Source organism: Zonotrichia leucophrys, chromosome 1A (genome assembly GCF_028769735.1).
Source record: "Zonotrichia leucophrys gambelii isolate GWCS_2022_RI chromosome 1A, RI_Zleu_2.0, whole genome shotgun sequence".
NCBI classification, from domain to species: Eukaryota; Metazoa; Chordata; class Aves; order Passeriformes; family Passerellidae; genus Zonotrichia; species Zonotrichia leucophrys.
The window spans coordinates 3,143,379-3,215,467 of NC_088170.1; the positions used below are offsets into that span (position 1 = coordinate 3,143,379).

At 39.9% G+C, this 72,089-nt stretch overlaps 1 protein-coding gene across 3 annotated transcripts; it reads left to right on the forward strand.

The window, feature by feature from the left end:
* Positions 1 to 15,794: 15,794 nt before the first annotated feature.
* Positions 15,795 to 42,938, forward strand: SLC15A5 (solute carrier family 15 member 5). Of its 3 annotated transcripts, none has more exons than XM_064730175.1 (10): positions 15,795 to 15,931; positions 17,762 to 18,085; positions 19,728 to 19,950; positions 23,934 to 24,103; positions 25,942 to 26,162; positions 27,763 to 27,949; positions 30,469 to 30,657; positions 34,808 to 34,939; positions 41,567 to 41,675; positions 42,459 to 42,938. In XM_064730175.1, the coding sequence occupies exons 1-10, from the start codon at positions 15,922 to 15,924 to the stop codon at positions 42,601 to 42,603; spliced, it is 1,710 nt and encodes a 569-aa protein (XP_064586245.1). In that variant the 5' UTR covers positions 15,795 to 15,921; the 3' UTR covers positions 42,604 to 42,938. The 3 variants fall into 3 exon arrangements, with proteins under 3 accessions (XP_064586245.1, XP_064586226.1, XP_064586235.1); XM_064730156.1 differs by having other exon boundaries at positions 15,798 to 15,931; positions 17,587 to 18,085; XM_064730165.1 differs by having other exon boundaries at positions 15,799 to 15,931; positions 17,743 to 18,085.
* The last annotated feature ends 29,151 nt before the right edge of the window (positions 42,939 to 72,089 follow it).

Consider the following 72,089-nt stretch of genomic DNA (forward strand, 5'->3'; position numbering starts at 1 on the left):
CATAATGTTCCAAGCCAAGGACAAATTCCAGCCACACATTCTTAGATTTTATATAGGGTCACCAATACATTTCATTCATGTTTTCTTTAAAACTTTCGTGAAGTTACTTCAGTCATCTAGTTCTGAAATTTCAGGTGTACCATCTCATTTTTAGCCTCTGAAAAGTCTCTTTGAAATTGTGCCCTCTCTACTTTGGAAACCAGTTCAGGGACTCTTATCACTCATTCTTGCCGCTCAGTATTCCCTCTACTCTTCCCTTGACAAGGCAGATAAATTGATATTAATGCTACATCAGGGAGGTCAAGGGCACATCAGAGTGGCCAGATTTGCCTGAATGCAATTTTTCTGCTACTGGCTTTCCACAGAAGGTGCTGTTAAAATCTGTAGGCATTACATTAATTCCATGAGGAGGAGTGCAGGTTTCCTTCCTTCACTAAATTTTATTGAATAAACAAGCCACCTACAAGGTTTCATGACCTTTTACAATATGTTCAGAAACACCTAAAATACAGATATTGCTTGATGAGCTGTACTGACTTGAATTCAAGTTTTTTGACTACTATTCTTGTAGAAATAAATGTAGTTGATTTGTTTCTTCCACTGCAATAGACCAAGTCCTATGAAACTCAACAGATTTTTTTTTCTAATTTTTGGGACATGGCTCATATTCAGCTTCAGTGATACACAAAAGACTTTACTAATTTTCACAATTTTGAAAAATAACCACAGTCACAAGTAGTGACACCTCCTTCAAGTTTTCTTGGTGATGAAGAAGATTAAGAGTAGATGTTGAATGAGTACAGCCTATCTGCAGCTCACCTCTCACAAGTGCAGAAAGCAACAGCAATGGCATCTATCTTCTGAGAATTTTACCCTGCAACAGCTGGAGATATCTTATCAGAATAAACACTGATGGGCCAAAGTTTCCAGCTAGTTAGTCCATGCAAGTCAGTAAATTTGGCACTCTGATAAAGCAGTGAACTTGATTTTTCACTTCTGTGCAATAGTTTCAACAAAGAATAGTGGGTGGCACCCTGTGCAAATTCCTTGGAGAATCAAAGTTCATTGTGTAGCACTGCAAGGAAGGAAAATAGTATTTTATTGTGTTGTATTGTACTGTATTGTACTGTATTGTATTGTAATGTCTTTCTACAGAATGAATGGTTGAACCAGAATTTCTACATTTCTCCAGAATGGTGGTTAAAATGTGCTGGCCAAAAGTTTTTTTAATGTTTTGTCAGTTTGATTTATCTACTGGGAATGTTGGAGGCTTAAGACTGGTTGTAAGAAACAAGTTTATTTCTCTATTTTTTTGGTGGTATCAATGCTCAAAGTGTAGCATGCTGTATTAAAATAATTTGAGTGCTGTTGTCTGATTTTTTTATTTGGAAGAGTAGCTACAGCTTCCATTCTAGCTACATCCTTCCAAAGCACAAAATAAAAGTCAGACCTGTCACAACACCTAAAAATGGATATGTGTGCTTAACTGTGTAATTGCATTAATGTAGTAATGTGTACATTGCACAAGAATTTAGACATGACCATAACTCACTGCAACATTCAGGCCTATTGGAGCAGTAATAAATTTTTAATTTTATTTTTTCTACTCGTTTAACAAACAATAATAGAAGGTGACAGGAAGATTCAGAAGTTATACCTGGTAAAGTCTGATTATATATTGTACAACCTGGTGATGATTCCTGTTAGATTTGTGGAAATTCATGAAAGAAACTGCAGAGGGATTTGGATAGAAGGAGCTGAGGTGTTTGTGGAAGCTCCCAGTGCAGGCCCTATGGTGGCTAAGTGAGGTGAACTTTTCCTTAACTTCTTCCTTGTAACCTGCAGGTGTTGTCTCATGCAACTCAGCATTGCTGATGCTTGTGATCACGTTGCAAATTCTTTGATACTTGATGTTTTTCCTGAAATCCGAGTCTGTAAGGCAGGTGAATCTCTGAGAATTTTTCTTGGTAATCCTTTGTGCTAGTGGGGGAGGAAGTTTAAAATGTGGCTGAGCACAGCCCTAAAGGTCAAACAACACATACAACACTGAGAAACATAATCCTCATTCAGAAAGGGAAAATTATAAATATTTTCATTTAATTGATTTAAATGAAATTAATTTAATTTTTTATTATAAATATTTTCACTTAAAGACTTTGGTTTTTCTAGACCTGATTTTTTTTAAAACATTGGTTTACTTCCGGAATCAGTTCCTTTGGTTTTAACTTGGGTCAAAGGTTTGGCAACTGTTTCCCCATTTTTTTTATTTTAATGAGACTATCTCTGATTTTTATATTGTCTATTAAAACAGTATTTAAAAACTGCAAAGTCTGCAAGGCCTACTTTTCTGGTCACTACAGAGTGCCCTCACATCACATTGCTCTTAATGGAAATTAATTGTATCATGCCTATAGACCTTGGAGCAGTTTTGCAGATATTAGATTCTTAGACATCTGTGGTGTTTTATTATTGATTAAAGAACGAGAGGAAATCTCATGGTTTAAGACCTTGTGGTGGGATTTATGAATTAGTCCTTTTCCTATGTGACCCTTGGCAGGTCATTGAATCTGTCTTTCAGTTTCCCATCCGTGAAGCAGGGAATAATGATGATTTTCTGCTGCTGCTCTTTGTCCATCATGCCTGCTTAAATAGTGCACTCTTTGGAACAGGCCTTGCTGCTGGGTAGTGCAGAGAAATTTCATTCTGAGATCTGCAGCTGTAATACAAATAATTAATACCAGTATTAAGCAGTCAAAGGTATTACATCCAGGATGCATTTGGCCTGAGGCCTGCACAGTTCTTGAAATGATGGATTTTTAATTGATTATTTGGAATGAGACCTTTCCTCAGACTAGCTAAACTGCTTAAGACCCACGCACACCAGCTATATTTAGAGGTGAGGAGGTGGCAGAGTAATTCTTAAAGTGCTCTGTTTCTAATAACCCAGGTGAGTGACAGTCTGGGAGTGCTGCCTCTCTTAAAGCAAACATGACTCACAGCCCCCAGGCTGCAAGCATGTGCAGGTTAGAAATTGTGTTGAACTGTCCCCATTCAAGGAGCCAGGAAATGCAGCCAAATTCATCAACATGTAATTTAATAATTTCAGGTTAGTACAACAGGGTAGTCACACTAATGGCTTAGCATCTCTCACAGCAAAATGCAAAAGGACTGTGTAAAATTGGGGCAAGGTTAAGGTGAGTCTGGAGTAAATAAGGCAATATCTTCATCCCACAGCTCATGTTGATGCTTTCAGAAAACATTCTGCGGAAATTACATTTTTATAAGAATATCTCCAGAGTCCAAATCAAAAGTAGAATGGGAATGGCCATTAATTCTTGTTGAAATAGACGCATACACACACCATTGGCTGCTTCCAAGGCATTCCTTGTCCCAAGCAATTCCCAGCACCCATGAATGGTCTCTCTGTCCCTCAGGGAATGTACATGGAGAAATGAAACCATGCCATGAGACACTGCCAGGAGTGAGCACCACCCCATGCCTTTTCACATCTCTGATCAAAGCTAAAATAAACAGCAAAACACAGCAAAACTGGTTTCCCAGTGGGAGAAGAATATTCTGGCTTCTTGAAAGATGCTTTATGTCACTTGGGCTCCTGGAGACAATGGACCCAGTAAATTCTTATTTTGTGTCCTAAGCTTGTCACTGACCTTGGCACACAGCCACATTGCATTGTTTCTTTTTCTGTGAGATTACCCAAGGCAAGCTCTTCTCTGGGAAACTGAGTCTTGCCAGGAACTCCCACTGATGCAACCAATCTCTTTCATCACAAGCTGCAAGGTTAAAAGCACAGTCAGTTTTAAATCCAATAACAGTCCTCAGCCAGGCTCTGGAATAGCTGCAGCTTTGTTCCAGCAGATTCTCATTTAAGAAGTTAATGGCTACATTAAAAATTAAGCCAGTTCTAACTACTTTTCTTCTAAAGGGAGTTGCAGTAGAAATCAGATATGGTCCTTCCTCCCTCAGTCATTGCCTCTCTTTTAATAGTTGAATAGTGACACTAATGTTTCATTACCAAATATTTGCATTTAGTAAGTGTGAAGATAGGTGGAAGACACAATGCAGAGGTTTTGGTTCAGTTTCCTTACCTCTTTTCTTCCTTTAGAGCAGGAACAATATTGACTTTGTAGTTGCCTCCCAGTTCTGCTCCCGGGCATTGAACCCAGTGACAGGTGAGAGCAAGGCACAATATCTGCTAAACAGCCAGTGCACACCCAGCTCTGCCAATTTCCCATGTCAAAAAGCCAGGTAAGCATTACTCAGACTAGGAATCTCTGCATTTTACAACCTCTCCTTCTTTCAGGTTCCTTCTGAGGGAACCTGAAAAATGAAGACCAATACCATGCTGCAAGAATCTGGTAATGAAGGATGCTCAGTGTCCTCCCACCAGCCTGCAAACACACCCTCAACTCTGACCCTCTTTGCTGGGTGCTGCCTCATGTATTCCTTCACCTTTTTAAGATTTGTGTGTGTAAATAAAGGAATAATACTTATATATATACATCTTTCATCATTGTAAAGAGGCTGCCAAGTTCTGAAGCTACCAGGGTGTACTAGATGTAAGGTTCATCTGGTTCCTGTAAAAGCTGGATGTTGTAAAAGCTAAGAACAACTTAATAAAAGGCTGAGAACCAGTAAGAACAGCAATGGTAGTGCTTTGTGTAACATCTCTTAACTGGAAGTATTTTCATGCAAATTATTGCCAAAGATTCAGAATTTTTTCTACTTTCAGAAGTTCCTTTATGTCCACAACACTACAGTTAACTATTTATTTGGGGGAACCTTGTTAACTACTCTTTGTGTCTGTCAGTTTAAGCTGCTCAGTTTAAGTTTATAGTTGCCAAATATCTGAAGTATTAAATTTAATATATTTTCCTAACATTTGTTCCTCAAAATCAATAATCCTATAGATAATTTTCATTGTCTGCATAAATATCCAGTTCCTTTTTGTACCTTGTCAAGTTCTTGGCTTCCAAGAGCAATTAACAGCAAAGTCCAACTATAAGCTGAGTAAAAAAATTATTGTTTTCTCAGGGCTGGATTTTATTCTTCCTAATGGCATTGAGCTGAATTTTTCTTCTGATTCTGTGTTATGAGACAGTGAGAAAATAAGCTCCCTGTATCTTTGTAACTGATATTCACTTTCAGGACTAGCCTTTTTATAAAGGGCAAGCTTATTATCCTCATTTAACTGAGAGACAACAGTTTCAGGGATAGATGGAGTAATTAGCAGTTGAATCATACTTGTGTTTCAGGCTAATATTCTCAGGTTTTTCCTTCCTTAATAATTGATTCTATCACAACCAACTTCCAAGAAAGGTTGTCCATCTGCTTCCTGTGCTCCCCCTGCTATAGTTAACACTTTGTCTTCCAAGCTCTCTGCCTTAAAGCCCAAAAGAAATAGTGGGGAGTCCCTATTGATTGAAAAATGCCTTTCATAAGGAAGTGAGGTGTTAAAGAGAGTTTTCTTGGTTATTTTTCTCTTCTGACTCAGCCTGGGAAGATGTGGCACCATTTCTGGATTGCTTCAGTCTCTCTGAGAGAGTATTAGGATTTAGTTTTGTTAGTTTATATAGAAAAATTATAATACATAAACTGACCTTTTCTCCTAAACCCAGGATTCTTTTGGTGTGTGTTTATTCCCTTTAAGATTCTACTTAATGGGTTGTTGTCCTGAGTTGTAGGTTCTGTTTGCTACAAGATTTAACTTGCTTCATTTGTCTGCCTCCACAATACAGGACTTTAATGTTGAAATAATATCCCCTATAAGCCATTAGTCTAATCAGTCCAGCTCTTGAGGAAGCTGATAAATCAACAGTAATCTGAACCCCAGGTTCCCTTCAAGGACCCTGTGTCAAAGGGCTTTGGTGTTCATGTCCTTCTGTGTAATGAGCTCTGCCCTGGAAGGACAGAGAAAATATGTCTTGATAGCTGATGAATGTTTGAGATTCCTTCTCCTGTGATCCTCCTGCATTTCAGTAAAATACTTACAAGCTAATTTAGTCAGTGTGTTGGTGGTGGTTGGATGTGGATGCTTGACCACTAAAAACTGAACTGGCAAGCTACATGCTCCTTTCTGCTTAAAGTCACTTAAGAGAAGGGGAAGTGATTATCTAGAGTGAGCTGTCAACCTTTATGCCAGCTTTCCTCCTGATATGATTTATAAAACAGCTAAGATAACCTCTGGGGGGGAGCTTTGCAATGGAAATAGCAAGTGATTTTTATTCTAATGAACATAACACTGTCACAAGTTTAAAGTTCAAATCTGAGGTACGAAGGTTGGGGGGAAAAAAAGAGGCCGTAAAATATGAATGTGACAGCATATGTGTTCCTTCCCTGCACAGTGTATGAAACAGGAGAAATAGGCAAACTTTATTTTTCTAATGAGGTTTAAAATATTTTTTCAATCTTTATCAGGCAGAAAGTCCTGAATACCTGTTGTTTTGTGGTGGCTGAGCTTTTTTTTCCTTCACAATTTTCCCGATTAAGATGAGGCATTTTTTTCGTAGCACATTGTGCTGTGCCCTTTGGTCCTTCAGCATTGCAAAATGTCCTGTCACAATTGGCACTCAGTAAATAACCCTTGGCTGGCAGCTGTGGCCAACAGGCAGAAGGCTGAATGGACTACAGGAATTTAAACTGCTGGAGGAGGCTTGTCCTGACCAGCATTTAAAACCACCAATTTATTGCAGAACTTATTTCTTCCCATTTTATTAAACAAAAAAAATCAATTACTGGGCATTTGACTGCTTTCATTACTATCTAGCTTACTTCAGAGTTGCTTTAAAAATAAAATCAAACCCTTTTCTAGGAACAGTTACATGCAAAACAAAAACAACAACTAATTAGAAAGTTTATACATCAATGGCAGGTTAGCCTCCCCCTGAACTTAGCCAGCAAATTTCTTATGATGAGAGCTGTATGGGTGCAATTTAGGCAGTGAACCATGATGTCTGCAGGCTTGCTGAGGCTGATAGCTTTTCACTTTCTAGTCAGTACCTTTCTGTCTCAAGGCTAGAGTTGCACTACATCCTTGCTATCAGCCAAAGCAGAATCAGCTGAGTAAAAATGGAAAGTGAACTAAAACTTTAACAAAGCTCTGAAAATACCTGAATTCTGTGTATTAGCCTTACTTCCTGAAGGCATATCTCACCTTGAAACCTTGTATTAACAGGAAGATCCCTTGTTGTGCCAGCTTTGGGGCGCATGCCTGGTTGGAAACAAGGTGGTTTTGGCTCCTGGGATTCACAATTTCCATGCTGGCCTTTGTCTTGGTGGCCCAGCCATCCCCAGCCAGGTGGGAAGGGGACAACAGGCCTGTGACAGAGTCCTGCTCAGTGGCAACCTGGAACTTTTCAGTGGGACATCAGTGGAATGATTATGACCTGGAAGAAGCAATATTGAATGTATCAGGAATCAAAAAAAAAATATTCCTTCTGGTGGTTTGGTAAAGTTGGTGTGAGTTGTGCAGAAGTGTTCACAGCCAGCAGGAATAGGTGCCACTGCCATGCACTTCCTTGCTCTGCAGTCCTGCCCTGCTGAACTGCCATAATTAGTAGAAATATTAATTTGATCCCCTGGTCTCTCTTTCTAAGTGCAAGCTATACACGTATAAAGAGGTACTGAGTAGCCTGAAGACACAAGGAGTTAAAAAAGAAGGAAGTATAGCTGTGCTTTCCAATATGTCATGATTTCAGCTTAGTGAAAAACAGAACAGAGTCTAAACTGCTTTCAAAAAACAAAAAAAAACCCCATTCTTGGGCAGTATTTTCTTAAGCTTTGTCTGTTTAAGTAAGTAATTGCCAGGACAGATGGTAGATAAAAGAAAATGAATCTCCAGGAAACCCCAAAATCCCTTTTGAATTTTTGAAAAAGAAGAAAAAAACAGGGAAAATTCAGATACCTTTTCATACTCCAGCTGTTCCCAGATGATAGACACTATCACACCCTTGGGAAGTTTGCATTTACTTTGGGAACCTGACTGCTTCAGGCACCTACCTGACACTCAGGGAGAAGTGGCCAGGTTACAAATATTCTGTGTCTCAGGGGCAAAAAATTGTCCCCCCACTAAATGGGGACAATGCAGCTCAATTTTCTTCCCCACATTAGTGTCTCCTGAGATATGGTCACACAGAGCTGGGTTAGGGAATGCAAAATCTCAGTATCACAGCTTGTTGAAAAAAATCCCAGGAAATCACTAGGAGTTTTTTCTTTCTATTTCAGCAAAGTTTGAATTTCCAAAGGGGGAATAAAATCAGTAATTTCTGATACATCCAAAGCTTAGTATCACAAAAACTTTGAAGGTAATAAAAATAAGCAGCCTCTCTATTTTCCATTAGCAGGTGTCTGAGGCTTTGCTGAGACTCCTACTGGCACAGAGAGATGCTAAATGCAGTATTTTGCCACTGTCACGGGGTGATTTATCTGTGGAGTATAATTTTTTATGCAGCTGTTATACCTCAAGTGGTAAATAAGGCTTCGTCTGCACTCCAAAATTGTGCCACTTTAAATATACCGCTGTAATTAAAGTGCTACAAGCCATTGGCTGCTGTTAGAGCCCTGTAAAACATCATTCTGTCATGTACTTGTCCCTATACAGCAAGGGGAGCAGGGTGATTTTGTACTGTATTGCACACTGACGCTTTTTATTGATGTTACAGTTACATCCAAAAGAAAAAAAAAGCTCCTAAAATGTTATACTGGGAGAGATCTTGAGTGTAGATAACGTCTAAATCAGAGGGATTGTGAGCAGTTTCAGGTACAAACTACTTTTTTTTTGTGGCCAGGGATAATGGTAGCACATTATAGTCTGCATTAAATACCATTAACAATGAAAAGAGTGTGGCAAAACATTTCACCAAGACAGGAAAACACCAGGTTTGTGGCAGCAGCATCAGCAGCCTTAGCAATGAGCACAGAAGGATTTCTTAGCATCCAACTCATGTGCAGAATTAAAGCCATTTTATGTTCTCTATCAGCAGTCACATTGTCACCATGTTACACAGTAGAACTGAAGTCTGGGCCATGGTAAAAAATTGCCAAATAACTTGAAATACTTGGAGTACAGTATTTATCTTCTGATTTCAAATAAGCAGTGAAAAACTATTCTTGCCAAGGGCTTCCAATAAAGGATTGCAGTTGGATAAAGTTTATTTTAATGTCCACTTTCAAAAAATCAGATTCACTTAAATTAACTGCCTCTTTGCAAGGCAGAGCAATTTAGAGAATATCTGAAATATTATATCTAGAAAATCTAGAATAAATATTAAATCTAGAATATCTAGAAAATTTCTGTAGGTTCTGTGGGTTATTCTCTCAGCAAGACAAATATCAATGTTCAGTATCATGACAGAAAGGCTTTAAATGGTGTGCCCCACATGTAAAGCCCATGGTCTGATTGTCAAAGTGTTCAATATTTTGAAAATTCTTTTGAATTTTGAAGAATATTTTGAATATTCTCTATTTTTTTCCTCCCCCATGTAAAATTTGGAGTGGCTTTGATTCAATCTTATGTAAGTAGGGTCATTATTTAGGATCTTAGTTTTCTTCTGATCTTATTTCGGATTCTTCATTTCTGTATTTGGCCCTGCTGTTAATTTTCAAGGGAGCCACAGTTTCTCTGTACCACAACTGACCCATTTCCAGCATGGCAAACATTCCTTGCCTATCTGACAGGAACGTGCCAGACTTAATTAGCAGCAGACAATGTTTTCAGAAGTGGCTGGTTAGAGACATCCTGTGAAAATTGACGCTCTTCAAGACTATCAGGTTGAGCCTCTGGATACACATTCACACTGAGAATTCACAAATGACTTGGAAAACAGTTGGTGCACTGATAAGATGCATTTTAAACACATTACTGCATATCACAGCAAATATATTAATGGTTACTTTCATGCACATATTTTGAAACCTAATTTTTTCCCTTATTCAATGCCAAAGACTTGAACTCCTGCCTAGTCTTGGTTGGTGTATTACACTTTGTCCAGCAGAGAAGGGCAAACTGCCCATCCCACCTGCAAATTCCAGAGGTGAAACACACTATGGACCATGAGAAGAAAGAATTTTAAAACTTCGAATTTAAGCTTAGATCTGCTCAGGATTTTAGAGCTCCATCAGGATTTTACGACTCCATGAAAGTGTGCTTGTGTGACTGCCAAAATCCTCCACTGTGAAAAATGCCCATTGTGATTTCTTCACCAAACTGGGGGCAGCAGCCACTCACACAGCACACACAGGTGCTGTGCAGCTGCTCATGATGGATCTCCTGCTTGCTGGCCTGATTTCCACTGGTGTTAACTCAGCACAACACTGTAAACCTCTCTGGGTGATTAGAAAACATTCCTCTGAAGGATGTGAACAAACATGAGCTACGAGCACTGTGCTGGAGATTATCTTATAAATGTAACATCTCTGCAGTGGGACAATATAACTCTGCTGGTTTTTTCTCCTGACAGCTGCCTGGATTTTAACAGTTAGTTGCAATCACATTAAACTTCTCCCTGCCATTTTTTTTTTCAGCAGGAAGCATGATTCTTTCCTCTTGGAAGGAGCCAGACTAATCTGTGTGCTCTGTCATCCATAAGTAAGAAATTATCTGAATTCAATGTTTATTTTCAGGTAGTGCAATGTGATAATCTGAGAGACATAAACTCATTGAAAGTCTTCCATGGAATGGGAACTTGAAATTGTGAGAAGACACTGGAACCAAAGGTGTTCGTCTTCCCTTGGAACATTTGCCAGAGTTTTTTTTTTCTGTTTAAACTCGAGGTCTTCTCTCTGAAATTGATGCCCACTGTTACACATGGGGAAAGGCAAATATTTTGGTGATGTGGCTGTACCACTGTGAAACACTGCAGCATACATATATGTGGTCTCCTTGTGCATCACTTGGCGCATAGGCTTCTCCTCCAGCATTCCAGCTCAGCCAGGGCAGCTGGGGGAGGAAATCAGGGTGTCCTTGTGGTTTTCTTTTCCTGTCAGATCCTAGTGTGATAGCCAAAACTTGGTTTGCATTCCTCCACCTTCATCTCTTCTGCCACAAATACAATTACTTGATGCTCGTCTCGCTAAGAGATTTCATATCTAAGATCTTCAAAAGTCTGTCAAGGAGAAAAGCTGAGAAACTCAAATGTAGGTTTAGGTCAATGTGCATTATCAATGTGACTAAACTACTGATGTACAAACAGTTATGCATCTAACTCTAAAATGTGAGCACCTAATGACTAATTTATTTCTCTGTTATTCCCTTTCTTTCTTTTTGAGTTTAGGCTCTCTTCCTGTAACAGTATCAATTATTTTTCAATAGCGTCTCACATCCCATTCTTTCTCATCTCTTTTTTGGTATGTCCCTTTTCTCTGCTAAATCATCAAAGATATTTTTGTTCTTTTATTGTGGCAGTGTCTGTAAACACGACCTTAGAAAGAGAATTTCTAAGTGCGAGCATTTGTGATGCATTTGCACTAAAAGCTTTGAATTGCTATCTTTGATAAAGCTATTTGGTCTGATTATATTGTTTTGGAACCACGCATTCAGGTGCACCTCACTAAAAACAAAAAAGAATTTTTCAAAATGCAGTACATTGCATGTCTCAAAATGGAGGAGGATTATTTTTAAACTCAGTGTATTCCATGTAAACAATTGTATTTCTGTCCTGAAATTCACACACCAGCACTTAAACTGAAATTTAAAGTCCAGTGTTTAAAAGCCAATAACTCCAAATCTTAAAGATGTGTCAAATATAAATAAAGGTAATAATTTTTGTAGTTCTATTTCTCTTAAATTGCTTCCATGCTTTCAAAACTGCCTGGGCAGATGTTGCAGACATCTCTTGTATTGAACATGACAAATATTCTATGTGAGCACTGAATAGAAGGTGGAAAAGCCACTGATGGCTGTAAGTGTGATTTTTAAGTGGAAATTGAAAACAGCATTTCCAAATACAAATTCAGATCTCATAGACTGCAATCCAAGTGGCAGCAACTGTGCTTTGGGAAATTCAGTGGTGTCTCTAAAGAGCCAAGTGCAGTTAGCAAAAGGTGTATTCACATCATCAAATAGCAGAGGCCCAGAGGTGCAGCCAGCTATAGAGTTAGGTGATGTGTTATCAGTGTTTGAGGCATGGAAAACCTCCCCTTCCTTCCTGAACCTCTGCAGCTGAAAACACCCAGTACTCACCCATTCCATCAGTGGAAAGGATTGTGTGAGCCTTCTGTCATCTGTTTGGGTCCAAATCAGCCAGGTTTAACAGTAAATGGAGTTGAAAAGTTAATCTGGTGTATTTCAGTTGAAGCCAATTTTCTAACAGTTCTGCTGTACATATCCCCAGATCATGAGTGTAACTTCAGTTTCTCTCATTTTAGGTAAATTGCTGGCAATAAAGTACATTGTACCTGAAAGCATCACCTCCCTTTACCTGCTGACCATGCTGACAACTTCATGAAGACCAAAACCTCCATCAAAAATCAGTTTTAATGAGAAAATATTGGCCATTACAAGAGAAACATTTTACATACTACTAGCTTCTCCCTAAATCAAGCCACACAAGGGCTGATTGATACAGGGTCTGGAGTGACTCAGTTCTCAGCTTGTGGATGTTCAAATTTGCAGATGGATATATAAAATTATGTTACATTTCTTTCTGTACTAGCTTACAAGGCAGAAATGAGCATGAACATATAAGGGAAATAGAAAAGGTTTCAAGAGGACTGTCTGAAACTTCCTGCCATGAACTTTTATGTGGTCATCTGTGTGATTTTATATGGGTAGACAATCTGGAGTTCAAATGACCATTGACACATCCTGTGCAAATTTGTGAAATTCCAGATATTGTTTTGTGGATAAAACTGAAAACTTTGAATACTTTTTTGAGTACTTTTCCCTTTGTAAAAGGATTCTCTGCTGGGTCCAGCATTCAGCTCTCATTTTCTACTGTTCTTGGGCCAAAACTGTACTTTTCTCAGAGGGAGCTTTTCTCTCTCCTGTCTGTTGAAGAATTTCTCTTCTGCAGACACAATTAACTATTCATGGGCATGGACCCTTGCATTTGCCCCTTCCCAAATTCCAGGAGAGCAGCCCTAATCTCTAGGTTAAGAAAATCAGCTCCCATACATCTCACAAATCTTGACACAATGTGAAGCAGGAGAGATTAAAGACTACCTGGGCACTGCAGTGGTCGGAAATCTCTTCACTGAGGTGGGAGATCTGCTGTCAACCCCCTGCTCTGATGGAGATTTGCTTCTAAAAAAGATGCTGACACCTTTTCCTGGCTCCTCTAAAACCAGCTCTGTTGGATCAGGGATGAATTTAGAGCAGAAACTCCACCACCACACAGCACTTATATATGTATTTTAGAATACTAACCACAGTCTACTAAATGGACTTGAATATAAATGAACTGTCACTATGGGAGAATAGTTGAAATCATCTTGGATGTACAGATAATATTGTCTCAACTGTGAACTCTGCTTTAGAATCTCATTTCAGCCTCTACCTAAAAATCTATATGTCAAAAGAAAATATCCTGGGTGCCATCTACAAACTATAACATGACACAAAAAAGCCATCTTTCTGTATGATAGAGCTACTTCTAATTTTCCCATTAGACCAAACGACACCATAAAGAATATCTGCCAACAACATGATATAAAACCACACCATGCATCATGAAAAATAATTGCAATTCAATTACTCCTGAATTATAAAACCGTCAGCTAGGTGCAATAAAGACAAAAGCTTTAGAACATATGATAAACTGCTTAGCATAGATAATTAGATATGTTTGAACAAAATCCCCAAAATAAAACATGTGCAGTTTGAAGGAACAGGGTAATCATGCCAAAATAATTCTCATTTATAGTAAAGGTTTGAGGATCAGCAATTTTAAAACCATCTCCCTGAAAAAAAATTATCAAAATAAATTAGGACTCATAGAGTGTAAAGTAAATTCCTCACTCAGAGAGGTCATGCCCTGCAACTGGACAAGAAACTTTTTTCTTCTTGCTTTTTCCATCTTGCTTGGAGTCTACTTTGCCAAATATAAAACTATTTTATTTTTAGTAGATTTGCTAACATAACAGATTTCATGAATTGTTTTTCTCAAACTCATGATGACTACATTTCAGTTTCTTAACTGACCTTTTACGTGCTCCACAAGCACTTGGGGTTTGCAATATTCATTCTTCTGGTATGTAGTCAGACAAATACTAGGCAGCATTTTTACTGATGCTGATGAAGCTTCTCAGAAGCATCTGATATGGTTTTGAAATTCTGGGAACTCCAAAAGAAGAACTGCCATAATCTGTCACAGTTCTCTCTCAGGGCAGAGTACTCTGAGACTCCAGTGACAGACAGTGCAGAAATCACTGAAATCGTTGTCTGAGGTAACAATTCCAACAAAAAAATTTCATTATTCACCTGTGAAAGAAATAGGAGATGTAGGGCATAGGAATTAACACATTGTCCAACATGATACCTAAAGATTAAAAAAAGGGATCCAAAAAAAGCCCCCCAAAATTATTAGAAAAATATAAAGTTCAGCCCAGAAGCTAAATTGTTTTGTTTGGGGTGGTTTTTTTGTGGTTTTTTGGGTTTGTTTTTGTTTGTTTTTTAAGCTATGAACTTTTTGCTCTGCGTTTCTTCTCACTTTTAAATTTTAGTCCTCAAGTCAGTGGTCATTGAGCCAGCTTCTCAAACCATGCAAGTGAATGGGAATCCTGGAGCTAAATAGAAAGATTTGACCCACATAATGTTTTATTTACCAGTGTCAAAATTCTTGTGTTGCGTTGTCAGCCTTGTCCATATCAATTCTGTTTCCACCCTGGATATTTAGCAGGAACCACGGCCACTACTATGATGATGGGTGACACCTCTCACGTGCTCTTTAAAAAAGAGTAGAGCTGAATTAAATTTACTAAAAGATTAGAGAGACTGACCTTTCTAGAGCACAGACAGAGGTCTAAAGCCACTATTACCTTTTAGCTAGAACTATTGTGCTGGACACAATTTCAGTAAATTACAATAAAAACACTGATTATTATTATCCCTTGTCAGAGAAAATTAGTAGAAAATTTCAGTACCATCCTGAGCAGCTCAATTCACTCGCCTAATGTTAATATGCAGGTTCCAGTATGAGAAGAAGTAACCTTTAACCTGGGCTGGGAGGGCACCAAAGAGCAACTCTTTTATTAACAGCTCTCATGGGCTGACACCTCCATGTGAGAAATAAGTATTTTTATAAGCATCTCTCCAAGATGTGACTGCCACATTTTCAGATCTTTAAAGATTTGTTTAAAAAAAAAACACAAAGTCCTTACTGCCAGACAGAAGTACTGCCAGAAGGGCTGGATTTTGAAATAGCAGCTATTTTATCTGTCCAGTTTCTAGGAGCTTCAGAATATATAAAGCTCTACATATGTTAATGCAAATAATAGGGGTTTTTCATCCGGCTTTATGCAGTTTTATTACCTTGGGTAAGAATAAGCCAATTGAATGCCAGATGATTCAACTAGAATTCACTAGAAAACATGTCAAGTAAATAGACTGCCCACCTATAATTGCTGCAGAAGTGATTAAAAAAGTAAATCAATAAAGATCCTATTGTTACATGAAGCTGCACATTCTCTTGGCACTGCACATGGTAATCATGCACTGATTGATCTGGGACTGTCAGCACCACACCCTTATTGATCACATGCAAAGGCAATTCAAAAGTAATCATGAAAATCACCCAATTCCTGCTTTCTAGGGCATTTATAAGGCTTGGTCAATTATGCCCTTTTCCCAGCTTGTAGCCCCAAATTTGGGTAAATGAAACCACATGGGGACTAAGAGCCATCCCAGCTAGGAGACCTTCTCTCTGAGCTGCTTCCCATGATGTGATTCACTGTGAGCTGCCAGCACCCATGAGAACAGGTAAAATTGGCACTCTGAGGGAAAGCAGAATATTTTACATCCAAATGTCTATTGGAGCAAGGGTTTATTTGTCCTTATGTTTTCTATCTGATGTTAAAATACCGCTGTATCTGCTTAAAGAAAAATAATTGCTTCAGGAAAATTTTTTTTCCTTATGAACAGTTAGGTAAAAGTAGCTTCATGAAACAGAAGTTATGTGCACCTTTGAGTTAAAATACTTTTATCTGTCCAGTCTTAATTTGAGATTGGCTTCTTTAAACTTTCATGAAGAAACTAAGCTGAGGTGAACTTGTAACTTCTCTGGTTGGTTGGCTCAAAGTAGGATCATTTTGGCTATCATGGGTCAGAAAACAAAAGTGGTTCTTGGCATAAGTCACAGCTGTTTTCATCCCCAATTAAATGTCTGAAAACTGTGAGCTTTTTGCTGTGAGTTCTTGCTTTAGACTTGTAATAGGTTAAAATATATTTAATTTAAGGAAACAAGCTATTACTACTTATATTTAAGCTTCAGAGTTTTTAGGCTTTGTGTTGGAATCACAGTTGAGGCGTTTTTTTGTTTCTTCTAGGTAACCTGCGAATCTTTATTCATGCTGGTTGTATACTATTGTGCTTCTGTTTTGTGATGTCTCATATTCTAAATTGAAGAGGCCAAATTTGAGTAGCTATAAGGACAGATGGAAGGAAAGAGCAGAACCCATGTTTCAAAAAATGCCATCAGAAACACTGAGAGCTCTGTTCAGAGGAGCTGACCTGGTGTTCCACTTCCTTGTGACTTGTGCATGCATTTACATTTGCACAAGTCAGATGTGGGATACTTCCAGCTGTAGGTGGGAGCATTTTGATCAGGGATTAGTGATCTTAATGAGCTCCATAAAACGGAGAAGCTGACCTGGGAAATCAGCAGACTTTGCTGTGGATAAAGTAGCAGGAACTTCATAAAGCACTGTGAGTTTGGCTCTTCCTAATTCCCTTTCAAGGCTGTAATAGCTTTTGTTTGATATGAAAGAAAACATAAAACATTTCCTGTGCCCCTGCCCCTTCTGGTGTATGGTACCTATAGGGGAGAATCTGCCTTAGGAAACAGTTTTGGACTAGGCTGTTTTTAAGTTCCTCTTTTTCCTTTTGATTATAAATTCAACTGACTTTATTTTAAAACTTGTTTTTCTAACTTAAACCTAGTAGCATCTCTTATTTTTATAATTACCTTTATCTGAATTTCAACCAGAAATAGAAAGAAATAGCACAATCATTTGATAATGTTAACCTTAAAAAAAAAACAAACCAAAACCCTGTGTTTATCTACTTGCTGTTTTTCACTTGTTGCCTAATTAAAGTATTGGATGGTTTTAACCAAATTATTTTCTCAATCTGTTATTTGAATTCTGCTGAAAATGTTAGCTTTCATGTGTTTAAACCTTTATCTTTAACATACAGATTGAGTTTAGCATACAGTATTGGATTCACATAATTTAATAGGTAATATAATTCTGGGGAAAAAAATCTTTCACCCCCAAATGAACTAATTAAATAAACTAGTTAACTTCCTGGTGTCGCTGTGTTCAGAAGCTGAAGTGTTCATGTAGTTCTTTGATTTTTTGTTTGTTTATTGGGGTTTTTTTTAATATTCTTTGATCCTATGTGTAATATCTCAAAAGTGACAGGTGCCCTAAGAAATTGTAGTAGCAGAGTGTGGAATTCAAAGCGAGACTCTTACCAGTCTGCTAATGACAGTGGAGGAGCACAGAGGTGTACCTGTAACTCAAGCTGATCTACTAAAAAAAAAAAAATTAAAAAAAATAAAACCTAAAAAGACAGGCATGCCTGATGCAGACATGCAGGAGAAGGGCTTTGTGGACCACATGGCTGACCAGGAGCAACGAGCTGGGAAGGAGCCTGAAGGTGAGAAGAAGCTGCACGAGGCTGTGTGCGTGCTGCTGGTGGAGCTGTGCGAGAGGTTCACCTTCTTCGGCATCGTCTGCAACATGATCCTCTTCTGCACTGCCAGGCTGGGCTACCCCAGCCACCAGGCTGCCATGGTCAACATGTGCTTCGTGGGCACCTCCACGCTCACCCCAGTGCTGGTGGGCTGGCTGGCAGAGTACCTGGTGGGGAGGACCAAGCTGGTGTGCATCTGCATGTTCCTGCACTTCCTAGGTGGGTGACTGCGCCGTGTTTTACTGCTTCTCTTGTAGGAATGTGCTTTTGAGCAGGTGTTGGGCATCTCCTCTAACAGCTGGTAACTCAGCTCCTCCTCTGCAAAATGCACTGCAGTCTTGTCACCTTTGCAGCTTTCAGTGAGACAAAGCAGAGTTTGTGTGTGCATCTTGTGGTAGCTGGTGCACAACTTGGCTGCCCTGAAGTGGGTCAGCAGATGGGACAGCAAGGATGCTCAACTCTTAAAGTTGGTCCCTAAGGTTATCAGTGTTTGACACAAGTGCCAGGCTTCAGTCAAAGAGAGAATTCTAACTCCTAACTGCTTTCCTGCTGTTAGGAGTAAGATAATATGTAAAGGTACAAAGGACTTTTGTATTTGGACAAGAGGAAAAGCATTTAAGAACACACTAGTATAAACAAACTTTGCCTTAAGTATCCTAACACCTGCACTGAGGGCCTGCCTGCGGTTGGCACATTCTGAACCTTCCCTGAGTATTATTTTGAGTGCTTTTTACAGAAAAAGCACTGCTCAAACAAAATCCACTGGTTCTGTAGCAGCTAGGGCATCTCCCATGCACTATTTTGGCGTCCCATTGTAGGGCATCTCCCAGCACAACCTGTCAAATTAAACCAAGTTGATAGAAATGCTTCTTGCTTGGACCAGTTGTTGAGCAAGTCTGATTTCTACAACAGCCAGCCATATTGTTATTTAGACATGCAACAAAGAAAGTAAAAAAAAAAAAAAAAAATTTGAACATTCCTGAAATGTTCTTGAGCTGATTGCAAAACCATTATTCAAGCAGTCTGGAAAAGTGTTTGCTGTTGTGTTCCACTGTTTCTCCCCTGGTGTTCTGGTTTAAATCTCTTTCTGCCACCTGTCCTTTCAGTGCTTTTCTTAAAGTAGAAGATTGGAGACACAAACACAATTTGATGGATTTGGGTATTGTTTTAACTAGAGCATTTCTTCCTTTGGAGATAAATTATTAAACATTCCTGTTATAGTAAAGTTAAATGCACAGTCATAGTAGTGGCTAATACTGGTGTTGTTGAAACACCAATATATTTTAAGCTTAGTCTCCATTAAAACTTGAAAAATCTACAGCTGACTAAATCTGAAAAACTTGCTTTGTGGAATAGAAGAGGCAAATGCAATTCATGGCTTTCATTCATTCATGCAATTCAGTGCTTCTATAGTTAAATTTTCTGAAAATTGTATTTTCTAAGAAGCTGATGCAGAAAAAAAGATTTTTCCTACAAAAGTCTTGAGGATTTATTTCCTAAATTATGATTCCTATTACAGTTCTGGGATTTTAGGAGGAAAAAAATAAGCTGCACTCCGCTATGGGATGTTTTGTGGGGTTTTTTGGTTAATTGGTGGTTCAGTAGATAGAAGAACCTGAATCCTTGCAAGCACTTGAGAGGAGGTTTGGTTTCTCAGAGGTCCAGAGTGGTATTGCTTTACATAAAAACAACCAAAAATTTCTACCTCTCTACAGAATTTGCCTCTACACTTTTCTGTTGTTTATCTTTGATTTTCAGTCTCTCTTTTCATACCTGCATAGAACATACCTGCTCTAAAAAATTCAAATCTTATTCATCTGGTTCCAATTCCCTTCCAATGACCACTTCCTTTCCATTCCAGGCACAGCACTGTTACCTGTGGTGTCATTCCCCTTCGAAGACGTTCACATCGACAGACGACACGTCCTCCTCACCCTGCCCAAAAGGGAGCAGAAAATTGTGTTCTACTTTGCACTCCTCACAGCCAGCCTGGGAATAGGAGGAATAAGAGCCATTGTGTGCCCTCTGAGTGCCTACAGCCTGGAGGACTGTGGCCCAAAGGAGCTGCTTTCATTTTTCAACTGGTTGGTAATTTAGTGTTGGCTAAATATCTGTCGGGAGTGGTAGAGCATTGCCTTGAAATTCAAAGATTTTGTGGATGTCAGGTTTCATGTTCTGTTTTTAATGGCAAAACTTTGAGGTTTTGGGAGATTTTCCAAGAGTTAAAACACTTCCTGACTTCTTCCTTTTGCTCATAGATGATAATCTATTTTGGACACCTAAAGAAGTACTCAGAGTTTTCAGGATTGAACAATTTGCCCAAATACTCAAAAGACTTGCTAACCTTTTTTGCTGTTGGAACAACATATTCCATTAGGTTTTATTATCCTAATATAATTATCCTAAAGCCATAGATATGTTATTAGCCTAATAACATATCTATGGCTTTAGGATAATTTGCTGTTGCTCTGTAACAGTGTCAAAATTCAATGATATATTGAGGTTTACATCAGAGTAAACCAAAATTCAATTATATATTGAGATTTACATCAGAGTAAATTTTTAGCAGTAGACTACTAGTTTGCTGGAAGTCAGGATTGTGAGTTGTCTCATACTAAACTCAGTGCTAGGGATCTGCTGTATTATTTAATCTTTGCTGCTGCCAAGTTCTGGCATCTGATAAATATGGCATTTGTATTTTGGTTGACTTTTTTTTCCCATTCACAGGAGTAATTGCACTTAAAATTATTCTTAAAATCAGGGTTTGGATTTTTAAAATTTTTTTGGTATGAATTATTCCTTTCTCCATGCATCAGGGAGGTAATTTTTGATGGTTTGTTTGCCTTTATTTTCCCCTTCTGTAGCCCTATAGGCAGTGCCATATTTTCTGGTTAAACCATGCAGTGGGACTTCCCATATTTCTGCTTCAAGGCAGGGTGAAAGAAAGCCCTAAACTGCCCTTTTTTTTCTCCTTTACATACATGGTTATTAAAATAAAAACAGAGCACATTTGCATATTAACAATACAATGCTGAAGAATCAATGAAGATCATGGTGAATCAGGTCTCTCTTCCTTTGGGGATGTCTTTCTTGGCTATTCTTTTTACCTTCAATTATGTTAATATCAAGGAGTTTTGAATTAAATCCAAACTTTAGTGAATACAGTAGCTTTACCAAAGGTGGATGAGACTGTTTAGTTCCTTAGAGCAGATTCTGCCTCCTTGACCTCCCCATAGCAGAGGAAACAAAAAATCCTTCCTTTTTACTTTATTCTGAGTTTTAATCCTTAATTAGCAACATCATTTTGATTAAATAAGACTCTGGGGGATTAAGACTGGAGAGCAATCAGTTGTTCTGAAGGATAGCTCTGGAGAGTTTATTGTACTGTGGTCTTAGCCATTCAGAATTGTGTTTAATCAAAGTGACATTTCTCAGTGTTGATTACAAAGGAGATATAATACGAATAAAAAGTTCCCTGGGGGAATCCAAACGGGTCAGTTCTTGGAACTTTGGAAATATCAAGAAAGGCACAAGTGCGTTTCAAAAAAATTTAATTTTTGTACTGGCACCCGAGGAGGGGCTTTGGAATGCAATCTCAAAATTTAGAAAAATGGGAGGTTCATTCTGAGCATTTTTAATCTAATTAAACCCCTCAGAATATAATCACTTTTTCTTGGTAGCCTGTCCTCTCTTGGTGGGTGTTTGTAATGAGATTTAATTTTAGAATTATATAAATTAGGATGGCATCCTCTTGATGAGTTTGAGTCTGGTCTTATCAAAGTTCTGTTTAAACAATCAGAATTATTGAATTAAGGAGTGGGTTAAAAGTCCTGGTATTTACTTGTTTTCTAATTCAATCCTTCAAGAAGATTGCTTGGCACATCTTACAGCATGGTTCCAAGCCGCAGTATGTACTGTGGCTCTGATCTTATAAGTAAGTAGAATATACCAATCCTAAGTGAAGAAGCAACTTGAATTCTGTTGGATTAAATTTTTCTAGGTCCTTTTGCATTTCCAGGCTTAAGGTTATGGACTGCTTCTGTTTTGCAGGAGGATAAATATGTTCTGTCTGTGGGGGCAGAGAATGAGAGTAAAGGTACAGAGAGAATGGGCAGAGCTGTATCTTGTCTTACAGACTTGTAAAAAACTGCAGACACTGTGAGACCAATGGTGTTTTCCACTCTCACTTTCTCTGTTTTGTTTCCACATTTTGCAAATCAATTTCTGTCATTTCCTCAATACTCTTTACTTTGATTTTTTAAAAACTTTTTCTACCTCTTCAGGATTTTCCCCCACTGTTTTTGCAGAGAACTCCATAGTGATACTCAGAAAACTGACCTCCTCCTACCAAGCTGTATAAACATAAACAATACTTTTCAATAAGAACCACCTGGATGTTACTTCTTTAAAGTTTTTCACCACAAATGCATTTCTGTGAAATGTTCTAGTGTTTAATGGGCTTGTAGCACTTAAGTTTGTATCTGCACTGCATTCTTGAAATGAACCCCTCAAGTTGGCTTTTGGCTCTCATTGTGGAGAGGCCTTTCAGGAAGGAGCTCTTCCCTGCAAAACTTGACAGAATATTCAGCTTGGTGTATCTAACTAATCTGCCATGCCCTGGTGTGAGCTCTGAGACTCTTTATGTAATAAAGGCCTGAATACTGATAATCTACAGTCAGTAAAATATGAGCATAGCTCAGAATTCTGGTATGGGTGTTGAGGTTAGTTCATCTTTCTTGTTTTGGCCACAGGGATTGATGAACACATTGGTTGGGGTTTTTTATTCTTTATTTTGTAAAAGGACAGGAACTTTTCATTTCTGTCATAAAGTATGCTGCTATGCAGCAGTGAAAAATGAAAGTTCTCTTCTGTTTTTCCTGCTCTTCAGGGTTTTCTTTGGATGCTCCTATTTCCAGCCAAACACTCATAGAGTCCTGAAAAATATCAGGACCTTGGGTAGCTCAGGTGCAACTCTGAAAAGTTCAGAAAACAGCCACTGAAGCTTCTGACTTAATAATTGTCAGTTAAGAATTGATTCAAAGCTTTTACACAAGTTCTGGCCAAATGAGTCATGTAATTATATTTTCTAAAAGCTTTAGTTGGATGGGTCAATATTTTTATGTACGAAATCCCTCCAACTGTATCATCGAGTAACATAATTCCAAATCTTTTGTCACTGAGAAGATAATTCCAGATTCATTAGCCCACACACTCAAGTTCAAACAGCATGCATGATGCAGAAGTGGCACTGAACAAGAAAATGAGCTTTTCTTCTTCCAGTAATATGTATTAAGATTTTATAATTGTGTATTTCACCTTTAAATGCAGTTGCTTCCAGACTGTAATCTTTGACACATTGGGATGGCACTGCTCAATAATTGTGCTCTTTTCAGGGGTTCCAAACTGCAGTAGGCCTGCCACTAGTGGAATGCCATCTGCTTCCAGGAGTGTGTGATTTATCCTTTGGATGTCTTCTGTGATTAGGAGGGGCTCAGTACTTACTTGGGAAGCACCTCTACTACAAATTACAGTCTCAGAGAAAATTATGGTGGGGAAACTCCTTATCAAGATATTCCAGAAGCCAACAAAAATTCAAGCTGAGCCTTGCAACTAATAACTGATAAATCAAATTTTAATATTTCTTGCATTTTTTAACATTTAATATTTCTTAACCAAAGGGTGGTGGCATTAAGACATTTCTCTCTTAATCTTGAAGCACAGGATTGGATGATATTTCATACACAGAACTTGTTACCAGATATTAAATGTGTAAATGGTAAATGTTGATGTATTTAATTAATGTCACCCACAAGAATATTTCCAGTACCAGACTGATAATTTGTTCAGCTCTGCTGCCTTAGTACACTTACTTTAATCATATACCTCTTGGAGCTGAGACATTTGAGTGAAAATCTGTTTTAATTGCTGTGCTAATGTGTGCATGGTACTGATGCTGTCCATGATTACTATACTTAACCATGCCTTTAATTGGATGTTTTAATCTTCTGTAAAAGCTTTTATATTATTCAGCCTCTCCACTTTTCTCTCTCTTGTCTGTGTGCTCTAGGTTCCACTGGCTGGTTAACTTGAATTCAGCAGTGGTCTTTGTCAGCATTTCTTACATCCAGCAGTCCGTGGCCAGGAACCTTGGCTTTCTTATCCCATTTGTGTCTGGGCTTATGGCTATGATCACAATTCACATGGTTCGGGGTGAAATGATTTACAAACCCAAAGCAGGTAAGAGGCAGCTCTGTCTCAGGAAGCATCTTCAGAGATTGCTTTCACAGAAGAAATCAATATCTAAACTATGTCTTCTATAACTTTGTTGGGTGGTAGATCCTTGGGGTTTAGCCCTCCAAAATCTGCCTGTGAGAAATTCTGTCCATGCTCTGGAGATTCTGGGTAGGCTGTAAAAGTTGGAAACAGTCTCTGGTAAACTCATGGTTGTTTTCTGTCATGTCAGGGCGTGTACCTTTGCCTGTGCAGGAAGAGGTGTAATACGCCTGCTGCTGGTGAAATTGATCTTGTCATGTTTTGTTCAACCTTTTATCTGCCCAACCCCTCATATTCCAAAGGAAAGGAGAGGGCCATGACAATCTTGGAGACCAGGTCAGATGAGCCAGGACACGGCTGAGCTGCTGCTTTATTGACTCTCTGCTGGGCTCATCATGGGGCACTCAGTGCATCTTCTGGGTTCAAACCCTTGCAGAGCAGTAGCACCCCATCACTGCCTCTTATTCTCTTTTTGTGACTATCCAGTCTCCAGTGCAAAGCAAAACAACATTTCCCTAACTTAAATCTTATTACAAGCTGTGCCAATGAATTGAGCTGGTACCAAATTTCCTGTTATCTTTTATTTACTTCTGAAACTAACTCTGCTTTGAGAAGAACCCCAAATCCCACTTATTTTTGTGGTTAGCTTCTTAGTCAATAAAGAAAGAAGCTTCTTAGCTTCTTTCACTCTGGAATTCTGCATTATTTTTTTTTCTTTTAGTCTTCAGATTTGCTCTTAAAATAATCTAGGCCTGAAACTTGAACATCACTTGCAATGAGTGGTGAGAATAGTTGCCAAGTACAGTCCTGCAGAACAATAAAAACTCTACCAACTCTCTGTTTTCAGGTTTTGATTTGCTATTTCAGATTTGATTTTTATAATGACAACATTCTGCAAGTTAATTCCACACTGTCAGGGAGTTTTAAATATTAGCTTATCTTATAAAATGCCCTTACATAGTTCTTTAAAGCAAGTGCTTCCAGTAGGTGCCAATGGATATTTCTAGAAAACAACTTCTACATCAGAGATAGTAGAGAGACAATTTCATTCTGCAATCTCAGTTCATTTTGGGTCTTGGAAAGTATTTATTTATAGACACTCAAATTATTGTAGTGCTTTAGCGCTCAGAAAAACATAAAGTGCCTCAACCCCCATTTGTATGGATGGCAATTTGCCAAAGGTAAATGAACCTGCATTTCCAAGCCTGAAGCTAATAGTTTTGTGCTCATCCTACTTTTATTTCATCTGAGAAACAAGCTGGCAAACTAACCAGTCAATAAGTTTTAATATGTCAAGTACTAGACTGGAAACTCCTTTTTTTGTCCTGCGTGCTACTTGGAAGACCTGAGATGATTATTCTGGCCTTGAAATTCATCCATGAAAATTCTCTCAAGTCTTCAACTGTTTCTAAACTCTTTTTCCTTCTCACTGCCCTTCCCTTGCTACCAGACTTCAGCAGACATTCAGTAAATGGAAAGACAGTATGAATTTCCTTTGTTTTTTACATGCTCAACCAGAGACACACGTGGTGTTGTGTTAAATAACTGATAATAAAAGGAGGTCTTCTCTGTGGCTGTTGGACAGCATTGCTTCTGTAACAACTGGGTTGAAAGGAGAATTTTTAAAACAAATTCAGGGTTATTACCTTTCCCCTCGCTAAAAAGACATGAAGCTGAATATACCAGCTCTTGCTTTCCCTCCCAAAGTGTTTTGTCTTGGCTGATGTTTATCTTGACAGCACGTGAAAGCATATCAATGCTCAGAGGCTTCTCTGAGCATTAACTTCTCTGATTGCTCGCAGACAGCTCCCTGCTGACGACCTTTGGGGTGATTTTCAGTGCCCTGAAGACGCACTGCGTGCGCCAGCGCTACCTCGGCACAGCCGTGCCCAGCTGGCTGGACCACGCCAAGGAGCACCACGGTGGGCACTACAGCGAGACCCAGGTGGAGGGCACAAAGTCACTGGCCAGGCTCTTCCCCTTGTTCACCTTCCAGATTCTCTACAGGACGTGCATCATGCAGGTGGGCACACAGATTTTAAACTAAAATATTGAAATAGGCTCTGGCGCGTGTTTAGCGCCGTCTCTCTAGGTGTGCTTTTTCCAACTGTTGCTTTGCCAGCTGAGCAGCCTTGAAAAGTAGCTCCAATTGCCTAAGAATATACCTTGCTGTTGCCTCTGATCCCCTCAACTAATGAGAATTGACTTGGTCAAGACTCATTAAGAAGCTTGTGTGAATGCTTGATCAGTATCTTTACAAAAAAGATTAATATTATTTTCTTCATATTATTAAGTTAACAGCTTTCAGTACCTGTGACTCATGTTGATGATATTTTAATTCCTATTCAGAAATCAATTCTTACATCCAGTAGGCATTGGAGAGAAGGAACCAATGGAATTTGACTCAGTTCTAAACTTACATCGTTCTGTTTCTGTTTGTTCTCCCTTTCACAATTTACATTTCCTTTTGGAGATGGAATGTAGGTGAAAATACTTTTGTGAAGAGCTAGCATTTGGATAATCCTTGAACACTGAACAGACTCAGAGTGGGTAGGGTTGGCTATAACCATTGATGAGAAACCCTATGTGAGCTCAGTTAACTATATATTGATTTTTGGACATCTATAAAGCAGTAATATTCTCCCTGGGTTTGAAATCAGTGATCATGTTGAAGAGTGTGCAGGACGCTGCAGAAATCCAGAGCTCAGTAAAAACAGACAGATTAAAGAAACCAGTTCTAGGTTGAGTTCTGTCCTGACTGTCCTCTGTGAATTGCTCAAATTAGAATTTCCCAGTCTGTAAAAACAGTGGATTATGGCTCCCTGCTGCACATGAAATTAATTAATCAAGCTTCCTCCAAAAAGTCCCAAACAAACAAAAAACCCAACTGAGAGATCTGTAAATCTGTTGGTAGAAGCCATCAGGATTTTGACTTCACACTTTTTTTATAGACTCAACAGCTCTTCTGTATAGCCTCACAGAAGCAGGAGGAATTATTTGCTTTTGTAGTGAGAGTCTTATAAATCTTAATTGTGTACCCAGTTGACTGTCACTGGTTTCCTCGTCTTCTTTCTGTCTTTGGTTTTCAGTTGCCCAAGGTAAAAGGAAATCCTCCATGGGTGCCCTGACTGTGGGTTGCACTAAGCTGGTTCTAAGGCTGTACCCAAATCTTCATTCCCTGCAGCTTTTCAAGTGCTCCTACCTTGAGCACACAATCATAAGTCCAAAATCACCCTGTACCTTGCAATTCTAAAATTAAGTCACTCTGCATTTTACTATTTCAAGATTCTGATCTGTTAAACACTGTCTGGGTGAAGTGAATGAAGTTTTGGGTGGAATTATTTAGTATAGTGGCTGATGGCTCTAAATAGGAGTGATCAAGCAAACTTTTTGACTGTTGCTTAATTTGTTAAATGTAGGAGAAAATCTCATAAAAGGGAGATGTTATGTTCTGGCAGAGAGCAATCTTGTCATTATCTGAAAGGCTTTCTTCATGAATGCTCACTCCTTTTTTGCCAGCAGGTATTTGGTTTGATGTGACTTCTTCAGAAGGAAAAACTTGGAGAGGTTTCAAATACAGTGAAAATCTTATCCATGGATTGTGGTTTTATCCTTCAATACAGATTCCTTCAGGATATTATCTCCAAACCATGAATTCCAACCTGCACTTTGGTGGATTTTTGTTGCCAGTTGCAGCAATGAACGTGATCAGCATCGTGCCCCTTCTGATTCTTGTTCCTATTTTGGAGTGCATTAACTCCTGGCTCTTTAGCTCCAAGGACACTGGGCATTCTCCAACAATTTACATTGGTATGTGAAAAACACGTGTTTATATACAGCTTTAATATGTTTTCTGGTTTTGAAAGAGAAATTTCAGTGTGATGGATGATCCTAGACATTTATATCTACTCTAAATGTTAACATTGATTTGTTTAGGGATGATGCTCAGAAGTAAAAATGTTTCAAAGAAATTATTGAAAAAAACACAGTCCTTAAACTTAAAACTATTCCCTTTCATAGATACCCTCATTAAACTTCCTACATTTTTTATCTTCCAGTCTGCATTGCAAACCTCAGATGAAAATATTTATAAACTGCTATTTTCTCAGTGTGCTGCTATTAATTCAGTGCCCCATGGCAGACAGCACAGTGAGTACTGACACACACAGAGGTATTAATCTGACTAAATTAGCCTAATTAAGAGTGTTATTAAGTTTTATACAAACCAGAAGCATATAACACAGCAGGTTGCAATTAGCCTAGTTTTTAAAATAACATCTGCATTAAAGCACAAAAAGCACATTCAGATAATCATTTTCCTTTAAACCATGGAAATTTCAAGTTAGTATTAATGTTCTCTCCTGTTATGTTGAACAGCAGTAGAATATATGCAGTGGTTTGTTCTTAATAGGTTCATTTATCAAAATAGCCTCCTGTTAGGGGTGATAAACTACCTGAGGCAGAAAAATACCTGTGAGTACAGGCAATGGCTTCAGATATCCAAGTGTATGACTGCACCTGCAAGTGTGGTAGACCTCTAAGTGCCAATATTTTTGCCAACAGTTAATTAGGTTCTCAATTATTTTCAGCAACAAAATTGGAAGTATAAATAGGCAGTTGGTGTTAAGCCAGCCTATAACTATATTTTAATTCAACTCTTGCAAGAAGAAGAAGAAATTTAAATAGTTTTCTGGAAGTTTTCTGCATGTTAAGAATAGCAGTTTTCAAGGATGAACCATACAGACAACTGAAATACCTGGTTGCTCTGGGTCTACATAAAAACTGTAATCTGTTACTCTAGTTGTTGGTTTATTCATAAAGGTCCAATAGAGTTTCTAGATAATATAAAGAACCTTGTCCCAGAATCACCCCTAAATATTACTGAAACAGCTTGTTCTCCTGTAAAATCCAAGCCTCAGTCATTCTAAGACTCTTGTTTTAAAGAGGACTGAAGGGAGAAGAGTAAAGATGAAAACTGCACCTCCAAGGCTCTTGGTTTCTTCTTCTGCCTCTTCAAGTCTTGAAAAAAAAAAAAAAAAAAAAGCTGAAATTTTTGGGCACACAGACGTTCCTTTTTCTGAAATGTATTGGCTTTTAGTAAAGGAAAATGCTCCAAGTTTGTTGCACTGCTAGGAATACTGAACTGCTGGAGGTTTCTTCAGTACCAACATAATTTTTCACTAGGAGAACTCTTGCTTTGGATGACTACAAGAAGCTCCTTGAGGGCTTCATACCTGGCTTTAATAAGGTGCACTGGCCAGAAAACACTGTTGAATTCCCTCCCGTCATCAATTTTCAAGCAATAATTCATTGATATTCTCATTAAGCACTAGAGGAGCCCAAACAGCTTCCAAGGCTCAGGTTAGGCAAGGAGGGTAGGATTTTTAAAGCTGTGAACATACAGGAAAATTGGCTGGAATAAGGGCGTGAGAGTTTGGTGCTGAGGAAGAAACACAGAGGCCTGCAAGAACACAGCAAGGCTAAGACCACTCAACTGTTTGAGTTTTTTATTCTTTTCTAAAAATCATGGACACTGAAAAAAGACAAAGTTTATATGTGTTATAAATATAATATGAAACAAAGGCTGTTGATGTCCAATCTAGTGAGTGAAGCAATTGCCAGTCATGAAGGCTTGGTAAGAAAAATATAGTCTAAGCATTTGAGCCAAAACTGTCAAAAGCAACCAAATTCTCACATTATGGCTTAGAAATGTTGGCGATCAGAAATTTAGTCAAAATCAATGGAAGCTCAAACCATGGAAATTATAGATAATTCAGGTTCAGAGACTTGCTGGCAAAACTTGTTTCTTTGTGTTTTTCTTTTTTGAGAGGACACAACCATTTCATGCTGCCAAGATCAAGAAATAGAAAATAACATATTTTAATAGTATCCTCTTTGCAATGGGTGAAGTGTGATGTAGCTATAATTTGGAAGAATTTCCTTTGCTTCTGTTCTCACCTTTTCTCTTTCTCTTTCTCTTGTATTATGTGGAAGGTCATTTGCCTCTTCTTTCTTTTGTCCTTCCTTTTCTCCCTCAATATTAAAAAAAAAAAGTGAAAAGTAAAAAGTTCTTCTTTGTGACTTTGGTTTTAAGAGAAGTTTTTCCTCTCTTATTTATTCTGAACTCTGAAAGTGTATGTTTACTGAGCTGGGGTCGTATTGCCATATATACATAGCAAGCACTCTTTATTCACGTTGAAGTGTCCAGAAAAAATGATTTGGGGTGGGGGTAGGAAGCTTCTTTTGCATTTCTTAGGAGTTTTCTGCACTCTAAAGCCAGGATGGTGCTGCAAGAGTGGCCTTGGTGAATGTTCTGTGTCTTCACCCAGTTGTAGGTCACTTATCTGCTGCCCTTTCCGTGGTGGCTGCTGGCTTCTCCGAGATGCACCGCAAGCGCTTCCCCCAGGTGGAGCAGACTCTGTCTGAGGAGCTTTTCCTGGTCTCCTCCATGCCCTGCTTCCACCTGGCTCCTCAGTACATCCTGCTCGGAGTGGCTGAAGCCTTGGTGACTCCCTCCTGTGAGTAAAATCAAATGGGCTAAAGGAAAGGTGTCCTGGTTCTGTATCAGCTGCCTAAAAATAATTACTGTCATCTGATATTTTATCCCTGGCTCTCTTCCACTGGCTTAATGAGCAGATCTGTGCTTTACCTGCTTCAGAGAAGCATAATTTGTCTTGCTGGCCGTAGCTCAGGATGAGCAGTGATGTTCCAGATCAATGGGAAGGGAGCACAGCCCAGTCAGGTCCCTGAGGAGCACAATTCCCTGTTTGCTCCTGGGGCTGAACCTGCTGCAGGCAGGGTCTGGGCTGGATGAGCTCCTGAGACCCCTTCTGAGCTGATTTTATTGAGATGGAATAAAAACACACCTGAGAGCTGAGCTGTGGTTATGCTCTGGGACCACCTAAATGGCCATAGTCAGAGCAAAGTGAAGCAATTTTGGTTTTTGGGCCCAGCTAATGGAATTATTACATGTTTTCACTGGCACAGAGAGGTAAATGGGACAGGTTAACCTGGAGAAGGGTGTAGGCAGCTGCAAGGCTTTTGTTAGTGCTGCAATCAGGAGTCATGAGAACATGCCTCCCCAGATCCTCATGTCTTGGCTTGTGACATGGAGCCAGAGATAAACACTCCTGTTTTTAGAGCTCAGCTTGTGCCTGCCATCCACACATCATGTAGTCATACTCTTGATTGTGATTCTGAACCTTTTCTGCTTTCCGTAATTTACTTTTCTGTGTCTGCACTGATGTTTTTGAGGCTTGTTTTCTTCTGAGGAACATGCAGAGTGCTTACCAGTGTTTTACCTTGCACAGCTTTTAAAATAAAAAACAAGTTAGTATTATAAAAATATTCTCAGCAACATTAACTTAGAGACACAGGTAAAGTAATTGCCTGGCTGATCTCTGCAGGCATTTAATTCTGTGGGTTGAGTGTCTCTTGTTCCAGTACAACCCCAGAAATGTTCAGGTTTGTGTTTAAGAGCAGGAAATAACTTCAGTGTCTCAGCTTCATTCTTACACTCTGAGACTACTGAGAGCTGTGGGTCACAGGCTGTCATTAAAAAGGTAATTTTCCCTAGTTTTAAATACTTAGCACTTTCATAATGCCTCTTCATCTGATAGCTCTCAAGTACTTAACTGAGACAGGTTTCTAGGCAGGTAATTTGGTTTCTAGGTTACAGGCTAAGTGTAACTGAAAACTGTGACCTTCTCTGTTTAGCTTAACAAAAAAAAAGGTTAGGAGGTGACTTGCTTACAGACTTCTCATGCAAAAGCAGGGGAAGAATACTGCTGGTAGAAAAAGGCCCTTTAATCTGGCACACCGGGACACAACTGAGTCCAGTGACCAGAAGATTACATTAGCCTTTAAGAAAGAAATAAAACTCCATTTTAGGGCTTGTCTTCCTTTTTTTTTTTTTTTTTTTTTTTTTTTTTTAAGGCCTTTTTTAAAGGATTGTGGTTATAATTTCTTAGGAAGAAAAGCTGTCCTTCCCCATTTAAATAGGGATTAAGCATTGTGCTTAGAGCTGCAGTGAGAGGTGTGACTTAAGAACCCAGATAAATGGGACTGAGTCTAAAGACTTGCAGATAAAAAGCTAAAGGGAGGTGCCTAAAATAAGATATTGCTGTAGCTGATGGGGAAGGAGGTCTGCATTCATGGTAAAATTTGGTCACAGAGTGTCTTGGCTGTGCAGGCAGGGCAAGCCAGCTCTCTGCAGTCTGAGAATTCCAGCTGCTGATGGAGAGGGGCCTGCTTATCCCCCAGGTCTTACACTGGCTGAGGTCCACTCAACCATCTTCAGCCTCTGCATTCAGGCTTCTGACCTGAGCTCTGCCTTTCCACTTCAGTCTGGCTCCCAAACAGCAATTCAGTTCATTCAGTGAATCTCCATGGATGTCAGTGACAGCCCAGACCCTCACAGAGCTGTCCCACATTTCCTGACCATTTACTGCCTTTCTTATGCAGAAGGTCAAATTTAGACATTATAATAATTTACTGGGCCTGAAAGTACATTTTCCAAGCTGAGGAGGGGAATGCTCACTCTCTTAAGCAGAGGGAAGGAAGGAGATAGCTCATTTGTGAAGAGCTTGGTTAGAGATGTTAGGTTAGGCACACTGAGCTCTCTATTTTCATTAGGACTTCTCTCACTGAGGTTGTTCAGCCTGGGAAAGAGAAGGCTTCAAGGTGACTTAATTGTGTCATTTCAGTACTTGACAAGAGCCTACAAGAGAGATGGAGATTATTTACAAGGGCATGTAGTGACAGGACACAGGGGAGCAGCTTCAGACTGAGAGCAGGTTTAGATTGGAAATCAGCAGGAAATTCTTTACTGTGAGGGTGCAGAGGCTCTGCCCAGGTTACCCAGAGAAGCTGTGACTCTCCCATCCCTAGCAGTGTCCCAGGCCAGGCTGGGCTCTCAGTAGCCTTGTTTAGTGGAAGGTGCCCTTCCCCAGAGCAGTGAGTTTGGAACTGGAGGATTTTAAAGTCCCTCCCAACCCAATCTATTCTATAATTTGGTCCCTGACACTTAAAACTGTGTTTAAAAAATATATTTCATTATCTTGTTGATAGCAGTTTTGAATAATCTGCTTCAGGTGGCAAGAGCATCTCTTAGAATAATACCTGCCACTAAGGAAGTCTGAAAAATAAAATCAGACAATGGTATTGCTCTCCTCCACAGTGCCACAAAGTTCTCAGTAGCCTCTGACAGGCTGAATTTGTAACCCCAGCTTGGTTTAAAGCAGGAAAGCCACAGCTCTGTTAGTCAGAGGATATATTGGGGATGGCTTTGCCCACCAATAAATTGCAATGGTCTCCAGGGGGAAATGCAGCAGCTGTTCAACAGCTCCCAGCAGCACCGTGGGGAAAGGGAGGAGGGGAGCGGGCTATTGAAACAGCAGGGGTAATTTAGGTAACTGGGATGCAATTACCCAGGCTGAATTTGACCAAGATGCATGTTTCGCACCCCTGCTTTTAGAAGCGAGGAACAACCAGAAACTTTTAAGTCTTTTAGGGTCTCCAGTTAGCTGTACAGTGCTTCAGGCTGTTGCATCTACAGATGGTGACCCAGGCTCACCTGCTTTCTCTTGCCCTCAGGCTTCTAGTTCCTATTGTGAGTTAGGAAGAAAACACTGTCCGTGGTGGTTTTTTTTCTTTCACATGTTTTCAAAGCTCTCATTGGACATCCAAATTAAGAATGGTGAAAGATGGTGATTGCAGAGTTTCATTTGTATCCAGAGGTGCTTCAGGCAACTCAGCATCCAAACAGGACCCTCTGCTGGCAAATTTTCAAACTGGTCATTCTGATTCAACAAATTGCATCAGAGGTCATTCTGATTCAACAAATAAGAGAGAGAGGGAGAAAAGGTGTGGAGGAGAACTCAAGGAGTGAAATTAGGAAAAAAAAGTTTTTTGTGGTAGTGAGAATTGCACAAAAAAGAACAGCTATCATAAAGCCTTGCTGTTACAGCCAAATTACAGCTGGTGGGATTATTTATAGGCACCCATGCTACAGCAGCATGCTGCAGCTTCCCCTCTCCACCAAAGCTGTTGCTGCTTCTGGTTCAGCCTTCTGGCAAGAAAGTGAGGGATGAGGTCTTAAAAATGAGCAAGTGAGCCTGGGGATTGCACTCCAGGGAACAGGAGCATTGTCCAGCCTCAAGGTAAAGCAAGCTAACTGTCCAAATTAAGGCAGAACTCTCGATTTTGGAGTATTTACCAGTGGCTGTGCTGCACTGGCTCTGAGATAGGAGGTCCTGCTGTTCTGCAGTTAAATATCCCATCCTTTGTCTTCATGCTTTGCTGGCTGTGGTGGTGCTTCTCTGCTCTTGCTCATGCCTGAGGTTTTGAAAGGTGCAAGCAAAAGTCTGGGTAAAAGATGTTTTTACACTTGTGGAATATGGAGAGCTGTGTGTGGGTAGTTTATTACAGATATTCATTTAAGCAGTTTAGATAATGCTTTGTTACAGGGCACATATTGACATGTTATAGGGTACACCTGATTCCACTTCTGCAGCAAGTACATTCTCTGCATAAAATATGGAAATTCACTAATAGAGATGCTTTGAAATTTTTGTATTATCTATGCTCCTCCATCTTTCTTTTGTTTTCTTATTTTTTCCTCCTTTTTTTTTTTTTTTAACTTTTAACTGTTTCTGATTCCTTCCAAAGGTTCCTTACTTTCATTCTGGCTCGTGCCTGCAGGAATGAGAGGGATTTCCATGCACTTTTTAGCTCTCTTTAACGGAGCTGGCTGCTTTGTGGGAGCTCTCATTGTTCAGACAGCCCACGCAGGCACTCAAGGTAAGAGTATGCTCATGATTGGTGCTCCTGAGCAGTTTTCTAATATTATTGATTTGGAGAATCAGGCAGCAGAATTAAAAGGGATGCCAAAGTTTTATTGATTTGCTCTCACAATTAAGATGGAATTAAGATAGGAAATAGCCTTCCAGCTGTATTCATCCAATTTTAATGAGTCATCTTAGTTTTGATAGTCGGAGTAATTAGAGGATGGCATCTTGCAGGAAGTCCTCCGGTCCAATCTCTGTACTTGTGTTCTGGAAGACTGAAAATAAATTGGCTAGGAATCACCTTTTTGTGTTCATGAAGAGGTACATTCGTGTTGTTCACACTTACATGGAAGCCTCTGGCCTTGAGAGCAAGATCTGGACTTTAAGAAATGGGGAAAATTCCTTCCTGATTGTCCCAGGATTGAGGTTTCAGGGCTGAGGGTTTCAAAGCTGTCTGGGGAATTCACTCTCCTGGAGCCACTGGTTCCTCTGCCCTTGCCCAGATTTTGGAACAGCCAGGTGCTGTGAAAATACTGTCTCCCTGTGGGCTTGTCCTTCTGCAATTCCCACAAATCTTCCTGTTTCAAAAGGAATTTACTGCAGGCTCAACCCATTGAGGCACATTTAGTGGAAGCTCTGAACTTCTTGTTCCTAGGTTGCTGACTTTCAAAATCAGCCAGGAATTTCTTAGTCATTTTTCCTTTGCTGCTGAATCTTTGAATATAGAAAAGACTTGTTCCACAAGGAAATTTAACAAGGAAATCACTTGAGTCCTTGAACTGAGAGACAGGCCTCCCAAATTTGTTCACAAATTTGAAATAGTCCCACTGCTGAAGGAATATTTGTGAAGTTGCCATTGCCAAGCTCTGGTGGAACAGTCACAGAGAACTTTTAATTAGAGACCACAATTGTTGGCCCTAATGCATGACACCACTGCAATTAGGGTGAGATTTTGTAACTGTTTAGGGTTAAAGTTTTGGGTTCTTCTCTTTCCTTTCTTCCTTTCCTTCTCTTTCTTCTACAAAGAATCATGTAATTTAAAACCAAGCAGAAATGGGTGCTTTGAAAGTGTGACAAGAAATTTTTATTCCGACTCTCAAGATCTGAACAAACAAATGATGCTCTGACACGCAGTCCTGTTTTTAAGTTAAAAATCTAATTAAAATTTTATTACAAGGTATAAAGCATCACCTGGAGATGGGTAAAAAACAGGAATGTCTGCACAAATGAATCAGGCAAAGAACTATTAAGCCCCAAGCCATCCACTGTGGAGAACTGAGCTCCTTGAATATCCCCTGGTGGAAAAGGTTGTTTTTCATTATTGTGAGTTCAGTGTAATATGGGGTAAATTAAACAGACATTTTAAGATAGACTGTGTTGCTGAATTTTTCTCTTCTCCCCTTCAAAGTATCAAAACTATTAATTTTTATGAAACTGAAATATTTAGTAAAACTGACATTTGGCAATTTAACTTTGGAAATTAAATAATTGCAAAACAATCAAGCATAATGTCAGCACCAAAATATTTTGCCTGTGTTGTGTCACTATTATATAATTAATTTCTTTACTGAGTATTTCTGTACTCTGCGGTAGAGGAAACCAATTTTTGCATTTGATTTGCAATTCAGTTGGTTTTTGTCTGGTTTTCTATCAAGGTGATAATCCTTTTTTGTGAAATCATTTAATTGATTCATAAGAAGTTTTTTCTTGCCAAAAATACTGTTTTGATAGAGATGGTGAGACCACGAAGGCTGAACTCTAACTTCTCCACAGGCTGCACTTGCCACATCCTTTTGTTCAGGATTCTTGAGCAAACTGAAAAGTTTCCTGGCTAAAATATTCCTCACTCTTAGAAAGTTGGGTGGCAAACTTCTCACCTTTAGCTTTTCTTTTCTTTTTTTATTTTTCTTTTTCCAAAGCTGTCTTTGTGTAACTTTGTCAGACCTGCTGTTCCTGTGGGTGGAATTGACTGCACCATTATCCTGAGCAAAAGTCACTCTGGAATTTCCAAGGGAATCGGTGACACTCTGTATTCAGATTAAGATGCTGTGATGGGAATGACTGCTGCTAAGCAGGGAAAGTCCTCTGCAAAACTTGAAAAGCTTTAGGGAAAATCAAGTGGAAAATGCTTGGTGATTGCTCTGCTGCTCTAGTTAGGAGAGTGTTAGAGATTATTTTTCCTATTAATATGTAAACAACACATTACTGGGCTCTCACTTTTTATTTTTAAAAATAATTAGGATCTCACTGGGTATCTCTTTCTCAGTGTTCCCTGCTTGAATAAGATTAATAATTCCAAATTACCACACAATTCACAGCTTGCAAGTGATGGTGATGTTCTGTGAGTTCATTTGCGTTCTAACATTCCTCTGCTCATCCCAGGCTCTTCTCCTGCTCACTCCTGGATCTCACAGTAGGTTTAGGATCAGAATTTTGGAGGTGGGGATATTATAACAAAACAAAAAATGCATTTTAGTCTCCCTTTTGGTTTTCCCCTAATTTGGTAGGAAATGTTATACGCACAATTTTTATAATGGACAGCTACTTACAGTGGACTTTGGTGCTCATTACAATCATATCAAACCCACTAGGTTTTATTAAATTAAAAAAAAATCTTTTGCTTTTATCTTTTGCTTTTTTCAATTTATTGAAACCTTGTGCCTGCCTAATGAACCCACTAAAGATGGCTGCTGTAGGGTACAAATTTGTGTCTTCTCAAGGAAAATTAAATTCCAATGACACAAATTAAAATTTTTACTTTTTTTTTTCAGGTCTGTTTAAAGAGCTTGTAAATATTCAGTGTCTGGACAATTTATGAAACTGGAAGTAAAGCAAACCAACCAAAACTATTTTTTTTCTTCCTAAAAAAAAGCTCAGCTAATTTACTAATTTTTTTAGTTTAATATAACTTTATATTGGAAGAGCTAGTTCTTTCTCTTTTGCAGCAAGAAAGGATGGTGTTGATGAAATGGTTCTGTGAGATTTAACAAGGTTTAGTGAGTGATTCCTGGGCTATGGATGCTTTTGTCTTGTCCCATGATTCTTGTTTCACTGAAACCTGAGCCAAGACTATTTCTGGTTCCCCCATCTCCAGCACTGAGACCATGTTTTCCCATGTTCCTGCAGCGAAAGTAGATCCTCCACTGTGTATTTTGAAGTGTTGAAGCACAGAGGGTGTTGACAAAATTTAAACATTTTTATATCCTATTTTATGCCACTAGTTTAGAATTTTATTTGGGGTTTTATTGGCAGAGTTGATCAGATATCAGTCACAGTCAAAGCTGCATTAATCATTTTTAACGCATCTATGGAGGATGGTGTGAATATGATAAAATAAGACTTTTTTTAAAAAATCTGACGAGTGCAAACAGATGATGGGTGACAGTGATATTTTCAGTACAAGCTGGGAAACTGCTTTCTTTTGGATCCCTTACCTCTCCTAACATTTTAACGGAAGAAGATGCAAGACAAAACCTGTCCTCTTATGCCAATCATTTCAGAATACATTTCTCTAAAAATATTAATATAAATATGTAAGAAAGAAATAAAAATAAAAAAAAGGTCAGAGGAAGGAAGCTGTCCCAGACACAGTTTTCCTGCTTTTATTTAGAGAATCACAGGGGGTTTTTGGTTTGAGTTTGGGTTTTTTGGTTCTTTTTATCATTTTAGTCTTGTGTGATTCTAAAATACCAAAGATGATAAAGCTAAAGGATATTTCTTGCAGTCCAGATGGTGGTGGCCACTGGTGCCTACTTAGCTAATAGGGATTAGAGGCAGAGTGAGACTTTAATTTGGATATGATCAAACACTAAATGTATGCCCACTAAGTTGATGAAATGAAGGAAGGCAATACAAACCTTGTTAAAATATTTATTAATTTTGTTTTTATAATCCTAGCATAGGTTGCAGGATAGCTGCAAAAATGCAGGAATGGTACAGGGTAGAGTAACTTCTGGCATTTGTTTTTTCTTCAAGGTTTTCCCCATAATAAAATAGGATAGTGCAAAAAAATCAGCAAAAAATCCTGGATGCCTCCCTGTGCAACTTTCCCTTGAGCTCTCTGAGGGTGCACTGGAGCAGCAGAAATGTTGTGTGCACTAATATTTGTCTAAGACTGGCCCTTTTTAGGTTTTGTTCAATTGGCAGCAGCTCCTTGCTGTCAGTCACCCACCAGAAACAGCCCAGGAAAGTTTTTGTCCATTTCTGCTTCACCTCCACCCCTGCCTGCCTTGGTAGGATCAATTGTTTCCTCTTGGTATTATTGGTCAATTTGGTAAATTCTTAGCAAATTATTCCTTCTTCTTGGACTAACCTTGGTATTGTACGTTATTCCTTCTTCTTGGACTGAGTGATTTTGATGGAAAATTGATGGGACTCCAAAATGTCAGTGAAAGTTTACCAGGTGCTTTCTTTCCATGATTGCAGAGCAGACTTGAGGAACAGACTCTGCTTAGGCTTCGTTTTCCAGCTTGTTCTAAATTTGCCATAAAATACATAAGCAATTCACCTCTAACCAGTAGAGAGTCTATTTAAAATAATGCACCTAAAGGAAACTTTCTGTTTCTTTGTGGTGATTCATGCTTCTAAGTATTCCTATTGTTGGAATGAAAATGGAAATCAGGAGCTTGTTGCAGAAAGTTAATTCCCAGTGAGCAATTATCTGTGTGACAAACCAACCTTGTAATTGCCCCTTCTGTTGGCAATCTCCACAGAAAAGAACAAGATGCACAGAGCCTTCAGGCAGTATCTTTTGGGGAAAAGTGAATTCTTAGCATGTTGCATGCTGAGGCAAGGAAGGGGAAGTGCTGGACCCTTCAATCACAGCAGTGCCCAGGGTGCCCAATTCCAGCAAAACCAAAAACTAGCCCTGATGCTCATGGCTGAGGGTGAAATCCTGAGAGTTTGAACCCCAAAGGCAGTCAGCCTGCAGACAGCTTGTGGGAGGTGTTAGTGGGGTCAGGGTGAGAGCATCTGAAGGGATGAGTGAAGTTCTAGCACTGATGATCCCTGCAAGCAGAGGAGAGGATTCTCTGCAAAATGAGTACATGCAGATGTAAAATATAGTCCAGATTTATCCCCTATTTCATGGGGAGAAAAAAATTAAAAGGAAAAATAATGAAAGAAAAGAGTGACAAGTAATTATTTTTTGGCTGTAAGTAGGAAAGGGTTTTATTACTTTTTGCTGCATCCACTGATGAAAATGTATACTGGAAGGATTGTAGTCTGGAAATCTTTGGGACTGCTGCCATCCTTGTTCCTCTGTAGAAGAAGGGACAACAAGTCTTGTTGTCCCTTTCTGAGAGGAAAAGAAAGCCTTGTTCCCAGCTCTTGCTTTGGACAGAGCAGGAGACCAGAGAGAAATTGTGTGTGCTATGGCAGCTGGAACCTCACCATATCCTGCCTGATTTCGTCCCTGCCTGTGCTGTTGATAATTTGGATTTTCCAAGGGCTCTCTGTCATTATCCTGGCCTCACTGTTTAAGCACTGGTGACTCCTAAAAGAATCAGAGGGGAGACAGAGCAAGGATCTTTGACCCAGGCCATGGAGAGGTGAGAGTGGAATGCAGTGCTTTTCTCTGGTGCCTTTATCAGTGATAACACAGAGAATGGTGCAAATGGACCTTTGAAACTCAGAAGATACAAAACCGTTTTTATTAACTTTTTAAGTACATATTTTGTGTTCAGGTTTCACTGTAAATGCCATTCCATGAGGAAGCTCCTGCAGTTAGCTTAGCCAAGGTGGATAACCCATCAGAGAGTGTGAGCTCTGCTCTGACAAGCTGCAGTGCAGACCCCCATGCATGATTTCTCTTCCATCACATCCTTGTGCTCTGGATCTGCCTTCCACTGGCCCCTGGGGGATGCAAAATGATGCAAAATGAAAAACTACCTGATTGTGAATGATGACAGTAAAAGTTTATAAGCTACTAAAATGAAGTTACAGCACCTAGGAGCTCAGTCACTTACAGTGTTGGATGATGGGTTTTTAAAACTGGCTCTGAGATAATGCTGTGAAAGGAAGGGAGCAGGCAGAGGTGTGGTGGTTCTGCTCTGTGATGGGCAAAAATGCAACATGGCATGGAGAGAACTGTGCAGGAGCTTAGGAAAACTGAGGGCACTTGTTCTCTGTCAGTCCCAGGAGAACTAAAGGCAACAGCTCTGAAAAAAATCTGTTTATAGCTCTAAGATGTGAAGGGAAGAGAAAAATGTAAATATATCAATGTGTGTTTGGCAGGGTGTAATCCTTTGACTGGTGTCTCTCCTGTGCTGTGGAACTGCTCTTTGTCTCTAATTAGAAAAATATTTACAATCTAAGGATGGCAATCAATGTGTAAGAGTGGCATTAGTGGGCAGATCAGAGGATCTGTTAAGGCCATCAGGCTTTTACAATATAGCTGTGGTAAGAAGTCTGGTTTTCCTTCTTTCCCCATTAGCTCATTCAAGGGGTGAATTGCCACATTCCTGGGATGGGCAGGATTTGACACCAGACTTTCATGCAGGGGAAAGGTGACTTTGGGCACACTGATGCTGCTGTAGCTCAGATCAGGGCTATGCTTTTAATCTAAATCTCCCAATAATCTCTGATTTGCATCTCCTGCTGCAAGGCAAACTAATCCTGCTGCAAATGTCTCCTTCACCAGGCAGCTGGTTCCCACACTTGCTGCATGAAGGTAAATTGGAGAGGTTCTTCTTCTTCTTGGCTTCCTTAATGATGGTGAACACCCTGGGGTTCTGGGCCATTGCACACAGGTACGTGTGAGGAAACGAAAACTTGGTCTTTTGTTTGTAGGTGCATTTAACACTTCTAATAAAATCTGTAGACTAGTGTGTAACAAAGAATTGGTAGTGATAGATCACATGTGGAGAGGTAAAAAAAAAAAAAAAAGGCAACTGATGTAATTAACCTTTAATAGTTAAAGGATCTTAATTCAAAAAGCCCTAAAAAAGAAGGGCATTGTATTCTTACTTTCATCATATTCTTTCATCATATTCTTTATGGAAAGGTGTTAATTTTTTGGCAGGGATTTCAGATGGGAACACAAATAAATTTCTCAATAATACAAGTTTTTAATTACTAAAAATGTCTTTTTGAAATCAATTGTTTCTTTTTTTGAAGAATAAGAATTCTTGGAGCAGGGAGGAAAAAGAGTGAAGACTATTCAGATAAACACTGATTTAGGCAGAGGGGGAAAACAGACTTTAAAACTTGGAATAAGAAAAAATACACTAAAATTTCTCTGCAGGAACAAACCATGTTAATAATTATTTTTTTGAAAGACATAGTACAGGTATTATTACCATCAGCACCTAGTTTGATACTTCTCATCCTGAAGTTCTGAAAGGCTCTAGGAAAATACATATTTGCATTTTCCTATTTTTTTAACTGCCTTGAAGTCCAGGACTTGGAAGGCACTGTAACTTAAAGAGTATTATGCAAGTATTTATATATTATATGAAAAGTTATACATAACAATGGGTGAAGCTAATTCTTTAAAGGATTATTATTTTATTTTCCTTCTGTATTTCCCCCAGATACAACAATCTGCATGAGGATTGCACCAATGGGTTCAGAGGAAGTTTTCCTGGAGAAAAACTTTTGAAGCATGAAAAAGACATCAAGCACTATAATTCTGTCCTGGAAAGTTCTCCCATTTTGTCTCCTGTGGAGAAAACCTGATAGAATTTCACCCTGATAAAATTTCACCCCTAAATTTTGGCGGTTTTTATCCACCAGCTCTCTAAGGATAAGTTACCCCGCGCACTTAAGTGGAACAATGTTCTGGTATTTATGAATTATCTGGTGAATAATAATGTTATTTAGAAGTTAAAAACATAGCAATATTCATAGGATCTGGCCTTGAAGGAGGCTGCACTGTCATAATTCACATGGAGGCCAAGGAGATCTCTGTTTGCCACAGTTGGAGAGAGGCTTTTAATCTTTATATGGAAATAGGTATCCACACTATTTGTATTTAGGAATGGTTAAAACTTAATAAACATTCTCATTTGTTTGTTTAGCAAATTATTTTGTGACAGTATAATTTACAAGTGATTTTGAAATCTGCTTATTGGCTGGTTAATATTTGCAATGGTGGGAATGCTGTGTATTGCTCTTGGCTCTTGCTGCTTTAGTTTGCCTGTCAGTGAAATGGACACAAGCCTTCTTTGCAAATTGCTTTGAGATCTACCAAAATAAAACTAAAAACTTAGCAACCAGACACTAGCCATCAGTCCATAAGGTGTTCCATAAAAAGTTGATGTTGGGGCATCCAGTCTCACTTGGCAGCAACGCTGTGAAATTTGTTGTTCCTGAAGGATGATATGAAGAAAATTGCTAATAGGAGAATGGGAGACTGGAATATATTAGCACCAAAATTACTAATTGCAGCCCAGCTGAAGGGGGTGAAGGGAATCAGGGAAAGAAGATTGGGAAAGGGTAAATGCAGCTGGATATGTGGGGAGATAGTTATTAGTAAAATGCTTTCCAGTTTGAAGATCTTCAAAGTTAAACACTCCCAAAATTGGCTGATTTTGTTATTGTGAGAGTTAAATATAAATGTTAAGGGTTAGATTAAAAGTCATAGAACTAAAAATAGTGATGAGAGAAGTGGGGTCTTTATGTGATAAGGAAATATCTCAAACCCAAAAAAAATAAGGAATAGTTCTTTATACTTTGATATCAAGATGTTCATAACGAAGGGGCAGTAAAGTCAAGAGTGCTTGCTAGATATGAGAAATGCTCTACCACAGGAGAAGCTGCATGAAAAGGATGGAATTCACAGCTTGTGAGCTGAAATTGTGCAAGAGCTGGTAAAAAAAAATCTGAAATCTTTTCTGCACCATTACCCACACTTGATGCTGTAACTTTGGGGTGGGCATTGGGAGAAAAATATAATGAATACATCCCTTCCCAGCAAAGGAGAGATTATTTCTCCCAAAGTGGCTGCATGAGCTGGGGCTGTGAGAGGAGAGGCAGCCAAAGGCTGAAGGATCTCTTCTCTGAGAGCACTGGAAAGTGTGAGACAGGCTAATTTCCTCATATTTGGGTAAGTTTATCCATGACACCTGGCAGTTATTAGCTTGTAAAGTCTTATTTTGTAAATAATGTTTGTACTGCAATAGACCCAGGTTTAAGCCATGAAAAATATTCATTTCTTTCCTGAGAAATTCCTGAATACTTCACCTTTGTCCTTGCAGAAAAGCTACAAAAATGCTGGTTGGAATCTGCTGACAGGATGGGTACGATTGCTCTCAATGTATTTGAGAGTTATGCACAATAGAACTCTGTAGTAGAAGGGTAAAATTTTAATTTTGGGCAGATAAATATGATTGGACTGTAGATGTTTTATTAACTAATGTAATTTTTTTTTAATTGCAAAAGTAGCAGTGGCTTGGAACCATTTACACCAATAACAAGAGAACAAGAAACTTAACCCTATTTTAAGGTAAAATATTTTGTCTGCTGCACTCTCAGGCTGAATGGCCTCAAACTTCCCAAGACCACTTTCTTCTTTTTTTTTCTCTCCTCATAAATTGAAACCTGAGAATAGATGGCAGCAGATAACAGAATGCAGCCATTTGAGTTGAATTGTCTGATGAAGATAATTCTGCAAAAACAGAGGATTAGTTAACTCCCTGTATAGGAATTCCTTGGAATGGGTTCTAGGATGAAGAGTTGAGTATTGAATATATTCACATGGACAGGAGAAATGCTTTTTCTATCAGGCTTAATAAGAAATTTGGCCTTTCAGATGGATGGCAGAACAAAAGGGGGCACTGGATGCTGAATTTGGCCTTAGTTCAGTTGGTGGAGCAGAGGAATCTACATGCAAAAATCTATCAATCCATCAATCAATCTCACTGTTATGACAGAGCAATTTAGCACTCCAAACCAACAGACAGGAATTTTTCTTGAGCTGCAGCATCTAGGACTCCATTCAAAGCTGATGGAATCCTTTGTGCATACAGGGCACTGCCTAAATTGTATAAATCTTGTGCCAGCACACAGTGAAATCAATATAAAAGACTCCAAAGGTTTGGTCTTTGAAGAAAGCTGCTTTTCACTTCTGAAAAATTTAGTAACTTTTTACATTAAAAAAAAAAAATGGAGGACAGAAAAAATAAGAATGTGTGTGTGCATATAAAGTTTTGCAACAAAATGTTAGGAGAGTCTGCTTTTGTTCAGCCTTTTGCTGATCTGTGGCAGTTTTCACCAAGCACTCAGATCTGACTGCTTGGGTTTGAGGTCACCTGTTGCCATGCTGGATTGCTTTGCACAAAGTAAATTTAGGATACTCATGTCTTAATCCTCACCATAAAGGTTTACAGTTTTGAAATGTATAGTGGAAAAAGTTGCCTCCTAAATGAGATTAGGAGAGGTCAGAAACATCCCAGTTCAGTTTCCTATTTGATTACTTCCTTAATTTTCTAACTAATTAATTTTCTAGCTGTTCTTCCTTGTAATTAGTATGAAGGACTCTGGATTCAGACTTGGCTTGGGAAGAAGTTGCTTTTGTGCAGGCTTTAACTGAGTTTGTGCTGGTTTTAACTGAGTGCTCATCAGAAATCATTACTGGCCTTGAATAGCCAGATGGATTCCTGATTTCTGCTGGTACAGTTTGGGGGTGTCTTTTTAATGGTTAAATGTGTGTTTTGTACTGTATTCATGGACACACCAAAAAAAAAAATAAATAATGCAAGTTCTGTCCCAGTCAAAATCTCAGTTTTGTCACAAACCACTTCAGTTAAGTCTAAATGCATAGGACTCCTTTTTTTTTTTCCTTTATTTTTTTATTTTTGGGGTGGGGGTGCTGAAGAAAACTTGATGGAGAGGATTAAGATCTCCATCTGTTAAGTTTGCACTGATTATAAAACACATGCTCCCAGTTGGAACAAGATGCATTAAAAGAGCAATTTCACTTCTACTGCCTAGCACAATGTCACTGAGCACCTGCAATAGTTTAAACATTAAGCATAATTGGCTTTGCTTGACATAAATCTGTAGTTTTGTAAATAAGAGCAGTTGAGTTTCTGTGTAATACCAATTAGCTATAAGGAATGCTTTGTTTGCTGAAGCCTGCAGCTTTGTGGAGGGAAGAGGGAGTTGTTAAGGCTCAGCAGTGGTAGTCAGAAGGTAAAACCCAGATTAGACAATTACACAGGCTTTGAATACCCTTGTGCAAGTTACTTCATTTGTTTCAATCCGTTTCCCTAGAGTAGGAAAGAAAGAATAACATTTATAATTTTTAATTTTTTTTTAAAGAACTCTGAGAATGTCTCATCAAAGTAACCTGGAGGTAATTTCACAGCACTAAACTGAGATGTCTTGTTCTATGTTGGATTTCTTTTCCCTTCTTTTAGTGGAAGCTATTTGAAAATGCTTGAAGCCTGTTGAAAATTCTTGTAAATTTTCTTGAATCACTTGTTTTCTGCCAGGGATGGAGGAAAGAGGTGCATGATCCACCAGACATGAAAACCAGCCTTGTTCGGTTCCTGTGGGAACTGAGAGTTGGAAAGGTCAGGTAGGAGAATCCCTTCCCTGTGGCATTGCAGAGCAGAACCAAAGCTTTTAACTTGAGCTTGGAGTCTGTTTGCTATAACATGTATCAGATTTGTCTTGGCAAGGGCAAATGCAGCTGCCTTCCAGAGGATGTTCTGAAAATCTGCTTTTTTTTTTATTTATATCTGGAAAAGAAAAGGAAATTCACAAGTCTCCTCATGATTTCTCTGTTCTGAATAGAATAAAAATTACCTTTTCCTTTCTATCTATCTGGTCTCTAGAAAGTGTCACCACAGAAGTTGCATTCTGGTGATGTAGTACTTTAAATTATGCTAGTTTCAACCTCTGTCCGTAACTTTAAATATAGATTTCTGTGAATCGGAGAAGGTTGACATCCAAACCTTATGAAATCTACTAGTATTGGTGATAGCTCTTTAATCAGTTCTAATACTCAGTGGTAATAAGAGTGAAAGAAACTGCTCTGATGGAGATCTTTCCGTGTTTTGGAGATATTTCATTTCTAGAATATTGGATATTGCACCCTAAGACTACCAAATTGTAAATACAGTCTATAGATTCGGTTTTTATTTCAAAAATAAAATTGGCACAAGCTTGATTTTAAAATATTGTATGACAAACATCTTTTCCTACTTCAATTTTGTTTGTTTTGAGGCTGAATTTTTGTTTGTTTGTTCTCCATGGCTTAAATGAAAGTATAGGAGTCTGTACATCTACAATTGACTTGGGGGTGGTCTATGACCTTACCATCACCACAATTTTATGTAGAGCCAAAATGTTCTCATTCCTATCTTGCTTTTGAGGAAAGGTCCAAGTCAAGGAAATATTGCAGATATTAGCTTTGCATTTTTGTGGGTTAAGCCTCTTTCCTGTTAATATGGGAAACTCCTGTTGAAGTGGTTGCACTGTCCCAGCTTAGCTTTGAGCAGAGGTTTTGAAACTGAATTTTCATCTTGAATACCCAGCAGGGTGTGCTGACCAGTTGGAGCTGAATGCACATTATGTATATTTTCTGTATTCTCCTTTTATTATTTAAAAATATATATTCTTTTTCCTTTGGGATCAGAGGAAATGTTTTGAAAGCTGAAACTCTTAACAAACAATCTGAAAAAAAAACCCAATCACCCAGGAGGAATCAGTGGGGACATCAACAGAAAAACAAACCTGAAAGCAGAGGATGTTTGTCCTACCTGCTTTGTAGCCTGGTAAAAAGCATCTTTTGAAAGCAGATCCCAAATGCTTTTATTGCCATGTTGTGTGAAGTTCAGAAGCAAGATTGCCATGAGGTTGGGGGTAGAAGTCACTTAATAAAAAGGCACAGTGAGTTTTCTCAGTTGCATTTTTTGCATGGTCAATGGCTGTGATGCCGGTTTAGCTGGCAGGATGGAGCAATCTTTGACAACAAGCAAAATTGTTAATTCAAAACTAATGTTGAATCGTAAACCAAAGGTTGCAAGAGAGGATGCTGCTTGAAAGCAAATCCAGCACTACATGCAATTCTGAATTTCTTCACCTTAGTTCACAGAGTTTTGCTGTTGTCTTGAAATTGTTCCCTTTTAAAGTATTCAGGAGAAAAACCTGAGAGATTTTAACATCATGCTGACAGATGATAACCCCCTCAACAAGCTGTGTCACTGGTTATAAAGAGCTGTCATTTAATGGAAAGGCTCTTTAAACTTAAGCTGTTTGTAAACTAAACTTTAAAGGTGAGAATATTGTGTAAAACCTTAACAGCAAAAATATTACGCAGCCTTACATATTCTGCAAAAAAGAACCAGAGAATGTCTGTGACTTGAGGGAAGAAATTTCATTGCAGAGATACAAGTACAGAAAATATGCAGGCCTTGCAAAAATAAGCAAACAGTTTCAAGAATAGAGAACAGCAAACTGTATGAAGAGGGGAAGGAGGTGATTATTAGCCATTTGCAAATGGTGTTACTTTATTCCTTGAAGCTTTTGATTGCTGCTCCTTGGGATAGGAAATTCATGTTTAGGAGAATATATGAGAGTAGAGGAAGGTCTTGTCTAATAGATTGCACAGGTGCTAAAAAATCTAAATACAGTGGCAGTGAGGGCACACCTAAAGTATCTGTTTGTTTATTATTATTCTAAAAAAATTACCAGAAAATGCTGCTTTTGTAGTTCTGGTTTAAGTAGCTGAAGGGTATAACTTGTAAATCCAGTGCTGCTTCTCCTGACTGTTCAAGTGTGAATTGACAGTCAATTGATTCCTGCCTTTGCAAAGTTTGTTCATCTGATTAATGGCTGCAATGAACTATTCTCTGTTCCATTATTTAAAACAACAGCCCCAGTTGTAGCAAGGGTTAACAAAAGCAAGGTGATTTGGGGTTTGTTCTTTTCCCCCACTTAGCATTTTCAAGCTCTCTTCCTATGCACCCAGTGATTGTTACACCTACCTTTCATCATTCTTTAGTAAATGCATTTTCACTTTCTTCAAGCCTTTTTAAGATGCAGTGAGTTCCAAACAATCACTTCCACAGATGTTCATGAGTGTTTTGGGGTGGGCTTGCTTGTTTGTTTGTTTGCTTTTCAGGGGGGTTTTTTAGATATTTGTGCAGTTCTGACACAGGCTCAGGCGTGTAGATCCTTCAGAAATGCTCAGAGAGAGCGGCCCAATTTAAATTATCTATTGAGTGCTGAAACACAAATTGCACATGAAATCCCCAAGCTTCAAGGGTCTCTGGCAGGTCACATCCTACCAGTCAGTCAAACATTTAGTCAGTGCCACCCCCATGCACCTATGAAACTGAGGCTGTTTGACACCTCTGAGAATATTTCTCGTGTTAGATCTGTTGCAAATGAGCACATGGTCCAGAATAATTAATGGTAACACTTCAGTCCTTTTTTGACAGAGTTGTGTTTCTCGTGCAGTTTGTGCTGGTCTGTCTATTTAGCTGCAATCAGCCATGCCTGAAAGACAGGAAAGAACAAGACGGACAAGTGTGTCAGTGAGTGAACCTCTTTGCTGTAATTAGAAATGCACAGGGAATAAATTATTCTCTAATTCAAGCTGTCCAGCTCACACTAATAATAACAACTCAAGGAGCAATCTGTTTACAAAAAATCAAAACTGAATTTGTGAGACTCCTTAGTGCAAGACAGGATTTACTGTGCAGCCTTGTTCTGGTTTATCAGGGCTCTAGGAAGGCAGTGGGAGTGTTTGAGGCTGAGCTACATTTCAGACACAAATTATATATATACATCACAGATGATTAGCTAAAACATTCATCAGAGATCAATGTAGCAACTCTGGACCAAATTTTTATCTGTTAAATTAATGATTTATAAAGAAAAAATGCCACAGAATAAGGGTATGACTAAAGCTGGCAAAATCTTGTCTTTATTTTTGTTTTGTGGGTGTCTTTTAATAGTTTTCCATTCAATTGTCTTTGGTTTGCATGGGCAAAACCTTTCCTGTGGAGTCACTGAGAGGATCCTCAGCAATGCCTCAATAATTTTGCTTATATGAGTGTAATTAAACTCTTCCTTCTCTGGGCTGTAGGCCCCAGAGACCGCATGTGGTCTTGAACTTTTTTGTGTCCAAAATATTTGGCTCAAGGGATTTTAACTATTTGTTGCAATTAAGCTTTCGCTACTATTTTCTGCTAAATTTACAGGTTAGCCATAATTAAGGCCTATGCAATTATAGCACTTGATTAAGATGCAAAAACTGAGCACTGAAGGGTGCTGGGCCCCCTTAGTTGACTTCAGCTTGGAGTCAAGTGGAGCTGTGATGTTTGAGAGTGGAGGAGGTGCCAGCTTTCCAATGGTGAGTCTGAAAAGGAGAGTGCACAGTCTCCCTTTCACACCTGGGAAAGCAACCAGGCCTCAGGATTAGAGATGTTAATTATCCTCTCTGAGAGCCAAAAGCTGTAAAGAAACTGCTCAGGATTTGAGCAGCTGTCATGAAGCATCCCTGACACTTTTAAGCAATCTCAGATCTTTGGATGAAGAGCCACAAAAGTAACTCTGCTTTTTGGGAGGCTGAGGGGTACACAGTGAATTCTGTCTGTCAGACAATACACTGCAAAAGAGAGTGGTGACTACCTGAAGTCAGCCTAACAGGTAACAATATTTTTTACTGCTATTATTGTGAGTTCTCAGCAAATCACTTTATGCATTTTATTCTCCATATGAAGTGTCTGCATTACGGTCAGTCTGAAATCAATGAAATCAAGGGGAGGGAATAAAAGCTATGGAGGTTTTCTGGCCCATTTGTACATGTGCATCACTTCAAAACAAGTGGAACAAGCTTGAAGACACTGTCCAGTAAGCCTGAGTGCCTAATTAATTTAATTGCAAACCATTAAATCCTCAAATTAGTTTATTATTCAAATATATTCATGTACTTCCCTCCCCCAGGGCTCTCCCCCTAAAAACCCCTGCCTTTTCAGAGCAGCTCTGTTTTGTGAACATCTGAAATCTGAACAAAAGAATATCCACAGTGTGTCAGACCAGTCATCCTTTTACTGAGGGGGAGGGAAATAAAGAACAAAACACAAAATCCTTCTGAGTAAAGCCTTTGAGGGACCCAGGCTGAAGAAGATCCTTTTATTCTGTGTTTCTGCTGTCCCAATAACTTCTGTGACCAATCAGAATACAAACAATAGGTGAACAAAATCCTAATTACCAGTTTGGCATGATCTAGTTTAATGTTCAATTCAGGTACTTGTTTACAGTTTCCATTTGGTTTTAGTGTCTTTCTGCTGGTACTTCTGCTCATGGGGTTTTTATGCCTTGTTTTTGAAGTCCAAGGTGAAACCAGCTGTGGGCCAGACACTTCCCTGACCAGGTTTGTACAAGTAGTAGGAAGGGGCTTTTGGATGGAGGAGGGAGAATAAACCTGCACATCACCCTCACAGAGTGCACACTCTTCAAATATTATTTTGTCTGAGCCCCAGCTGCCCTTCCCATAGCTTTGTAGTTCAACATATAACATCAGGGAGCTGTGCTAATGACAGGAGATCTGGTACTTTTTGTGGTGTAACCTCTCATTACAACAATGAAATAAGTCATAAGCTACTGGAGCTTGAGTTTTCTAACTCCACAAAATAGACCCGTGGTTGATTTGAAGTTAGCTTTAGAATTTATTTGTAGGAAGTTCCTTCCTTTAAAAACAGGATCAGATCTTCCCTTTTGATCACAGCAAGCAAGGCACTTGGGTCTTCTCCGATGGAAGAACTAGGTCTAGCTTTTTGTCGCATTTGGAAATAAATAAAAATGAGTTGATGCTAACACCTTGGCTTCTACAGCTTCACGTGAACTTAAACCTTTCCTGGCCTGACCTCCAAGGAAGGATGTGTACAAGCAGTCTTCCTGGGTATTTTGGGGTTTGTTTTTGTTTTCCTTCTCCAGCTTTCATCCACCAATGCCCTCCAAGCTTTGATATGAAGAGCACCCCAGCGTGTTACAGATGTTCTCCTTGTTTTTCCAGCTCTTTTGGCTGCTTTTGACAGGCAGCTCTCAGCAGCCCTGCGCCGCCATCCCTGCTCCTGCTCACCTTTTCTCTCACCTGTAGTGGCACAAGGGCCTTTTTTGTCTGCCCCGTGCTCTAATCCAGGCTTCCTCCACATCTCCTCAGAAATAATTCTGTCACCCAGCCCCACTCAGTGCTGCATTATTCACCATCCAGCAGGCACCGAGTGAACCTGGAGGGAGCTGAATTCAAAGAGTGTTTCTGAGTGTGCCCTGGTCCCTGCTCTGCTCCCACTGAGCGCGTTGGGAATTGAATTTCTGTAGGAATCCAATTGGAATTTCTGTAGGAATCCAGCTGGGATCTGCAGGAATCACCACCACGTCCCCGTGTCCGTGTGTCCTTGCACACACTCTGGTTTTTTTGGAGCTGCCAGGGAATTGCTGCATTCCAGGAACAGTGGGGACATCCAGTGGTCACACGGGTTATATAATTAATTACTCCCGATCCCGTCAGGGAGATCAAATTTCCAAGCTTTCTTGTTTTCCCAGCGTTTGACTTGTTTTTCATCATAGCTCATTATGCTGTAAAGTGTCTGACAGAAGGTTGGGATGACTTGTTTTCTCTCGTCTTTTTCTCCCCCTTATGTGATGTTGCCTCGTATCTATCAGCAGCAGAAATCAGGAAGTTGAGTCTCTCGCAGACAAATATCTGGGGATATCTTTTAATTGCTTTTCAAATTGAGGATTTGGAAGAAAGAGTAAAGAAAATATGAGCTATTCTTTTGAATGCATAACACTGGAATAACTGGTAAATAAATGTTATTGCTAGCGGTGACAGGGAATTTTTTTTTTTTTAAAGTGATGACAAATAATCACAACTTAAACTTTTTATACAACTTTTTCAAATTACCTCATGCATAATGCATGTGCACCTTGGTTCATCTGGCGTCTGTAATGAGGCTGAGAGGAGCTGTCTCCTTCCCTTTCTGAACTTGGCAGTGATCAGATTCAGTCCCTGCTCATCGTGGAAGCAGAGCCTCCCTTTTCCCAACTGAGTATTTTTTTCTGGAATGATTCTGAACAAGATAGAATTTTTAAAATATACAAATAAAAATAGACCTGTTCTGTGGTTGTCACAATATAGCATAGCTGTGAATTCCAGACCTTTCCATCAGAGGATGGGAGATGCTTCTTATCCTGTCCTGCTAAATCTGTACTATATGTATATATGTATATATACATCTATATATTTAATTTTTTAAAATAAGTTGGATCAATTTAAATTAATTGAATATACATATATTTAATTTGTTGTATAGCCATGCAGAAGATCCAACTGTCCTTTCCTCTCTTGGTAACTCCAAAAATGGCACTATTGACCTTAGCATCAGAACAGTAAAATCTCTTTGTGTTCTGCATCAGTATGGTCAAATCTGCTCCCTCATTTTTTTCAGAAATATTAGAAAAGGGTATGAACCCTCCAGGGTTTGAGAGAGCACATAAAAATCCTAACTTATTTTAAAATTGATTTATTCTGATTTTGTGTAATATTACTACATTTCTCTTAGCCTATCTGATAGAATAAAGACTGTCTTTATTTTGTTGTCAAATTGCAAATTAATTTCAACAATATGATTGTTCCTCTGCTGTTTATCATTTCCATGATGAGATAAAATTTGTGGAAGCCACGTCAGAAACTCTAGTAAAGGTCACTGGCCTGATCATAAAATGCCTTTAAAAGTTTTATGATCCTTTAATGGAGTGCAGTGTGATAATTCCTCCTGGAAAAGCTCTGGAACAAAGCCTGATGAAGGAGCACTGCAGTTTTGGTAGAGCAATTATTTTCCCCAGATTTGCATGTGGTACCATGGTGGCAGTGACCAGCCAAAATGCTTCAATGGTATGGAAAAAATATGATGCACAAATGAAGCAACAAAGAAGTAATGAATTTTAAATTTTACCTCTGTGGAAGAGGTAAAATTCAATTTCAACAAGGCAAATTCATATAAAGGGAAAAAAGATACCTAAAATGCATTTGACATTCAAGCAAATTATATTGAATTACCTCCACTTTATTTTTGAAATAACTGGCTTTTTGCAGTGTACCATGATGGTTAAATTTCAACAAATCCTTAATTTTTCCTGGGTGGTGGAGATGGTGGGAATACCAGACTGGAAAAGCCGTGGTGTTCTCTCCTTTTCTCCTCTTCCCTAAAAATTCATCTTCAACACCTACTTCAAAAATATGGATGAACAGCATAAGTTAATAATGGTTGGGACTGAATTTATGTCAGAAGTGAGCATTTATAAAGTCTAATTTTTAAAAACCACTGTGTCTTTAGGCCAGAGCCCTGTGCCTTTCACCGTCTGATGGAAAAGGTGAATTGTTCAGAGTTTTGAAAGAAACGCATTTCACAGCTCTGAATAAACATTATGCACGTGGCCTTTCCATGCTGCTGACACTGCAGTGGGGGCTGTAATCATTTCCTTAAAATAAAGTGGGATTCTGGACATCTGGGGGGTGTCAGGAAACTCAGGATGCACATCCTGAGCAGGAGCCCATTAATCAGCTGCAAGTGGAGTGCTGGCAGCTCACCTGCTTCCTCCTCCACTTCCTTCTGCTCCTGCTCTGTGTCTCCCAAATTTCAGAACCCAGGACGTTCCTCTGGCAGCCCTGGAGGGCTCCAGACCCTGGCAGAGGCTCAGAGACCTTGGCATGGAGTCAAAAACCACCTGTGCCTTTGATTTTAACCCATGGAAATAATTCCCATCTTTGTATGAAGATTTACAAGCCACAAGGGTTTGAGTAGAATGATAGTGAATTTGTCACAGGGTGAAAAAGCAGAATTTTGGGGATTTAGAATGGGGGTTCAAGAGGCAAGATGGAGGAATCTGGGCATGCCCTCTCCTTCTTCTTCTTGTCCTCCATCTTCTGCTGTGATGGTGGCACTTTTGGATTGGTTTAGATTAGAGACAAACTGTCTCTAACATAGGTGATAAATATTGGGAAATTATTGTAAATAAAGTACATGTAGTTCTTAGTATAAAAAGCAAACACCACCCCAACCTTGAAAACCAGAGCTGAGGAATTTCAACTTCTTCCTCGATCATGGGGCTGGGAAAAAAGGCTCTTTATACCTCAGGAGCCATTCCAGCAACACAAAACCCGAGACCAACAACCCTCAGAAATCTGCATTTCCAGCCCTGCCAAAGGGAAGAGAGACAAGGTTTGACAGTGGCAGCGGATATCGTGGAGATTGGGATTTTTTAAATTTTTTTTTAATGTTTGTTTTTTCGTTTCTGGAGATGAGCCTTTCCGTTTGCGCTCGAAGTTTTGCTTGATTAATGTATTCATTAGAGAGGAGTGGCGGTGATGATTAAACAAAAACATCTTCAAAATGCAGAGTTCATTTCAACCCATTTGGTTTTGTTGCAGGCAAATTGGATTGGCATTGCATCCTGCACAGCAGGTACTCCACTTGAAATCAAAGACAGATGCTTTTATAGGATTAGAAAGGATATCTTGAGGGGTGGAGGAAGAAATTGAGGTTGGGGGGCTTCTGTTGCCTTTTTCTTGTTACTTTTTAGTAATAATGGTGAATGAATAAGGATAATACTGCTGTTTTGTCTGCCTTGAGCACTAATAACACTGTTTGCTTACAATTAAAAGGAAATAAAAGCTTCATTGTAACTTGAATTCTGAACAAATCAAGGATACTTAATTGAGATTCTTTCCCTCATAAATAACTAACGGCACCTGAGTCTGTTTGAATTTTAATGCTAAATGGCTCTGAATGAAAATATTTGACTGCTGAGTCATGTCAAGCTGCCACACTTTTTTTGTTTTAATTATCAGACTGTATGTCTTTTAAGAGCTTCACAAATTACTTAAGCCCAGTCTTTGCCCAAATAGAAACCTAATGAGTTGCAGCTTGCAGAGGATTGCAGCTGGTTAAAATAAATGCAATTGAAGCATGTCTTTTGAAAGAGAGAGATCTCAAAGACTGAGTTGAGCTGCTGAAGGCACTGATCTTGCTTGAATTTAGCACAGGCAGATGAGAGCTTCAACGAGAGGGGAAGGTCCAGGATCACTCCCATGGCTGTGGCAGGAGCCTACAGTCAAAATGCCCCTTTAGGGTACCCAAAAAGTCCCTTTGGGCTGCCCAAAATGTCCCTTTGGGCTGCCTCAATGAAAATCGAGCTCTGGTGAAACATCACCTTAAACACCCAGATCCTGTTTGTCAGCACACTAAAAGCCAGCATTTCCCATAAAAACCTTTTCAGATTGCCTTAAAAATGTTCCTATCCTCATGCAGGCTTTGGGGCTCCTGACTTGGAATACCTTCCTTGCAATCTGCTGTGTTTAGTCATCTGATATTTCACTGTGGCTTTTCTGAGAGTGGTTTCTGTAGCTTGCACTGTTTACTGTTTTCCATGTCCCAACCACATTTATGGCTTCACAAAATATTTCTTATTTAGTCTCTCTTTAAATACAAAATTCAATGAGCTTCTTCTGTCACTTGACACCTCAAAGCATCAAAAAAACTTGGGTTATCCTAATGGAACTGGAAAATGTTTTGTTTTTTTTTTTTAAGAATGTATTATTTTTAGTCAACACTTCACCTCACCTGTACATAAGAGAGTCGAAGGGAAGAGCAGCTTGCTAAGAATATTCACCTTTTTTTAGTGTCACTGCTGCTTTCCTCAGTGTGCCCAAATATTCCAGGGCTGGCTTCTCTGTGTGTTGCTCAAATAGAACAGATGGAGAGTGTCTGACCTTAGGAGTTTGTCTGTGCCCTCTGAAACAATAAAATCAGAATTCTGAGAGATAAGAGAGAAATATCACGTATCCCAACCAATTAAAACTCTTCTCCAGCTGATGCCATTTGATAACACCACTCCATGTGATCTGAGTTTCCTCTCAGCTGTCTGGTTTAGATCATGAGAATCATGACTGCACTGGACCCTTGTTTGGGGTTTAATACCTGGTTTCATTCAGCTGCCTGGCTTGACTTTGTCATTTATGAGCATCAGGGTGTGCCTGAAGGTGGAACTTGATGGTCTAAGAGGTCTTTTCCATAGTATGGTATAATCCATTGAATTTTTCAACCATATAAAATCCTAATATTGCTTTAACGTTTTGTTTATTATTGTTATCGCTTTTGGGTTTTTTACATTTCCAACATTTTACCTATCATGTGTATGGTTTACAGAAGATAGGACCAAAATTTAGATCTTTATGATCAAACAAAAGTAAGGTCTGGCATTTTGTCATTGATGATTTTACAACAGAAAAAAAAAAATCCTGAAGTCTAGGAATCTGCAAATAATAATTACTGCCCCCAACTCTTACCTGACTTTATTTTCAAAACTGATCTCTACTGCAGATTTAATCTTGTATTCTTCTTTTCAGGTTTGCCTAGCACTAAATTTATCTGTGTTCTGTATTAATTCCTAGGTTGGCAGAGTCAGTTCTTGATGGGGGTTGGTTTGGTTTTCAGAATAAAGGATCTTAACCTATTCAGTTCACATAGGCTGGACCAAGAGAATAAATCAATAAGCTTCTCTTGCACATTTGTGGTCCTGCTTAAGAAATAAACTTTGCTATTTAAGTATAATTATATAATAATTATATCTTTTGTAGTAACTCCCTCATTCCAGTCTTAACCTACAAATTCCAGAGGAAGACATTTTTAAAATGAATAGACACCTGGAAAGTAAAAATACAGGTCAGGATTCAGAGGTACTTCTTTTTCTAATCCCAATACTTTTACATGAGAGTAACTTTGCCTTTTTTCTGCCTCCAGCACTGGTATAGAAGCTCTTTAATTGGCTGAGATTTTAAAGAACATTCTAATCAATGTTTGCTTCCCATTGAACTTTTGAGAGAGAGATTTGTGATGCATTCTCTTAAAATCATGAACAGAAAAGCAGTTTGCTTACTCAAAACCAGTATCCCATTGAAGAAAGATGTGGTGTTTATCATTCAGCAATCAACTTAATTGCCTTCCATTATGAAATTGGCTTGGGTTTTTGGGATCCCGCCATAGCAGTTTTTAATAGCACAAATGAATTTTTCATAGAATGAGAATGGAAAAAAGTTCCAAAATGCTGAATTCGAAGATACATTTCTCCACTGTGCATTCTTCCGTGCTCCTGCTGGAAATCATCGAGTCATATGTTGTTATTGCTTGTCAGAAGACCCATCCAGATGGGAAGTCCTTCTATTTTATATTAGCAGAGGCTGTAGGAAGCCAGAAATAGGGAAGTGGAGACAGCCTTGCCATCTTCCAAAAGGGAATACAGGAGGAATGCAATCAACCTCCCATGAGAACTTGAGAAGTTTTACTTACTCCTCACTTCAGTAGCTCGGTTTTATCTGTAGAGTCCTTCTGCTGTGAGCCTTGATCTGCTTTTTAACGCTGCTTTTCTCCATGGCAGGAGAGTATCCAGAAGGTCAGGCAGCTCCTCTCATTTTGGAGTCGATGGCCACAGCAGATCCACAGCTAAGGAACTGAATCCACAGCACCCCGATGGTGTGGGTGGATGTAGGGATGAAGATCAACAAATAGACACGGGGAGTTCCTTTCTCAAACCTATTTTTCTCCATTTTCCCTTGTTCTTTCTGCTTTCCTCTGCTTGAGAACCCCGTGGTTCCTCTAATGCTGGTCTGAGCCCTTATTAACTGCAGAAATCACATCTTAAGGGGCAGCAGAAGTGACAGAAGCAGCATGGAGGCTTTCCTGGGGGCTCTAAATAAATATCTGTCACTAAATATCTGAAAAAAAACCCCAAAACCAACAAAATCTTTACTTTTGGGAAGTTGGAGCACTTTTTGAAGACAAAAATGTGTAACTCTTTCAATACAATTTCACATGAATGCAGTAGGGTCCCTTTCCTATTGATACAAAGAAAAATCTTCTCTAAAAGGTTTTCCACACTAGAGATCTACATTGATTTATTCTGATTTAAGTGTGACCAGATGATTGTAGCACAGCTATTTAATTTTAAATAATAATTGAAATAACCCCTTAGCTTTCTGGGCTGGAAATCAAATTTTGACTAGCTGTTGTATTTTGCTGCAGGATCTGGTCTTCTTAAACGGCATTTCTGTGCATATTTCATTGTTGATTTCTGTCTTTCTTGACTCCTAAGGTCTGAATATTAAAATACCACTAAAGTTAATTTTTAGAGAGACTGAGGACACTTTCTAAAAAGAAACATTTTGTGGACAATGTAGGATTAAAAAAAAACCCCAAAAAACCAGCAACTTTTCAGTGCAGCTTCTGCTTTGTGAGCATTGATTTCCTGGTTGGATTTGTTGGTTAGATTGGGATTTTTAACTAGGTATCTTTTTATGCAATTTTTTTTAATAACACTGATTTTCATGGCTGTTACTGTAAGATTATTACAGAGGCATTAAAAAACATTTCTAAATAAAATTTTCATTTCCTCATCTCTCACATGTAAACGGCAGTGACGAAAGCAAATGTTGCCATTGAATTTCATGTTCTTTCTTCCAGAACTTGAGAAAAAAATTGAAAGCTTTACTGGGAGAAAGTTTTAAGGAGTTTTGCTGGATATTCTCTTTTGGAAGAGGTAAGTTCTCACAAGAAAGAAGAATATAGATGGATATTGCAGAATCTGTGGTTGTCAAAATTCCTCTAAAAATTAATTCTGAAACTAAGTACTTTAGGAATCTTATAATCTAGGAAAATCAGACTGGCTCCCAGCACAGATTAGTGGATGCTGACTTCTCCAGAGGTAGCTGCTGTGTGTGCTTGTAGCTGTCAGCAGATCATGTGGATGCATTGTCTGATAATAGCTGTATTTTTTACTCACCTGTCAGATCTGAAAGGCTGAATTGATGGTGTGTGTGGATTAAACAGGATGGATGTGCATGTGTGCTTTCCTGTCAAGGAAAGCTGGAAATGTATGAGTTAATTGTACATTGTTTTGTAGTAGGGTAAATTTTTAATCACATTGCATGTATATTTTTTTTTGGTGAAGGAAGTAATTGATATTTGGGACACAGAGGGATATAAATATTTAATTTGGTCTCTTAAAAATAAAAGAAGTCATGTGGGTTTCTTTCATGAACTTATATGTTTATAAGGTTTAAGATGAAGGAATTTATTCATGAATGTTGAGATGCAAAAATATCATCAGCAACAACAGCTGCCAAAATCAGCTGAGACAGTAGTGAGTTGCACAGTTTTGGTTTATATCTGCTTTTACCTTTGAGGGCAGGGAGCTTGTAAACACTCAGACCTTAGGGAACAAGCAAAAATCTCTGTAGGTGGTGACAAACCTCCTTTCCCTTCAGTTCCTAAATCCCATCACCAGTTCCTGCATTCCCATCCCTCTTTGGCATTATCAGTAACAGGGTTACTGATAAGAGCTCCAAAAAAATTCTGGATTTTTTGGAAGGAACTTATTTTATGGGGCACTTATTGGTCTTTTCTTGACAGACCAAAAATGGCTCAGACCAACAGCATCCTACATTGTGCTCTTTTCTCTAAAGCCACATCCACTGGGGCTTTTCTTAGCCTGAGAAACCTTGTTAAGCTGAAATCATGAGTGGGGCTTCAGGACACTGATGTGACAACAGCATTGTGTGCTTAATGTGGCTGTAGTTTTTTTTTTTTTTAAGTTTTGTATTCAGGTATTCAACACCAAGAAGACATCAAAGTGGCAATGTAATTTATTTAGACACAGAGATGAGAGAGGTGTTCCAGGTTAGATAGAAGTGATGACCATGAGTGACACTGCTGGACACTGCCTGGGCAGGGAGCTTGGTACCCACCACCAGGCTCTGCCTCAGGAAAAATGGGATTAAAGAAAGAAGTGCAGTAAAAAAATCCCCATTTGGCTACATTTCCCTTTTTATTTAAAAAATTAGCTATTAATAATCCTCATAATAATCTCAGCATGTGCAAATACAGTGGGACAAGCCCCAGTCTGAGCTAGAGAGGAAAGGTGGGATGGGTGCAGGTGTGCTGGAGAGGTGTTGGCATCCTACTGAATGCTGTTAGCTGGGGCTTGCCAGCCCTGTCCTCTGAACTCAAACCCTGTGTGGTTTAATAGATGATAAATCAAGTATTGTTTTGAAAAACTCACCAAAAGCATGTCTAATACATTCTCTAAATCTGATCAGCACATGCATTGTCCTCATTCCCTTTTATCCAACTTTAATAATGCTATAATTGGTCCCTCATGAAAATGTTTTCCTTAAAATCTGGTTTTTAGCATCAGGAGTTTGTTATCGTGGCTGTTTGGGGTTTTTTCCCCTCTCTCTTTGTTGCTTGCTGCCAGTTGAGAGCAGCATGTTGTTTGCCTGTGGAAATATAGATTGGGTGATCTGTCTCTTTTAGACCATTCAATGATGAAATTTCTACTGTACCACTTTATTGTGACATTACCTGACTAGATAAAGCCATTTTCTGTCTGAGGAGGGAGAGAAGCTGGCAGTGCCTACATAAATCCTGTTACTCATTTTGTGCTGAGACAGGGGTTCCCAAAGGGAGATCCTCTGGGACACGTCCCCGCTCAACAGGAAAACAAACAGAGGCACAGCCTGTTGCTGAAAATGGAGCTGATCAGTTTTGTAATGCTGCTGTTATTGCAATAAACAGCTACTGCAGTTTAGTTTAGCAGGTATCCCAACAGCTATTAAAAAGTAAAGCACATGTGAAAGAAATGCAGCATCCCCCTGCTCCTTCCTTTCCCCAGAGCATCACCCTTGGACTCCAATTGCAGGGGAATGACTGCATATCTTGAAATAAAGTAATGTGGGTTTGTTCATGCCAAAATTGCTGCTTTGTCTGGCCCATTTGAATGCCATTGTCCAACACTGGAGTGAGGCAGCTCTCAGATTTGTGAAAGCACCAGTTTTTAAAAGCTCTTTATTTTGTGAGCTGCTAGCCCCTAGATCCTAATGTGCTTCATAAAAATAAAGTAAAATTCTTATCCTTGTTTTGCAGATGGAGGACTGTGGTCTTTAGAGATAGATAACTGAATAGGGGAGCTGGACGGGATTCCTGGCAAGGGCTGGTTTTTGTCAGGAAACATTGATTCATTAAAGCTCTTTTGCAGAAGCATATGCTTTGATGAAACTCCTGGCATGAAGTTTTCCTGAAGCGTGGGACAGAATTTAAAGGCAGATTTTCTGTGCTGGCAGAAAAGTGAGCACGGGCTCTCCTGCAGGGCTGGGAGGAGCCCTGGGTCACTCAGCTGGGCTCCTCAGCCCCTGCCACAGCTCCAGTGTCCTCCCCAGCACTGTGGGGGTGTCCAGGGGTGCCTTTTGCTGCCTTCCCCGGGTGCTGAGACCTCTCAGAGTGGTAGGGAATGGTAAAATAGCTGATTTTCCTGCTCTGAAAGACCTGTGGTCTGACCCTCCCCTCCAGGCATGGCTTTGTGTTCTTGCTAGGCAAACACCTGGAATGTCTCTGGGGTCAAATGCAAAGCAGAACAAAACAGTGTGAAGTTGGGTAGAGTGAGAAGTTAGAACTCTCAGGAACTTTTTGCTTGACAGAGAAAATTTTTTGACTTTGTTCTGTCCTGTCTGGTAGTTACTGGGAATGTCACAATCATATTTTCTGGAAAAATCCCTTCGCCCAGGATTTCTCTCCTGGGAAACTGAGAAGCCTCAGATAAAAATGAAAACAATAATTATCTGATTGCTTCTCCTGTGTTTTGTTCATGTGGAATGTGTTTGGAGATTGTTTACCAACAGGTTTCATTGGTTTCACATGAATTGTTTTGACTTATTGGCCAGTCAGAGCCAAGCTGTGTCAAGGGTCTGGAAAGAGTCACAAGTTTTTGTTATTATCTTTTTGGCCTTCTGTAAGTGTCGTTTCTGTATTCTTTAGTATAGTTTAGTACAGTATTTTTTAATGTAGTATAGTATTCTTTAATATAATAGAGTATCATAAAATACTAAGTTAGCCTTCTGAGAACATGGAGTCAGATCCATCATTCCTTCCTGCCACGGGGCACCCCACAAATCCAATACTGGGAAGAAACTCCTGACAGCATCCTGGAAATCAGCAGCTCATGGTATTTCTGGTGAGGCTGTGGGGATCCCTCTCTGCTGTTCTGAGCCTCTGGAAGGAGCCTGTTACTCCTTGGTGGAGTCCTTGATCTGCAATGAGCAGCCACAACTCTGACAACAACATTCTGCACTCCTTCGGTTACTGCAGCTCAACTCAAAATTCCCTTTCAGAGCCTGCACAAAGCAGGCTGATGTGCCTGAGCAGTGGGTAGGAGAGGCAGTGTTTGTGCAGCTGGGGGAACTGGAGATCTGACAGACTCGGTGATGTGCCCACTGTCACTCGGGAGGGCTCTGTGCACACTGAGAACAGAACTCTGCTCCTCCAGCATGCAGAGCTCACCTGCTCTCAGCACTGCCCCTCAGGCCTCCCCGTGCTCCCTGCCCTGCCTTGCCCACAGCACCACATCCCCACCTTCCTTCTTTCTTTCTAGGAAGAAATTAAAATGGGAAAAAATAAAATATATAAATGCTACTTCTTCTATCATAGCTGGTTTGGGGTTCTTTTTTAAACACAGCCCTTTCCCAGTATGTTGTTTGGTTTTTTTTCCCCTGTTTTCTGTGTGTGTGCCCACTTTGTTTTCCAGCTCTATCCAAAATACCCAGGACTGTGTAGCTGGCTGATTGGTGTCTTCTGGGGTCTTTTCTCCTTTGATAAAATGCTGCTGGCTGTTCTGTACCTGCTACTTTATACCCTTCTCCCTCACATATATAGCTACCTATATCGTATGGAAAGGATCAAACAGTTTTGATTTTTCCCAATGATACTGAGAAATGCAATATTTATCACAGGTTACTTGCAGAGAAGAAGAAAGGAGAATCTAAGAGTGTTCCCTTCAGCTGTTTTTCTGTCAAGGCACGGTGTATGTCCCAGTCCACTTGTTTTGCTCAGTGTGTTAGTTCTGCTCACTACCAGCTGTAATGCAGCAAGACTGATAAAGTTGGTTGCCTATTGGCCATGTGAAGGGGAGAAAACAACCAAAGCTGGTTGTTAGTTATCTCCACTAAAGTGCTAAACAAATCTCCCAGCAGCTAAACTCCCTTCCCTTTTTATTACTTACTGTACCTTGTAAATCAAATATTTATTAACTGAAAACAGCTTTGCTCACTGACTGATCTTGCAAACATGGGACAAATTCACCACAGCCAGCTAGTGGCCAATTGCTTATTCAGGCTGCTAAAGGAAATCAGCCTGGTGGAAAGACAAACTCTGTGATGATTTTCCTTCCCCACTTCCCAGGAACAAACCTCTCACATCACCACTTTGCCTGCCACATTTACCTTTCATGAAAACCAAGTGTGTCTGAAGGAGGTCACTACTACGCTTTTGAAGAGGACTTTATTTTTGTTTTATTGTATTTATTTTTGTTGTGCCTGTGTGGGAAATGAAGCTTTGGTGGTTTGAAAAGGCAGGAGCAGGCACAGGCATTGTTTCAATTAGCACGTCGGGTCTGTCACCCGGTGAAATGAAAAAATCCTTTAAGCAGCTGCTTCTGTGGCTGCTGTCTGATCATCTCTGGTTCATGTTAATCTGTGGGGGTCCTCAAGAGTCCGACTGCAGCAAGCTTGAAGCCCTTGGATGTTGAGGGATGACAGGATGAGAAGAACAAAACTGAGCTCACTCTGGCTTTCTCTTCCCCTGCAAGTGCTGCCGCCAAACTTGAAAGATCTTTGCATCGTCCCAGGCTCTGCCTTTGGTTGCTGTAATGAAAGTGATTTGCTGTCCCTTGTCTGATAAATATCCCCTGGAATGACAGCACAGTTGTGCTCTTTCGCTGAGAGGGAGGCAGAGAACAAGCAGGAATTGCAGGCATTTAAGAGAGGCTCTCCAAGGAGCTGCTCAGGAATGCAATTTTCCCTCCCTGTGAGGCCAGGGTCACCTGCTCCAAGCATGTGTGTTGCAGTAAATGCACACAGCAGGCTTGGTATCAGCACCAAGTCCATTTCCAGTGACTCTTTTGGGGCCTCAGGACCCACACCTTGTGCCCTGAAGTTTTGCTCAGCAACTCCACGCTGATGCTCACCAGCCACAGCTGATGATTGCATTGATTTCACTGGTTATTACCAAAAGGACTTCAAACATCATTAATGTTTTGTGTCATTATCTTTGTTCTCTCCCTCTCTTGGACTAATTTGAGGGATTATACAGCAATTCTGTGCTCACAGCAGCTCTTTCACCCAGCCAGACGCACCAGCCTGCTCCTGGCTGTGTGTTGTACTTTCTCCAAAGTATCCAGTCTTATTTACAAAACCATCCTTTGAAACTTGTTTCTAGCTCCATTTCTCTCTCAGCAATATCTGTCCTATTCCATGGCACTTCTAAGTCAGCATTCCTCATCTCAAAGTTTGCATACAGATGCACACTGCGTGAATCTTCTGTCAGGCTTTGAGAATTCTCTACAAATTCATTTCCCACATTTTCCACCTCATGAGGGCACTTAGAGCACCCTGGTTCACTGCCACAGGAGGACAGGGTCCTCACTGCATGTTCCTGAAGTCACAGGTGACCAGACTTTCCAGGCTATACCTTTTTTTTTCCCAAATGCTAAAAGCTATAATCATATCAGGCTCTTCTGACCTGGTGAATTATTGCTAATATTTTCCCTTTTTCATTTTTATACCTTTGGATAGTTGAAGATGGATATACTCTGCCTTTAATCACTTTGCCAAGCTGGAAATATTTATATATTTATAAAAAAAGGGAAAAAAATCTACATTTTATATTTGTGACAAGATGCATGAGCATTGCTGAGCAAGAAGCAGCTGCCAGAACCCACAAATCTCTGGGTTAATTTTACATCCACCAAGCAGGGGTGATATATTTTATAAGTGTGCATTAACAAGATGGTCATCAGGGACTGCTCGTTTGGATAATAAAATAGCCACAAAATCACTGTTGGGTTTTTGTTGGGTTTTCTCTTTTTAATTCACTTTTAATGTGTATAAACTATTGTCTTGAAAGGTCTCTGAATACAGAGAAAGAGTGGAGTGGGGAAAGGCAAGGAATCCATGGAAAGCTGCTCACAGAGCCATTGCAAACACTCATCCACACTCAGTTATTGGTTAACTGGGACAGGATGGTTACTGGTTAACTGGACAGGATGGACCCAGCCTGATGCCAAAGCCCAGAGCCTGCCCCATCTGCTGCAGGATGTTTGCCTTGCCACAGGTACCTGATGGATGAGGATGGGATGGGTGTCATGCTGTGAATAACACAAGCACCAAAAGGTTAAAATGCTGCATTTGTTGTTTGCCTTTCCTGTCTGACAGTGTTATTCTGCAATTCTGAGCTTTCAGGTCTTTCCACTCTGCCCCAAGACTACTCAGAAAATGTTTTGAGTAGACTACGTGTAGGCTAGTTAGAAAAAGGAAAGGTTTTGAGGAAAATCTTGGACTCCAATGTGTGTCCAGAGCAATCTTATGTCTACAACCCTGGTACACTTACCTAGAAATGTGCTTTCAAAGCTTTGCTTGCTTGCTCCGGACTAGATATTTCACTCCAGATAAATAGAGAAGTGGCAGCATTCTTACCTAAACCTTTCTGCTTGCTATGAAGCATGCTTTGTTATGTAAAAAAAAAAAAAATCAAGAAACAAAAGAAGAAGAAGAAGAAAATAGCCAGCTCCTTTCTTTGTAATCCATTTCTGGTTAATGGAAATAGGCCCTGTACTGGTACCTTAAGCCAGGTATCAGCTCTAGTTTTACTGCACTTCTCACAAGAGTGTTTATTTTCTGGGTGCTGCTTGTTATTCTGAAATCACATTTTATTCTTTAAGGCTTTCTTCACTTTTTTGATGGTGTTTTGGGTTTGTTTTTTTTTTTTTTAATTTGCATTAAACTGGTCCTGATTTTCCAAATGGACTCTCTGAAAATAGAAGGCACCAAGCACAGGAGCCCATTTACTTTCATTGGGTAAAAGGATTTGGGCAGAAGCAGAGACAACCTAATTGTTGTAGCTTGGAAGTAACTTTAAACATGAAAAACAATTTGGTCCCTGAATTTTTCAGCCAATCCATTAAGCCTACATGATTCATTCTTTCAAACTCTTTTTTATCTCTGACTGGACTTATTACACAGCCAAGCTATGTCCAGTTTGCACCTGCCTGACCCCAGGGAATTAATCCAATTTGCTGTCTGTAAATAAGGGGGTGCAGTTTGCCTGTAGGCTGGGGGAGAGAGGTGAGCAGACGAGTTCTGAGGGGTCTGTCACCCATGTAAGTGAGGAGAAACACTCTGGCTGGGTGTCAAAACCACATCAGAGGAAGCAAGCCTTTCCCACTAATTGGTTTCTATGTGCTATTTATTCCTCTTGTCACCAGATTCACTCACACCTCTGGGAGCACAGCCTCCTCAGTCTGACTTGGGGTTCCTTCACACCCTGCCAGGGTCTGGATCACCAAACCCCTCTCCTGCAGGTGCAGGGGGGTTTGTGCCAGCCCTGTGAAGGAATCAAGGCTCCCGGGGCAGTGGGGAGCTTGTGGGGCACTAAGCCTTGCTGTACTGCACTGGGGATGCTCAGCAGAGCTGAGTTCTGCTCACCCGCAGCAAACCTGGGAACATTCAGGGTCAGGTCAGATGTGGCTCTGAGCAACCTGGTCTGGTTGAAGATGTGCCTAAGGATGCCTTCTAAGCCAAACTGTTGGTTTGGAATGTGATTCTGTGGTTTCTGGGCCCTTCTTTACCAGGAGGAATTGCCAAGGCGGCTTTGGCTGCACGTTCCTGGCCACTTGCAGTAAGTGGGGTTGGCCCTGTGCTGGGTTGGGTGGGGGACCCAACCCAAAAAAATAATTCTGGGTTGGTGGGAAATTGTTGTTTTAAAACCAAATCAGCTCCCAGGCATGTCCAGCTGCATGGGATGAGCCAGGAGGTGAGGAGGTGACCACATAGTAACCCTGCTCACTTTCCTCCTCCCAGCTGAGCATCAGGGAAACTTCCTGATCCTCTTTCCCTCTTCATTCCAGAGGCAGCCAGGCTGCTTTCCTCCCACGAGGAGATGGGAGAAGGAGGGGAGGAATGACAGATTTGTGAGAGGAGCACTGTGCCTCTGACAGCTTGCAGATGCACAGGAAACCAGGTTGGCAAAAGGCAGCGTTAGGTGTTCCTGCTGCCAGCTAATGGTGTCCAGTCAGGTGGGTTAGCCTAACAGACACACAGTAATGGATTAGCTGTACCAGAGCAAATGCTTTATTGGCAAGTAACCATTTGCAACCTACTGTGCTCTTCCACCCAGAATTTTCCTGCTTAATTTCCTGACAAACCACTGTCCTAGCACCACCTAGTGTCCTGCCTGCCAATTCAGATGTCCTTAACATGGGAATTCCAGGCCTAAAGAAGAAAATTCGGGAGGATTTTCTTGTGTTTTTTAAGCTAACATAGGTTCCTACAGCACCTTCAGAAAAGTCTACAGTTGTACCATTCAAAATAATGCTTTTGTTTCCAAATCCTGCCATTGCTTAGCATGATTGTCTTCTCTCAAATGTCTGAAATCTCTCTGCATAGAAAAGGGCAGCTATCAAGAACCTTTCCTAGCAGGACTGTTGAAATTTTTACTCTCAGATGGGGTATCTTGGCTGAATGAATGAGGAGCACAGAGGTATTAAGAAATAACGTGAAAGATGCCGGTTCTTCAATGCCAGTGGCAAGGCAAGACAGTGATTAAAATTTTGCTGCTTAAAAGTCCTGGATTATTTCCAAGAGGATGGAGAAATGGAGAGCAGAGTGTGCTGCAAAGAACAGCAAAACGAGACCATGGTGTGCCTGGCAATCCGAGCTGGCATGCAAAGAGGCTGAAATTACTGCAAAGTGTCCCATTTCTCATGAAGTCTGAAGCACAGCAGGAATGTTGGCACTCCCCATTCCAGCCTCCAAGCAGCATGTATCATTGTAACTTATTGCCAAACTCTGGTTTATTAGCACTACAGAGCCAGGAGTGTGTGTTTGTATCCCTTCTGTCACATTGCATCCACGGGTTAAGCCTCACAGTTTGCAAAGTGGAGCAGACTAATTATCATCCATAAGAAATGACTAAAATCTGACAGTCACATGTCTCCTGGGAAGGACAGCCCAGGGGATGTCAACGAGAAAGGGAGGGAAGAAATCACTTTGGGGAAAACTTTCCCAAGTTTTCAGCAGTTATGGTGGTGTGTTTTCCCCTGGTGTCTCACAGAAATCCCAGGCTGCAGAAACAATTTTGATGGATGTGTCTCAAGGACTGTGGGGTGTGTGTGAGTGTCACCATCACTGTGTGTCACCACCACCACCACCAGTGTGTGTCACCTCCACCTCACATTCTGTGAGTGTGGCTGTCACCACCCCTGTGTGTGTGTGGCTGTCACCTTCACCACCACCACTGTGGAGTGTCACCACCACTGTGTGAGTGTCACCACCACCACTGTGTGTATGTGGCTGTCACAACCACCACAGTGCATTACCAACACCACTGTGTGTTACCACTATTCCAACACCACTGTGGGTGTGTGACTGTCACCACCACCACCAGGGTGTGACCATCATCACCACTGTGTGTGTCACCACCACTGTGTGAGTATCACCACTACCATCACTGTGTATGTCACCACTACCACTGTGTGCCACCACCACCACTGTGTGAGTGTCCCCAACACCACTGTGTGTCACCACCACCACTGTTTGTGTGTGGCTGTCACCACCACTAGGTAAATGTCACCACCACTGTGTAAATGTCAACACCACAACTGTGTGTGTATGACAATCACCACCACACTACCAGTGTGTGATTGTCACCACCACCACTGTGTGGCTGTCACCACCACTGTGTGAGTGTCACCACCACCACTGTCTGTGTGTGGCTATCACGACCACCACAGTGTGTCACCAACACCACTGTGTGTCACCACCACCACTGTGGGTGTGTGACTGTCACCACCATCACCAGAGTGTGACTTCCATCACCACCACTGTGTGTCACCACCACCACCGCCATTGTGTGAGTGTTACCACCACTGTGTGTGTGTCACCACCACCACTGTGTGTGTGTGGCTGTCACCACCACCACTATGAGTGTCACCACCTCTGTGTGTGTCACCACCATCACTGTGTGTGTGTGGCTGTCACCACCAGCCCTGTGTGAGTGTCCCCACCACCCCTGAGTGTCACCACCTTCACTGTGGCTGTCCCCACCCCTGTGTGAATGTGGCTGCCTGCTGTGGCCAGCCCCAGCTGCTGACACAAAGGGTCAGCAGAACCATGGAGAGCCCCAGTCTGGCCATGGCCCCTGCTCTGGGCACTGCTTCACCTTCTCCAGAGGGCCCTTCCCAATGTCCCGTTTCCTTCCTTGCTGTCCCTTTCCATGGCACAGCTGCAGGAGAGGGGCTGTGCTGCAGGACACACCAGGGCTGCGGTTTGCCGAAAGCTCAGGGCCCTGTGCCAAACCAGGGCTGCTTTTGACACAGATCAGCAGAATAATTATTAGAGGAAGCAGAACTAACTCCTGAAAGAGCCCTTTTTTTAATAACAATAGATTTTGGAGAGGAAGAGAGTCACGTGAATAGCATGTGACAAAGAGAGGAGCTCTCTGACAGGGGTCACCTGAGCCCCCAGCAGCTGCTGAGCACCCCTGTGCTTGCTGATGTGAGCACACTCCACCTGAAGCTTGTCACTCCACTAATGACATGATTGCTGAGGTTTTGGGTGGGGATTTGTCCTAACAGATGTTTTTCATCACTTACCTTTTTTTTTGTTTAATTATTCCTGATGCTTTTACCTATCAAATTGCAGACTTCTTCAAAGGAAAAGGAATAGGCAGTTGTCATAACAACAAAGCTCTTCATTACCACAGGAACCTTTGACAGCTTTATTTAAAACATTAAAAAAAATTAAAAGAAGAATCCAACCAATTATTTTTATCAGTCTGATTCATGTTCTTTTTAAACAGATTACAGTGTGTTCTCTAGCAGTTACACTGTGAAGGGAGTATGGCATGAATATTTATGATAATGTAAACTTTGGGGAAAAAAAAATTAAAAGTGAGTTTGTTGTCTTTATGAGCTTCCTGTGGCAATAGCTCACCTTGCCTTTTAATTAGAGGATATGATGTGAAATTTAAAGGTGGAATTTTTCTTTTTTCCTCACATATGTAAAGCAAAATACCGAGTTAGTCACCCACGTGTTCCAGAAAATTATGTCTTCCATTTTTCAAGCCAAAAAAAGGCTTTTAGTCTCCTGAAGCTAGAGGAGGAGTGATTTGTTTGTTAAGAGGTGGGGGCCCTTTGTAAAGTTTAGACTCCTGTTTTTAATTCTCAGTTCCCTGAAGCTGAAAGAGAAGAGAATGAAAAACCAAGTATTAGTGTCCCATCTTACAGAAGAGGAAGATGCAGGGAGGTGTTGTCCACAGTCCTCCATTCCCAAGAAATATCCTGTTTTTTGGGAAATGGGCAGGAGAAGCAGGAGGCAGATCTGGGGACAGAGCCCTGCCTGCCCACAGGAACCAGGAGCCAAAGACTCCTTGCATTTCTTCACACAAAAGAGGCAAATAGCTCCAGCTTCTTCCTGTTTAACTTGCACACTCAAATATGAAAGATGCTTTTCTGGATTTCACATTCTAATTCTTAGTCTGAAATAAAGGCTAAATGCCTTTCATCTGTTCAAGTCATTTATAGCACCCTTCGCAAAAGGATTTTTTCACAGCAAAGTGAAGGATAATAGTGGAATTGTTAAACTCCTACCCTTAAAATAAGCCACATTTGTCCTCAGTTTGAGCAGTGATGTTTCTTGCTGGGCGTAATCAACAACTTAATTCTCTCCCTAAGCCCAGGAAAGAATGAATATCTGCAGAGACCTATCATTCTGTCTCCCATCCATAAAGGAATATAACAAGCAGCTGTTGCATTTATCCTAAGAAGATGATAACTCTAAATTGCCTCATGTCACAGGCACTTCTCCTGCAGATGTCCCCAATTCCTCCATCAAGAGGATGACCATGAAAAGCAGGGAAAATCCCAAATACATAAGGTCAGACTCCTCTCCCAAAATAATAAATTACTTAACCTCAGACATGTTGGGACCCTATTTTCTGCCAGTTTAGGGGCAGAGAGGTTTTTATTTACCTTTAAAAACTGGCTGGCCACGTACAGCAGGACTTGTTTTCTCCCTGAGAAGAGGGGATGAGGTGCTGTGGGTGCTA

Coding starts and splice junctions, on each gene's coding strand:
- SLC15A5 (XM_064730156.1), top strand. CDS start 17,656: ATGACAGTGGAGGAGCACAGAGGTGTACCTGTAACTCAAGCTGATCTA. Junction 19,951..23,933: donor CTGCTTTCATTTTTCAACTG/GTTGGTAATTTA, acceptor TGTGTGCTCTAG/GTTCCACTGGCTGGTTAACT. Junction 24,104..25,941: donor GATTTACAAACCCAAAGCAG/GTAAGAGGCAGC, acceptor GATTGCTCGCAG/ACAGCTCCCTGCTGACGACC.